The following is a 72089-nucleotide window of genomic DNA, read 5'->3' as shown; positions in this document are numbered from 1 at the left end:
ATCTTAATATATTTTCATGAACTGCATTGCCTCTATCCCTTCATTGTCCCTCTCCATGCCTGTAAACTTGAGCAATAAGGTCCTAAAGCTGTATGCAAATGACCTGTGAAATGTCCAATGAGTCATTAGCATATTCAAGCTGCCCAGCTTATTCATGAGTGGGAGGCACAGCCACACCCCCAGTGCATGACTGACACCCTGTATAATGATGTGAGGTATAATGGTGTGAGGCTTTATAATGATGTACTTCCTGGTGCTGGCGCCCCCTGCAGCCTGTGTGTGTATGAGATACTCCTATACACATGACTGACAGCCTGTATAATGATGTGAGGCTGTATAATGATGTGTTTCCTGGTGCTGACGCCCCCTGCAGCCTGTGTGTGTATAGGAGAGATACAACAGCTCCAGGTAGCCATGTGTATAGCAGAACATGTCAGGTACTTGTGTAGCTGATGTCTGTGTCTCACACATGTGTATTAGGAGGATGCAGCATGACAGCAGATGCAGCACAGACACTAGCAATACTTTACTTTACATTACACACAGACATGAGCAGGGGGAGGAGAGGGGAGGGGTAACAGCAGTGACATCACTGCCTCTGACCATGTGACCAGCCTCATTTACATGATAAAAAATAGATGATTTTACAATGATTAATGTATGAAATAACTAGATAAAGGCTGGGATGGATCCTTGTGAGCTGCTCCAACAGGTTGTAGTGACAGGACTATTGACACAGACCTGATGACAGGTGTCCTTTAAGCTGATTGGGGAGGGAGGTATGTCTGTCAACCCAAATACCCCCTGATGCCTCAGGTATCTTTGTCTTTTTGGCCTTTTTCAATTGTTTCCTCTTGTTGAAGGGTCATAATAAAAATACAGTTACATAAATCTTTGCTTAACAAAATGTAGATAATAAAATTGAGGCGATATGTTCCCTATTTTCTAATGGGGTTTTTCTCTGCATATCTATATATATCACGGTTTAGTTTCGGGTCTCTGGTAACTTGAGAAGAACCAAATCTATCACCGATAGTGTGAACCCAGCCTAATACTGCCATCTGGTGGATGGATTTTGCTATAATCATTTTACCTATTTTATATGCCGTCATTATCCATATTCTATCTGAAAATGAGCCCACTCCATAAAAAAATTTTTGTGCACATCTTTAACAAAATAATTATCACCCACCATCTCTAGAGGGAGCCTGTCTACCTCATATGCGGCCCGTCTGACCTCTCCCATACTTTCTTCATCCTGGTCAGGTCACATTATGAGACCCAGCCACCGCATCCAGGCCCCACGTTCCAGGCCCAACTTGATTATGAAAGTCATCCAGACTTCAGTTTACCTTACACTAACCTCCAACAACGAAAGGGAAATTAATACGGTACATAAATTGTAAATTCAGGAATATTTATATGTGTGTGTTTGTGTGTATATATGCCGTATATGTGTGTATATATGCTGTATATACTGGATGCATTTGTGCTTATGTGCTGTATGTGTGTATTTTGTATATACTGGATGTGTGTGATGATGATGATGTGTGATGATGCCTACATACAGTATGAACATGTGTATTTTATGTATGTATGTGCACTTTGTGTGCATATGGTGTGAATATACTGTATGTCTATAAGTGTATAAATACACTATATGTGTGTACTATACTATATTTATGCAAATTTGATGTGCATATACTTATGTGTGTATACATGCATGAATGTATAGACACGTATATGTGTGTACAAGTGTATAAATGATTGTTATTGTGTTAACTTGTGTGTACAAACGGGTATGTATTTTTTAAGGGGAAAGAGGCCCCGTTCAAAGGTCTACTTCTGGTGGTTACACCCCTTTCCTGCACCTCAGTGACCTAAGGACCACACTTCAAGAAAAGTGGGAAGCCAAAAAATATAAATATATATCAAGCAAAGATTCAGTTATATTATTGTAAAACTGATGTGGATACGTTATCTATAACAGAAGCAGGTAATGGAAGGCGGGTTTTTGTGGAAGGTTCCCTAGTTGTTCATTTCCATTGCTCTGCATAGCAAAGTATTGACGAGTATGATGAGAGCTCAGCCTCACACTGTCACCTAGTGGACTCATTTTGCCTTGATAATTTCAGTTTCTTCAGATTTCATTCATTATGGTTGTGGTCAACATAAAAATAGAGCAGTGAAAAGCATACTATAAAATGATGATATCCAGGGGCGGACTGGGAATTAAAATTGGCCCCATTCTCTGGGCAGGGTCAAAACAAGTAGGCATGGTCATGTTATGTGGGTGGAGCTACTGAACTCCACACAAACTGTTGATAGATGGTCTAAATCAACTTGCAGAGAAAGAGACTCATACTTCCCTTTATACAGGAATAAAGCTTCTTTTTTAAAAGAACACAACTCAATACTGACTTATATATACAAAAAACTACTACAATACCTTCTCCGTTAAACAAGAATATAACTACTATAATACTGCCCTTATGTACAGGAATATAACTACTATAATACTGCCCCCTATGTACAGGAATATAACTACTATAATACTGCCCCCTATGTACAAGAATATAACTACTATAATACTGCCCCCTATGTACAAGAATATACCTACTATAATACTGCCCCCTATGTACAAGAATATAGCTACTATAATACTGCCCCCTATGTACAAGAATATAACTACTATAATACTGTCCCCTATGTACAAGAATATAACTACTATAATACTGCCCCTATGTACAAGAATATAACTACTATAATACTGCCCCTATGTACAAGAATATAACTACTATAATACTGCCCTCTATGTACAAGAATATAACTACTATAATACTGCCCCCTATGTACAAGAATATAACTACTATAATACTGCCCCCTATCTACAGGAATATAACTACTATAATACTGCCCCCTATGTACAAGAATGTAACTACTATAATACTGCCCCTATGTACAGGAATATAACTACTATAATACTGCCCCCTATGTACAAGAATATAACTACTATAATACTGCCCCCTATGTACAAGAATATAACTACTATAATACTGCCTCCTACGTACAGGAATATAACTACTATAATACTGCCCTCTATGTACAGGAATTTAGCTACTATAATACTGCCCCCTATGTACAAGAATATAACTACTATAATACTTCCCCCTATGTACAAGAATGTAACTACTATAATACTGCCCCTTTGTACAAGAATATAACTACTATAATACTGCCCCTATGTACAGGAATATAACTACTAAAATACTGCCCCCTATGTACAAGAATATATCCACTATAATACTGCCCCCTATGTACAAGAATATAACTACTATAATACTGCCCCCTATGTACAAGAATATAACTACTATAATACTGCCCCTATGTACAGGAATATAACTACTAAAATACTGCCCCCTATGTACAAGAATATATCCACTATAATACTGCCCCCTATGTACAAGAATATAACTACTATAATACTGCCCCTTTGTACAAGAATATAACTACTAAAATACTGCCCCCTATGTACAGGAATATAACTACTATAATACTGCTCCCTTTGTACAAGAATATAACTACTATACGTTTCAGACCCCATCCGTGGGTCCTTAGTCATAAGGTATGCCTAAGGACCCACGGATGGGGTCTGAAACGCGTAACCCGTGTTTTTCCCTGTGATCACTTTTAACTTTGATGTTTTTTCAATAAAAATTTTTTCCTGATTTTATCAACCCCTTGCCTGATGCTGATGGACCTTCCGATTTTTGTGTGCCATTATAACTACTATAATACTGCCCCCTATGTACAGGACTATAACAACTATAATACTGCCCCCTATGTACAAGAATAAAACTACTATAATACTGCCCTGTAATGTACAGGAATATAACTACTATGCCATATAACACCACCAGCCAGCCCCCCCAGTATACAGCCAACCAGTCCCCCTGTATAGTGCCAGCCAGCCCCCCCCCCCAGTATACAGCGAGTCACCCAGTATATAGCAAGAAAGCCCCCGCAGTATATGGCCAGCCAGCCCCCCCCCCCAGACTACAGTCAAACAGTCCCCCTGTATATTGCCAGCCACCCCCCCCCTGTATATAGCCATCCAGAGAACCCCTGTGTATAGCTAGCCCCCCCCCCAGTGTATAGCCAGCCAACCAGTTCCCCCAGTATACAACCAGCCCCCCGCCAATATACAGCCATCCCCCCAGTATACAGCCAACTAGTCCCCCTGTATATTGCCAGCACCCCTGTAAATAGCCAAACACTCCCCCCCCAGTATACAGCCTTCCCCCCAAGATATATACCCAGAAAGCCACCCCAGTATACAGCCAGTCCCCCTGTATATAGCCAAACAGCCCCCCTAGGATACAGCCTGCCCCCTGTATATAGCCATAAAAAATTGCGGCTATCCTCACGTCCCATTGATCCACCTACCACCCGATCTAACTTTATAGGTAGATTTGTGGTGGTAGGTTCCCTTTAAATATTCTGTCTTTATTTCATGTCCATTAAAATGAGGACGTTACATTGCAAATCACAGACGACCGGTCATACTCTAGTCTTTTCTTTGGATATAGTAACATATTTCTCCCTGCTCCGTCACAGCTTTCAATTGTACCAGCGTCCTGATGACACCAATATAGTAAGAAAATGGAGAAATCCAGGGCATTATTGTAGCTCCCCTCCATGGTCCTCTGAACAGAAGGAATCGTGGGTCCTGGAGGAAAAGCTGTAATGGTAATCCAGATCTGTCCACACCTTCTCGCCAGTAGCCTCAGGCAGTCCAGGATGTGCGTTTTAAAATAAAACTGAGCACGGCACATCTGGGGCTTCCTAGGACTCCAGGAGGAGGCCTTGAGCCCTGTTTGGTGAACTATGTGCTAGGGTGACAGCCTGGGTGCCCAGAGAGGGCTCTGTGTGCCACCTCTGACACGTGCCATACATTTGCTACCACTGATCTAGAACATTCTGACTTGGCGGTCTGAAGTTGTTTAGAGCAACTATACACTGTGTATATGCTGCACAGTTTGACACAATCCATGATCAAAGACTGTGCAGAGTCCTGTGTTATGGGCTGAACATGGAGCTACTGTTTAGCAGGGATTCCTTGGATCATAGATGAGTAGTATGCAAGGAATCCTATCCCCAGCAGTGCAGTCAGCCCGTGACACAGGACTCTGCGCTGTCAGTGATCAGAGTGTGGGACTATCCCAAGACAGACTTAATAGGGCTCATTTACTAAAGGTAGCGCTGAGCACTTTTATCGGACTGTGCATCGTCTTCAGGTATAAAATGGCTTGCACAGGTATTTAAGAAGTGTGTCCGATGGAATTGTCGCACGCAACCCTTTTTGTGGCGTAGCTGCACCGGCTTCCATGCCACACAAATTAGGGGGGGCGTGCTGTCAGATGGTCCGACTGATTCGGACTGAACCCAGGTTTTAACTTTCAAATTGTCGCAAGCCCAAGCACTTACATGCATCGGGAAGGTGAACTCCGGCGGACCTGAGCGGGGAAGCGACACATGCAGGATATCGGGTGCAGGATCTTAGTGAATCACAGTGAATCGCCGCACAGTGCATTATTATAGGACAATGCTCTTTCTGTGAACTCCAGACACAGGAGCAACCTTTATTAGACACCTCTTCCATGTACTTGACTGTAAAAGTCAAAAATATGGAGTCATGATGACCATTAGATGTTCTACCATTGAGAGCCAGATACTGTCAAGAGTGAACAAGAAACCTGGACTGGGACCAAATTGTTTTTAGTGATAAATCAAGGTTTTGGTTGAGATGCAATGAATATTTGGTATGGAGAGCTTTAAGTAAGCCTTCCCAGGAATGGTCTTCCGATTACCAGATTTATCAACAATTGAACATGGGAACAACAGGGACAGCGGGGGAGCAGTGAGATAATAAAGGGCTTATTTTGTATGTTTGATACCTTCTCGGCTTTATGCTTAGCATTCAAAACCCCTTTAAAGAGAAATTGATCATGGAAAACCCCTAAAAAAACGGCAACACTGCAGACAATTTATTTCAGAATTTTTTAATATGAAAAGCGTAAGTGTACAACTGTAGCTGCATATCAGAATCACATGACTATAATTCCTTTATAAAACTGTAGAAATGACATCTCCAGATCATTCATATACCTTAATGCATAGGTAAGAGTATGAATGATTTACAATATACCCACATACTCGGGTATAGTCTCATATGGTTATAGTGTTCAGGGAAATAATTTGTGTTCAAAAAGTGCAGAAATTAAGGCACCTAGTACATAACAAACTAAATTGCTATTGTTCCAGAGTAAGAACTACATCCTGGACCTTACGAGGTCCATCCCTTTGGACACAGCAGTGAAATCATTAGGCACATTTTGTTAAAGTTCTTAATTCCTGGCTTGGTCCATTCAGTGGATATAAAAAATTTCAGTGCTTATGAAGTCTATTTGGTCTTTGGCACAGCAATCTGCGAAGGTCAGCTTTGCCCGGCTGTCTCCGAAGGCTGCACGGAGGCGTAACCATGAGTAGACTGTCGACTGAAAAAGGAGGCCGCCCTCTTGGGCTTTACACGTTTAATTTCAGTCCCTGAAATTGAAATCAAGATTTGCGTCAATATGTAGCATTTTTACAGCATTCTTCAGCAGTACTGTACCACAGATTTGCAACATGGCCAAATAGATTCCGAAGCCTTGATTAGGAGACCATGAAAACACTGCAACAGGGCTGTGGAGTCAGTAAGCCAAACTTCCGACTCCAACTTGGACTCCTCAATTTCTCTAGCTCCAACTCAAACACCCCGTTTTAAATGCAGGGATTCCATCCCAGAATCTTTTTCATCTGATCTGCAGAGGAGCTTCACTACTGAGCATGTACATTAAGTGCAGCACTAAGTGCACAAAGAGGATGCACAACCCACGGCTGATGTGGCCCGCATGTGGCTACATGTGGCCTGCACTCTGCTCACAGTCAGAGGCCAATAAGCTCTTCTAGAACTGATGAAAACGTTTATTGGTGCAGGCAGCCGGATAGTGGCGAGTGCAGTTGAGACCTGCTCACAGGTCCTTTCCTGACTCCTGAGGCCGGTTGTACACGCCAGCATCAGGACCCAGAGCGGCCCCAGGGGCAGGAGAGGACCTAGGAGCAGTAAATTACTTTTATCTGTAGGGTATTGCTTCCCAGTCTTCTCCTGCTCAGAGTCCTGATCCCAATGTATACAACCAGAGCAAAACGAAGAGCAGAGCAGCAAATAGAGGTAAGTGAAGATGCAGTGTGGTGCAGGAAGCAGAAGAGGAGCCAGGAAAGGGCAGTATTTTTTTTAATGTTATTCAACATTTGCCTGCTTCGGGGTCTTCAGCAATTCATGCACACAGCCGGGTGGAGAAGAGGTAGAGGGAGCGCTTGTCACCCCTCCCCTCTCCAGGCCAGCTCGGTCATGGTGTGATGAGACCAGTGCACCGTGACCGGGTGCCATAGCCCTCTATCGTGGCAATATCATGGCCGCAATTACGCCGAGTGCATGAGGCCTTACTCCACTATTAGTTTTTGTCCGCTCTGGAGGTCTTTAGTATTATAATCTGCTCTGGGGTCTGAGCCAATTGCAGTATTTGGTTTCTGGGGCTAACTATACACCATAGGTGAAGATGTACAGAATATGACAAAACTGAAATTCAGCCATCAATATACATCTATGCCACCACCTCCTAACTTACCGTCATCAACATAATCTATTGTTGTAAGGTTTTTGATGCGATTACACAGGACACTTTCTTGTCTGCGTAGTTTGGTGCGTTTCTCAGAAACTTGTGAATTACCAGGATTAGTGTCTGGAGAAGGCAAGTCCGTACCTTGACTGAGCTCTATGCAATACTCAATCAGGCCACTCATCAACTCAGCCTGTAATAAACCAAAGTTTGGGTAATTTCATTTTTTTTTTTACTACTAGCAGTACCAAAAAAATTACTGTATTAAAGAGTTAATATTTTTATATCCAATAATTCTAAAACATAAGCGAGGGACATGGTCATTGGGAGCATCATGAGAAACAAATGTACATGTAAATGCAGCCTTACTGTACTTTTAGCTACACATATAGTATAGTTTTTCATGGACCACATATAAAAATTTCCTTACCGTTGAGTGATGTATATACATGTCACACGTTGGCTCTGCGTGTATGGAGAGGTCTGAGCCCTCTTTTTACACGGTGTGCATTTGCTGCATATTGCAGTAAACACCCACTAGTAGGTTGCACCGAGCGGGGGTTTTGACCCTTTGATTGCCGCTGGCAGCAGTCAAGAGCCAGTGGCGCTCCCCGTGATGTCATCAGGAAAGGGTCAATCTGTCGCCAGCATCTGCTACAATATACCAGTGGCACATTGTAATAGATAGTATGTAAAATCTCCATATACTGCCATACTGTAGTATGGCAATACAACGTAGGATCAATATGACAACCTAGGGTTAAAGTACCCTAGGGGAAGGTCTAAAAAAAAAATAGTTACAACAAACACACAACCTAAAAATTCACATAACCCCCCTTTCTCTACAACTGATATGAAAATGAACAGTAAAAAAAAAAAACACATGTTAGGTATTGCAAAATGTCCAATCAAAACAAACTAACAGTTATTTCCGGTGTTGAATCTCGTAGCAGAAAACAGCACCGAAAAGTCAGAAGCATGACAATTGGCAATTTTGCAACATACAAAAAAAAAAAAATTATTAAAAAGTGTTCAAAAGGTCGTACAGTTCCCAAAATGGTAGCAAAGAAAATGTCAGCTCGTCCCGCAAAAAATGAAGGTTCCTTACCGAAGGTTCTAATTTTTTTTTTAAAATGTACTAAAACAATAAGATCTGTATACATTTAGTATCCCCTTGAACATATCGACCCAAGGAATAAAGGAGATGTGTCATTTGTGGCAGACAGGGAAAGCTATAACAACCAAGCCTACAAGAAAATGGCGCAAATATGTATTTTTTCACCAATTTTATTCCTCACTGCCCAGTCCACGGCATGGGATATTGGGATATTAAACACCGTCACTACAGAATGCAATTTGTTACACAGAAAACAAGCCCTCACACAGCTCTTTACATGGAAAATAAAAAAAAAATTATAGATTTTTGAAGGTGGGGAGTGGAAAATGAAAATGCATGGCTTATTATGAACATGGTAAGGGTTAATACCTGCTTGGAATAAATTTTCAACAGCTTATTTACTGGCGTTCCTTCATTGTCTCCGTCAAATTCAAGCCACAGAATGTGTTCTTCCTCATCCGGATAGGTGTGATCCCAGGACAACTCGGAGAACTTCAAACTCAGAAGGACATGCTGGAAGACGGGGGGGAAAAAAAAAAAAAAACTCATTTTAAAAATAAGGCAGGAATTGGATTTTTTTTTTTCTACAGCTCAATATGCAGAGATTTACAGACAACCCCTAGTTACAAACGGACCTCTGGATTTTGGTAATTTACTGTACTTAATCCCCAAGCTACAATAAAAGCTATAATCGTTATCACAGGTGTCTGCATACAAGCTTTATAATTAATTTTGGTTCTTATGACAACCCAACATTTTTAAAATCCAATTGTCACAAAATAATTCTTTTTTGGGGTTACATTTATAAAATATACAGTTCTGACTTACATACAAATTCAACTTAAGAACAAACCTACAGAACCTATCCTGTAAGTAACTCAGGGACTGCCTGTATATGTCCTTTCTGCACGGGGCAAGTGCAAATGGACGTATATAGCCATACGGCAGCCGTGAAGGGGTTAAAGGACATTTCATACTCTACTTGAGGGGGATGCTAGTTTAATGAGGTAAAATCTGGTGATGGGTTCCTATAAATTTCTTGTTAAAATAGTAAAAATGTGATTGAAAAAAAAAAAAAAAATATATATATATAACATTCCCATGTGCAATTAACCTTCTAATTCCAGGGTTTATCATCTTTCACGGTGACATCACTGTGAATATTATTCTTTTATTCAGTCATTAGTAATGTGCTCTCCTCCAAGCGCACAGATAGAACAGTGGTAATAATGTAAATCGGGGGGATTGGATGCCATGGCCAACTAGAACAGTTGTGCTCTAAGAGACTTCTGATAAATCTCCCCCATGGGGGGAGATGTATCAGACGTGTCTGAGAGCAGCACAATTCTAGTTGCCCAAGTCAACCAACCAGAGCCGAGCTTTCATTTTATAAACAGCTGTGGGAAAGTGAAAGCTGAGCTCGGATTGGTTGCCATGGACAACTAGAAAAGTTCTGCTCTACTAAAATCTCTCCCGTTGTGATTTATAATCAAGCACATTACTGTCACTTTGCTCAGTTTATTACATCAGAGGTAAAATTCCACGGCTTATGATCTTTGTACAGCGACGTCTCTGTATTTATTATCCCTTTACTATGACCTTATTATCTTTGTATGATGACATTGACAAATTTTTTTTTTTTTTACTTATCCATGAAGAAAGACTAAACACCTTTTCTTTGCGGTCTATGACGGATACTCCATCCATATTAATGGCTACTGAGACAGGTTTACGGCCGCTCCTATTGAGGAAACCTTGAGATGGCTTGTCCACTTCTCCTTGGAAAAAGGCACATCTGAAAAGAAGATCAAGGAAACCTCATTTGCCGGAAGAATTTCATCCTAAAACGCATGTATGAAATGACCGATCCCTGTGGCAATCTATTCCCCCCCCCCCCCCCCCCCTTACCCGTAGTATGGAAGCTCGTGGACCTTCTTCAGATATTCTTTGCAGTTAGTTACATCCCCTTCTGCCGATGAAACATTCTCTGTAGCCGCTTTGTAGGTATTCAGTAGGGTCTCTTCAAAGCTTACTTGCCGATTACCTCTATTCCTAAACGCATTCAGAATCCCGATCTTCCTTTTACACATATATGACGGAATATAGGATTCCAGCTTTGGCCTGCAAAATAGAAGAGGAATGATATGAAGTTATCAAGCAATCCTGTGGGAAGCAACACATTACAGGGATCTCTTAGAAACTACTAAATATTAATCTCTAAATTTTATTTCCATAATCTGTAGGGGGTTAAACTTCTCATCTGTGTCCATGATGAAGGAGACTGAGCGTGCTGGTATGTGTGTGTGTGTGTGTGACTGATTGTGTTTGTGTCAATAGTTATTTGTGTTGTATCAAGATGTCTGGCTACAGTATCCTGCTGTCATTTACTGTGTAATATCCCTCAGTTAATTTTGGAACGCAGCAAGAACCTGACTGTTATCATGGCTGTTGTATAATAATCCTGTAATGGGGGGAAAGAAATATGTGACAGACAATCTTGTTCTTCGATTTTGTTTATTTTAATTGTATAAAATTTCAAAATTGCAAAAATAAATACTTTTAAAAAAAAAAAAACTTCTCATCTGTGTGCAAGAGTAAGGAAGGCAAGTTTATGTAGTCATACTGAAAAAAAGGAGGGAAAAAACAGGAGAAAGAAGCAATTTCTTTCACCCCAATTTCGGTTTGGCTTCTGATCTATCCCAATAATCTAAACAGGATCAAATAGTAACACTTGAGGCATACAGCTGCCTGTCATTGTGCACTGTGTGGGCCCGCAACAATGGCCGCGTGTGGCTCTTCTCAGCCGGTAAGGCTGGTGTCGATTGGAAGTGACCGGCTGCAAATTTGGGCAGAATTAGGACCAGCTCATTAATTTACGGTGCAACCACTAGGCACATTCACAGTGCATGCACCATGCCTCACCCTGACCGCACGCAATAGAAGTTAATGGAGGAGGCGACATGAATTAGCCGCCATTTGTGCGAATAACTAAGAGCCCCAAACACGGTCGTGTGCAAGAGGTCTTACAGACGATGCCTGGGTTTCTGCATCTCTCATAAAGAAACAGGGGTTTCCATAAAACCTCACCACCCAGTCAGTGGGAAGGGGGCTTTGATATAGGTGCAGGTCCTGGGGATGGGATCTGCATCTCTTAGACATTTATGGAATACAGGGGGTCCACTACTAACATACGACCCCTAGTTACAAACAGACCTCTGGATGTTGGTAATTTCCTGTACTTTAGCCTTAGGCTACAATAATCAGCTGTAACAGTTATCATACGAGTCTGTAATGAAGCTTTATAACTAATCCTGGTTCTTATGACAATCCAACATTTTTAAAATCCAATTGTCACAGAGACCAAAAAAGTTTTGGCTGGGGTTACAATGATAAAATATACAGTTCCGACTTACATACAAACTCAACTTAAAGAGGATCTGTCACCCTTAAAACGGCACTAGGAGCTCAGAGTGCTACAAGAGTCCCAGGAGTGGTGTTACACTGCTAGCATTAGCGGAAACTTCTGATTACGCTAACATACACTGCTGCGCTGTACACTACAAACACGGGCGCTGCCTCTTTCCTGGACTGCCCCGCTCACTCCATAGGCCGGCGGTGACTGCCGAGCGTCACGCAGCCATGCCCCTTGTCCTGCCCCCTCATGAATACACCGGACCGCTTTGAGAGCAGTCCAGCGTCTAGTGTACAGCGCAGCAGTGTCTGTTAGTGTTATCAGAGTTTTCCGATAACGCTAGCAGTGCAACACTCCTGGGACTGTTGTAGCACTGGGATCTGCTTACTTTAGTGCCATTTTTAAGGGTGACAGGTCCTCTTTAAGAACAAACCTACAGAACCAATCTTGTACGCAACCCAGGGACTGGCTGTATTCTGTGGATATGCATTTATGTTTAAACCACATAAATCATTTTGATTTATCATCATTTTGATCATCTGACTGCCTTCAGTGTTGGCAGTGGTCATACTCCTCTCAGTCCGGAGTATGTCCTGTGCCAGAGCACCCAGCATCAGAAGAGCTCATCCTGGTAATTTAACCATATTGAGCACAACATCTAAAAGGGATTATATAAGGAATGGTATCCCACTAAAATACATTGCTCAAAAACAACGATTGCAGCATGAAAGTGTCTCTTTGCGGCAGCAGAGGGAAACTAAAAGCACTGTAAAACTGTATGAAGTTAATATTGCTATAATCATTTTGGCCCAGCGAAAAAAGTTATATTATTTAAACTGTAAAAAGACTATTGGGATTTTCTGTTTGCCCCCCAGAAAGGGGTTCTGAAAGTCAAAAATAAACATTAATAAAACAACACAACATTGACAAAAAAAAAAAATGACATAAAAAAAGTTTAAGGCTGAAACACACTGGGCATGCAGTGGTTAAACATATTAAGCCATTCTGGTCAAAAATGTATTCCCCAAGATAGGAGATTTTCACAGCTGCTGCTTCACTGACACCATCTGTTATTTTCTTTTATGTATACGCCTCCACATTCAGCTGTTGGTGCTATAGCAAGAGCCCTATAACAGGAATTAGGAAGCACTTCAGCATTAATGACTAAGCCGTTGTGTCATGACCACTGATATACTAGGACAGTGATGGCGAACCTTTTAGAGACAGAGTGCCCAAACTACAAGCAAACTACAAGGAGGACAATTTCAGACTCGTTATGGATTCTCTCTAGGGTCTCTCTGTAGAGGATGAATGGTGGTTTCAGCAGGAAGACCTCCAAAGATATTGCAGTTTTGTCAACACCTTCTCACTTTTCCCGCAGTTCCGAACAGCCAATGAAGTGTCACTTTAAAATGGTGCCGAGAGCAGCATCTCTTAAGTTGCCTGAGACTGCAGGAAGATTTGGTGGATTTGGTCATACTCTGTGAACTTTGCCCTGGGGCAATGGTCTGAGTGCCCACAGAAATGGCTCAGAGTGCCACTTCTGGCACCCGTGCCATAGGTTCGCCACCACTGTACTAGGATATACAGTCCCCTTGGGACTGAATGTTAAACAGGTTTGCCCATAAAAGAAAGTTCTCAAATTTTAATCCCCTAGTGACGGTTAAACAATAAAGATAATTTTCAACCCCCTTACTTTACAATTTTACTCAGTTTTATTGATGTTTTAGCTCCTATAACTCTCTAAGTAGACACATTGGGGCAGATTTATCAAGCTGTCTAAAAGTCAGAATATTCTTAGTTTCCCATGGCAACCAATTACAGCTCAGCTTTCATTTTACCAATGCTCATGAATATTTTAGAGGGGAGAGGTGATTGGGTGCCATGAGCAACTAAGAATATTCTGACTTTTAGACACCTTGATAAATCTGCCGCATTATGATCCCTGTGTGCTGATATATTATGAGGATTATATAAGGTTTATATAAACTTTCATTTAACTTCTGAACATTCACTAGTATCTGACACATAGGAAAATAGGAGACATGAGAGATGATGAGATCCAGGAGATGGATATTACACACAGTGACTCACCTTATAAATAAAAACACACAGTCAGCTCTGCTATAAAGACCTCATCTGTCTGTAGCTTGTAGAGTAAGGCCCCTTTCACACTTGCTTTGCAGATCATGTCAGAGTCTGATCAGGGTGCGATCAGGGTTTGGTCAGTGAAAATCTGACATTTTTCATCAGAGTTCAATCAGTTTTCAGTTAGAGTTTTTTCATTGTTGTTCATGTTTTTTTTTTTTCCATGCACTTTTTTGGGGGTTCCAATGAATTTTCAATGTGTTTTTCATGCGCTGATAATGCGCGTGAAAAAGACTCAGGACTGAGGTCTATCTTTTCAATGGCAATTGATCAGTGAAAAATGAGACACAGACTTTATCTCCACAGACTTGTATGGTGAGCTTTTCACGCGCGTAACTTGCAAAAGTAGAGCATGCTGAGATTTAAACGCGCATTTAAAAAAAAAAGAAAAAGAAAAAACAGGCGTGTGAAAAAAGATATGCAAGTCTGAAAAATCCTATTGATTACAAAGGGTCAGAGTGCAATGCAAATGCAGAACGCACGTCAAAAGTTATAAAAAAAAAAAAGTTTGATTTTTGAAAGTGAGGAGCAAAAAATTAACAAAATAAGGCAGCATTCATATTATAGGGAATTGCAAGAATTCCGAAAAAGTAGGAAAAAAATATTGCACTAATTCTGCTCTGCTCTCTCTGATGGCTCAGTCCGATCGCGGTACATCACAAGTCCTGTGACCCCAGAGCTTCAAGTAGAGCCATCAGCGTCAAAGACCCGTAGGCTGGCGCAACGCAGGAACTGGGAACAGAAGCACGGACCTTGCCCTGGCACATGGAGTGCTGGAAAACTCCATTAAAAACAGATATATTATTACTGGATATAAGAACAAAAGACGACAAAGCATAAATACCTTAGGGTTGAGGGTGTATGTTTTTCCTGGCTGTATGGCCCCATCTCCAAACAGCAAGACAGACCACCCAGGAGTTCACAGTCCTCTATATCACACGGGTACCTGCCCTCCAGAACATTGTATTTTGCCTCTTCATAAAGCAGACGTAATACACCCTCATCGGAAATCTGCACATATATAAAGACAAAACAAAGTCAGACCCAAATTTCTCGAGTTTCCATCTTTTTTTTTTTTTTTTTTTTTTTTTTTTTTAACGACTACAGAACCCACATCAATAAGAAATTTCATCAATGATTTAAGATAAATCTGTTTATAAAATATATTGACTTTTCGCAAGTGTATAAATGTTGTCATCCAATATGACAGATATCTAAAAATAATAAAAAGGCCAGGGGGAAGGGGGGTTAGATTCCCCCCATCTGATTGCCAGAAAGAAGGGAATGTGATAATGATCCGTCATCCTTTGGACTATTGTAGTCAGACTTGCCTGCTTTACGCTAGTCCACAAGAGGTTGTTGATTTGATGCAGCTTCTTTGTTCTAACAATTGCTAGGGGTCTCTCGTACCCCACTGGCTAATACGGGAAGACAATCTTCAAATGCATCCATTTTCATAAAGTTTGTTCATTTAAGCATAAGAGCAAGACACCCAACATTATAGTCATGGATACAAGTCAGAGCTGTGAGTCACTGCCGCCCCGCAGAACATCTGTCTCTTTATTTATACCTTCAGTACAGTAATCCTGCATTGCGGCAGTGACTCACAGCATCATAGAGAAGAATGACACCAGGGAAATATGGCCCACATATGGTGTGAATTTCCCAGTCTGTCAGTTTAGGCCAGTTTTAGACATGTGTAAGGACCCTTGACACCAACTGGTGCAGGAGAGAGAAGGGGTGACCGCTCCTCCCCCTCCCCTCTCTACAGAAAGCCAAGCGACAGCCATTGTAATACAGCAAGAAATAGGACAAGTCCTAAACTCAGCATGGTGGCCAGGTGTTCGCGGTGTGGCGAGACAACTCTGTAACCGGGTGCCATAGACCTCTAGGGTGGCCGTGATCTGATCACAAATTGTAAGGCCCCATGCTTTAGGGGGGCCTAGGTACAGCCACAAGCATGTGGCTCTGTACGGGGAAAAGATAGGACATGTCCTATCTTTCCACATGTTACGGGACGTGCATTGCTATGGACAGGGACATCATCTCAATCACGGCTGACGTATGCCCGCCCGGCTGAAGCCGTTCGGGCATACGTCGGTGTGCATGTAGCCTAAGGTCTTATCACTGTTCCCATATGGTTGTGTGTATGGGACCCTAATTTTCTGCAAAATACTGGAACGGACCATACTTTATTTGGACCAACGAGAGGGAAAAAAAAAAGAAGAAAAAAACTCATGACTGAGAACTGGCCCATTTAAATGCCCTACTGACCAGCTGAAAAATAGCAAGTACCTCATTGTAAGCCAAATCTATGGATCATTAGAACCAGAACCAAGCTGTATACAAAGAATATTATACATGGATTCTCTGTAAGCAATTTCTGTGTGGAAAATCCACAGCGTAATACAGAAGCAGTGTAGTTTATGGGCTTTATAACAATCATAAAACAAAATTCAGGATTAAATTCTGCATTTATTGGCATATGGTAAATTCAGCACTATGTGCAGTCGGCCTAAGGTGTTATGCACACAAACGTAATTGGGACCGCGATGCAGCCGCACAATTTGCGGCTGGATCACGGTCCCCATAGAAGTCTATGGCACTCAGTAACAGTGAGGTGCGTACATGTTGTCTCATTGCACCGTTCACAGAAATCTAAAGGAAATGTCCTATATTTTGTTGTATTACGATAGATCATTAGTGATCTATGATGCAAGCAGATCCCACTGCTTCACTAAACAGCAGCATGAACCCGTTGCATCATATATCCCTTTGATGTAAGGAGTCCTGTCCCCAGTAGTGATGTCGGCCCATCTGACAGGTCTCTGCACAGTCTGGTTCAAAGGTCGACAGTGTGAAACTGCCCTAATCCTCGACTGGGAAGCATTTCTCACAGCCCATCTTCTCCTCTCTATTAATGAACAGCAATTGCATGAAAAAGAGGGTGAAGGATCGAGACAGAGTTAGAGGAGAAAAGCAGAGTTGAGCTGATGCATCACACAAAGGCTTCCTGCACATAAACAATATTGGGCAAACAATGGACCCGTTGTTTATGGCCTCAGTTTCATTGATGCATGAGCGAACCTCACACGTCAATGACGGTAGGAAAGGACTGCTGCAAGCACAGGCAGGAATAGAACCTGTTCTGAAATGTGAGGTTCGGGCAGTGGAAGTTGTTATGTATGATCCCACCGAAATACAGGGGGATGTGTGCTAGACTTCAAAACAATATCTAGCACACATCCAGAATGTTTGTGTACAGGTAGCCTAAGGGACAGACAGGGAAGTTGCAGCCCCGCTCAGTTACCATGCTTATTACTTCCCTGATTGTAACAGGATACTGCAAAATCGGGTTGTAATAATGTAACACGAAACAACAAGGAAATCCGAAAACGACTATTCAAGACGTAAGGTAAAGACGGACATATGTGTGCCAGAATTACGTAGTGTGCACAGGCCTTATTCAAATCTAGTTAAAAAAAAACAAATTCTTCATAGACGTAAATATTTTCAACCCACCTGCAGTTCTCTTGTTTTGGGAAAGAAAATGTTCCTGCGAAACTGGAGTGTAGGTTCATCTAAAGTTTAAAAAAAAAAAAAGAAACCTGTAAGACGGTTTTCACAATACAGGCAGTCCCCGGGTTACATACAAGATAGGGTCTGTAGGTTTGTTCTTAAGTTGAATTTGTATGCAAGTCGGAACTGTATATTTTATCATTGTAATTCCAGCCAGAACTTTTTTGGTCTCTGTGACAATTGGATTTTAAAAATGTTGGGTTGTCATAAGAATCAATATTAACACTAAAGCTTCATTACAGACACCTGTGATAACTGTTACAGCTGATCATTGAAGCCTAGGACTAAAGTACAATAAATTACCAATATCCAGAGGTCCGTTTGTAACTAGGGGTCGTATGTAAGTTGAGTGTTCTTAAGTAGGGGACCACCTGTATTTAAGATAAATATCTTCTTTCTCTCGAATGCTCTATCCTGGACTAGACTGCTAATAACCAACTTCCAAAGGTTTCAAACTTGCCCTAAAAACCCATCTCTTTAAGCAGACCTATCACATGTTCTGGCCTCATCTCACTACTAGAGCTCAGCACTGCCGTTTTGCAGGTAAGAAGGGACTCATTGCATCACAATCCTCGCGAGTCCCATCCTCGCACTGCGGTCGGCCAATGATATCCGGCCAGCGGATGATTCGTGAATCATGGACAACGGGTGCTGATGGATTACATGGGGGAGCTTTGGCGGATGAGGACTGGGCTCATCCCGTACAGCCCCCCTATGTAATTCATCAGCACCCGTTGTCATTTTTTTTTTTTTTCTTCTAGAGGCTGGGAAACATGCCCGCTTTCTTCCAAAAACAGCACCACCCCTTACCATGATTTGTACCAGTATTGCAGCTATGCTGAACAGAGATTAATGCAGTTTAGTTGCAATACCACGCAGTACCCATGGTCAGAAGAGGAACGGTTTTTGAAAAGCCATTTCTTATTTATGTGCATTGTACAATGACTTTCAGATACCAAATGATGGTACAAAAGCGACAGCTGGGGGGCAGCAGAGAGTCAACAATTTTGCATCCATCACAATAACAATCAGATACTAAAGATCCAAAAGTTTTTTGTTTTTAAATCCATCACCACAAAAAATACTATACGAGGCTATATTCACACGAACGTATGGGGGACGTATATACTTCCCCCATACATCGCAATGGCCTCACGGCGCCATACAGGAGCGTTACGGTGCCGCACCATTGGCACGTAGAAAGATAGGACATGTCCTAGCTTTCTCCGGAATACGGCGGCGTGCTCCATATATTCCTATGGAGAGGGGCGGGGGTGAGCGGCGCTCACGCCCTCCTCTTCTCCCCGGCGCAGCGGGCAACGGCAGTGTGAATATAGCCTTAAATCATAACTTACCTTGGTGAATGTCTTCTACGGCACAATTAGTGAAACGTGCCAGCAGGTCGTGCCACTGTCTGCAGACTTTGTAGGGGTGATGTTTTGGTTTGAGCTGCACCTCTGCAAGATAGATTTTAAAAAAATTTTATACTGATAGATGCAGTAATTAGAAAACTTAATTTTTGTATAAAACAGTTTTTTGGTATTAAAGTATCTCACCTAAAAATGGAGATATGAGCCACAGGGAAAACACTTCCAGAGCGATATCAGGGAGATGAAGAACTTCAAGCACTTTCCTGTGTAATTCATGTGCGGTCGTGGCTGATAGGCCATCCACTATAAGTGGGATTGGAGTGTCATTTATCAGGTACACAATCACATCCACCGCTGCAGAGAGAAGAGATAAGAAGATATCAACATTTTATAAAACTCTGAATGAAACAATCTCTTATACAAAAGAACTGCAATAGCTAGTTGGAATTAACATTAGTGATGGCTTTATTGATGAGCAGGTATCCTATATAAATAAAGTTTATTAAAGATTATTATTTCTGGTTGTATAACTCACAAAACCACAACTTTTAGTTTGATGACATTTATATTTACATTTATCTTTGCAATGACAACAGAACTTTAGTTCTATTGGCTATATGGCTAAGGATATGAGCATCTCCCCACTCTCTAAAAATGACTCATCTCAAGTAAAAAAGTGACCCTTTTCCCCTCATTTGCATGCTACATTGGAGGTTTTTTTTTTTTTAATAAATAAGTTAAACTGGTGAATTTTAACATCAAAAGGAATGCTTGGTTATTTCATACCCTATATGAAGGGGAAGCTAGTTTAGTGGTATAAAAGACCTTTCCTTAAACTTTGTTAATTCATTGTTTTGAGGCAAAGTGACCAAAAAAATATATATTTTAAATGTTTTATCTTCACTTTAGATATTAATATGGGACAATTACAAATTACTAGTATGATGACATTTGCTAATAGGGGATTTCTCTCATCTGACTCTCAAAAGACCTCAAGGAGTCATTAATGCCTATGGCTACAAGACTGCTGTAAAGCATATCACTAAATGCTGTGACTAGTGCTCAAAAGACAGTACATGTCATTTGCGTATGGCCTTTTGATGGAGCGGTTGTTATGGGCAGCTCTTGCAGCAGTAGTGCAGAATACTGTGTTAAAGCTTCCCCACCTACGATATAATACAATACTATATACTAATTGTAATTGGTCGTTTCCTGTTAATGTCAATAGGGTCTGTTGGATTCTGATGGGCTTCATTGGTTGATACACTGAGCATTTTGGGTTAATGTAAACATTTTAGAAATGAAAGACTACACACTGTATAGTTATTAGATACATACATCGTGCCCCTGAAGAAGACACGCTGCTTCGCAACAGATATTCATTTATGGCTGAAGGTGGCGATGTTCCGCTCCTCTCCATCTGAAGAGATAGGAAGAAGACAAAAGAAAGTAACAAATGTACAAGGGGATTATTACTCTTCTGTTACACAAATTGGGTATGAGCTATGTACAGGGATAAGACTAAGGGCTGAAAGAGCATACGTCACCACGCTGGAGAGGAGGAGGGATGGGCGCTGCTCGCCCCTCCCCTCTCCAGAGAGCAGTGCAGGTAAAACTCAGCTAAATATAGGACATGTGCTATATTTATACGTGCATGCCTTGGTGCGGTGAGAAAAATGTGTGCCATAGGCGTCAATGGAGACCGATATCCACCTGCGATATTGGTCCCATTACGTTTGTGTTAATGAGCCCTAAGGTCGCATGCACATGACATTATGTGTTTTCCTGTTCTGGAAAATACAGCAGGTTTCCATAATCTTAGCTTATCCATATAAAAGACAGTGGGCCGGCAAATGATGGCTGGCTGACAGAATGCGTCTCCCACTTGTTCTGGGCTCCCTGGATACTGCACGTAAACGCGGCAGCATTCCGCGCACAACCGTATGCACTACATATTTTATACATTCCCATAGACTTCTATGGGGCATACAGAACGCAAGTACATGAGAAAATAGGGCACACTCTACATTTTTTACGTGTCAATCGATGGTCGTATTGCCCATTGAAATGACTGGGCTGTACGCTACACGTATATACGGCCGTTTTCATATATTCCTGCGCATGCGGTCTTAGGTTTTGTTCACATCTCCTGCTAAATTTTCATTTTGTTAATGGACATATGTCTTTTTCAATCGTGCTAACTATGTCACTATAGAAGAAAAACTGAAATGGGGAAGGATCGCTCATAGATGGACACAAATGAACCCTAATGGACTCCTTTGTCTATAAACTGTCCATTCTGTTTCTGTTGCAGTGTCCAGAATTTTGCCAGATGAAAAAATACTGTGTGCTGTCCATGATTTTAAATGATTTTTGCAGTTGTTATTTTTGCTGTTATACTTGAGGCCCACAGTACTGCAGATTCGCAGGCTGTCACTCAGAGCAGAACATGTCTCACCAAACCCCTTGCTCTCTTCCACCTTCCTCTGCCTGTGTAATCTAGCAACTGGAAGTGCAGGAAACCTGCTCTGATCACTGTAACAGCCTGTAAAGCTACAGAGAGCCCTTCAGACTCATTAGCATAATTTTATTTCACTTATTTCATAAGTTGATTTTACAAGGAAAGAGGCCATGGATAATAAATATAAGATGTCACAGTGCCTGGATCTATGAGTAACTGTCCCTGGTTTATCATGCGTGATAGATTTCCTTTAAAGGAACAGGCTAAAAGAGCATACAACACAGATGTGAATGTAGCCACCAACAGTTATTCTTTCAGCAAATTCTGTAAATTTCCAGAAAGAATATAAAAGGGATGGCACAACTATACAATATAGTTCTAGAGAAAAGATCAAAACAACAAAAATTATCAAAACGACTTTTCAGAAGTGGCAAAAGGTCTTTTTAACCTCCCATTAATATCTCAATATAATAATTGCTGAAGAATTGCAGTACAACCACATATTAGGAATGATGTAAAAAATCCTGTTGATTATCCAGATTTTTTTTTTTTACCAAAAAAGGCCTTCAAAATTATGCAAATGAGTGTCAGGGGCTCCAGGCACCATTGGTGTAAATGGAGCCTGGAGCCACTCTAGCTCAATTGCACAATTTCTAAAGCATTTAGAAAGAAAAGTGGATCCAAGCATAGGGGGCACACACCAGTATGTCAGTGTGCTTGGTTTACAATCTTTCATCCTGGTGGTACGTACACTTACTATGGAAAGGTTAATTATTTTTTATTATGACCTTTGAATGAACAGAGTGAAAATATATATATCAACCCCCGCCCCCACTATAATAAAAACAACTTCAAAAATTTAAACATTGGAGATTAGAAGAACCCATGCAAAAAAAATAAATAATAATAAATTGTGTCTGGTCCTGAAGATGCAAATCCCTGTGAGCCTGATGAGCTTATATCCATTTGGAACCTTCCTGGCAGTTTCCATTGAAAGACATGGATGAGGGAAACACCATGGACCACATTATATTCAGTGATGGAGCAATGATGTAGATAGAGAGAGCACCTAATGCCAGTACAACAATCAGATCCGCCCATGCACAATACATGTATACAATGGGATGACAGCCTAGAGCGCTCATGGACTTGTAAGATCTCAGAAAATCACTACTAGCCCCTTACAAGAATCGGACCGCAATACGCTCTTGTGAATGAAATACTGAACATAGACAATGATAACTACTCTGCAGATCCCTCCAGAGCGGGGCTCACCTTATTGAGGAGTCCGTATCGCCTCTCCCTTACTTGCTCCCCACTTTGCTATAACCAGGAAGCTGACGTCACGAAAACTTCACAGCCAACAGCCAATCACCAGGAGCAGTCTGCGTTCCATGCCTCCCTGCGCTTTCAAAGCCTGCTACAGCGTCAGCCAATAGCCGTCAAGACCCCGCCCCTTTCCGGAAAGACTGTTGTGGAAAGCACCGCCTCTTCTGAATTCCAGCTCCAGGGCACACCGCAGGCGTGACATCAGCGCGCAGAACACAACAGAACAGTGCGCATGCGTCGTGTTTCTTTCCCGCCTAATCCGTCCGGAATGTGTGGAAAGTTTCCAGGATACAGAGACTGGGAGGAAAATAACATGTGCCAGGCAACGAGGTCACCCGTAGTTTATTGCTATTAATTGAAGGGCATTTTCCATGGACAGAGATGTTGTGTTGCTAAAACACTGATAGAAAATAATGGGATTTCTGGTGAACAAAAAGTTTTCTCTCACAAATTGTATTTTTTTGAGTGCTTTGTTCAGTGCTTTGTATCCACATGTTTTAGCTTCTTACCTTGCAAAATATCTGTTGTTTATTCCAGAACACAAGTGTTTAGGGCTAAACGCATCTGTGTTCTTCCTTGTGTGCTTGAATTGAGTTTTCCAAAGTGCAATGTGTGAACACCTTAATTTATAGAAAGGGCTGAGGTTGGTGAAAATGGTGAACAGCGGATCTCAACCTTCCTGATTTCCCACCCAGAGTACCGGTAGATGGAAGTCATTGGGATGCCCCCTAGAGTAGCCAGCAGTCACAGGGGTGCCCCTAGAGTAGCCAGCAGTCACATGGGTGCCCCTAGAGTAGCCAGCAGTCACAGGGGTGGCTCATATAGTAGCTAGCAGTCACAGGGGTGGCTCATATAGTAGCTAGCAGTCACAGGGGTGGCTCATATAGTAGCTAGCAGTCACAGGGATGCCCCCCAGAGTAGCCAGCAGTCACGGGGATGGCCCACATAGCAGCCAGAAGTCACAGGGATGCCTCCCGGAGGAGCCAGCAGTCACAGCATTATGCTGGACAAAAAGACCCTACCCATTTTTTCTAAACCATACCCGTTGTCCCACCCTCAAACATAGTGACCGTAAAGGCCCTCACATAGTATAACGCTCCCTTACTATGGCCAACCCCCCTAGAGACCCATATAATACCCCCTAATGCAATAAATTGGCTTTCCACTTTTATTTATCTCCCCAAACTTACCGTATTTTCCGGGCCATTAGGCGCACCGGAATATAAGGCGCAACAGTCCGATGCGCCTTATATATGTAATAATTCCATATATAAGGCGCATCGGACTATAAGGCGCAGGGTCGGGGGCGTGGCGGAGGGGAGACCCGACGGGACGCGACGCCGAGAAGAGACGCGGAACACGGGGAAGGTGAGGGGGAGGTGGATAATAGCATACTTACATAGGTCCCCGCTACCGGAGACAGCAGATCTCCAGTGGGAACTGCAGACCACGCGGCAGAAGTTGTTCGTGCCGCGTGGTCTGCAGTTCCCGCTGGAGATCTGCTGTCTCCGGTAGCGGGGACCTATGTAAGTAGGGTCCGCTGCCCTCATATAGGGCGCACCGGACTATAAGGCGCACTTTGGATTTCCAAGGAAATCCAAGGCTTTTAAGTGCGCCTTATAGTCCGGAAAATACGGTATATATAATACTATCTGTACTTATTCCCCCACCCCTCATCACATGGTGTGGCACCTGTCCTCATACTGTAACCTCCTGTCCTCTTTTCTCCTCCTCCTGTGGCCTCTAGTCCTTCAGCCTCCTCCTGTCCTCCAGCTTTCTCCTTTCCCCCAGCCTCCTCCCGTCCTCCAGCCTCCTCCTGTAGCCTCCTATCCTCCAGCCTCCTCCTACTATGGACTTGTGTCCTCAAGCCTCCTCCTTTTCTACAGGTGTCTGCTGTGCTCCATCCTCCTCCTACAGCACCCTGTCCTCCAGCCTCCTCCTTCTGTGGCCTCCTGTCCTCCAGCCTTCTCATCCTGTCCTCCAGCCTTCTCCTGTAGCCTTCTCCTGTGGCCCCCCTATATTCCAGCCTCCTCCTACACCACCCTCTCCACCAGCGTCCTTCCTTCCTCCAACCTTCTGTGGCACCCTGACCTCCATCCTTCTCCTGTCCTCCATCCTCCTTCATGGCGCCCTGTACTCTAGCCTCTTCCTGTGGCCCACTATGGGTATTTAGCTAAAAAAAACTTTGTTTCTTACCTTCCCTTGTTTTCCTGCAGCAGTCATCTTCTCTCCTGTCTCTCATGGCCTCAGACTGTAAATCCGGGAGCTACCTCCTCACATGACTCGTACAGCCATCCTGTCAGGAGGTAGTAGGGGCTGATCCCTCCTCCTGGCCTTATGCTTCAGCTGCTCTGCAACTCTAATGTGCGGGATCAGGAGGAGGCGGAACAATGCGAAAGGGAGAGGAGCAGCAAGGGACAATCTCCCAGCCACCCATGACGGCGGGATAGCGGCCAAAAACTGGGACTGGCCCGTCGAGTCCAGGACAGTTGGGAGGTATGGTCAAAGAGATGTCCCACATGGTAGCCGGCAGTCACAGGGATGCCACTTATTGTAGCCAGCAGTCATACACATGCCTCCAGAGCCGCAAGCAGTCACAGAGATGCCCCCAGAGTAACAAGCAGTCACAGGGATGTCACCCAGAGTAGCCAGCAGTCACAAGGATGCCCCACATAGTAGCCAGCAGTCACAAGGATGCCCCACTATAGCCAGCAGTCACAAGGATGCCCCACTATAGCCAGCAGTCCCGGGTTACCCCCCAGAGTAGCCAGTAGTCAAAGTAATGCCCCACACAGTAGCCATCAGTCACAGGGATGCCCCCCAGAGTAGCCAGTAGTCACAGGGACACTCAAACACACAAAAACATTCTCTTACCCACTTACACCGGGAGACCTGCTTGTGATGCAAGAAGCATGTTATCAGTCTCTTCATTCTTACAGAACTGAACGTCCTAGAGAAGCATCAACTGCAAGAAGCAGGAGAGCAGTGTGGAGGCTCTGCTCTCTAGGGGATCCGGTGAAACGCTTCATCTGCGCTTCATTTGCTCTCCATTCCAGTGGTCTCTGAAGTTAGCAGTGTCTGGGTCCCAAAGACCATTGGAAAAGATATTTCTTATGGTCTTAGGTGACCCCTGTGAGACAATCGTTCGACCCCCAAAGGAGTTACCACCTACAGGTTGAAAAACACCGCTATAGTGCTATAAACCACAGAATATAGGAAAAAATATGTTAGTAGTACATTGTCAGAGACAATAAAGGCATAAAAGTTTATGTGCTCATAGCCTGCTCTGCTACACTGCGTCTATAATGCTCATTTACCACTGTGGAAGTTACACAAACATCTGGGAACCAGTGACGCATTTGCCATGAGGCGAGATGAAAATTTCACCTCAGGCGGCAGAATGCAGAGCCCTTTGGGGAGCGGCAGCATTTCCAATCCTATGGCAGTTGGAAATGCAGACAGGTGCTATAGATATGCCAAGCTACGCAGTGCCTTTCCGGCTGTCTGCGTTGCACCGTACTATGCAGTCTCTGCGTGGAGCCGAGGCTGAGAAGAGCCGGGATAAGAAGAGAGCCTGGCGGTGTGGGAACCCACTGCATGCAGGTAAGTATCAGTTTTATTATTTTTATTGGCAAAGTATGGATTAAACTGAGGAAGGTGGGGTCTGGGGGATCTGGCTGGATACTCTTTATACTGGGAGGCTCTGTATATAGTTAGACTTGATGGGGGATTTCTATACGATTGTACATAATATAAATAAACTGGTGGGTGGCTATATGTTAGGCTGTATATATATATATATATAACTGTGGGGGGCTTCTGAATCTAATAAAAACTTGGGTGGGGGAATTTATATATAAGCAAAGTTAATTAAACTAGAGGGGACTATATAGCAAGCTGTATATAGTAAAACTGAAGGGGGGGGTCTAAATATGGGGGCAACATATTAAACTGCGGGAGTACTATATAGGAGATTATATAATTAAACTAGATGGGATGGCTTTATATTAGGGTCAGATACTAATTCAACTGGGGTGGTGGACCATATGGGAGACTGTTTATAATAAAACTAGTGAGTTCTGTATACAGGGCTGGATTTTAATTAATTCTGTTAATAGGGCACAGACTATAACTAAGCTGGGAGGGCTGTATATGTGGGGCATGATTTTATTTAAGAAGGAAAGGGTCTGTATATAATTTAATTGGGGCGGGGGGTATATTAAAGGCCTTTGAATATATTAGAGGGGGTGCTATACATGTTATAATTCCAGTAGAATATTTGTATATAATGGGATGTTTTATGTGTGGGGGAGCGTGTGGTCAGTTCAGTTGAGGGGTATATATCATTCCCATTGTGGCTTTTTTTCTTCAATGAGAAAATACTTCTTGAATACATCTTTAACCACTTTCCTACTGTTGTATGACCTTATACTGTTCAGTGAGAAGCTGTTCACTCTGATGCTAAGTATATAGTCAGTGGCTCTTTAAGACCAGCGCACAGGCTACAAGGAGCAGGACTGCAGTGCAATGGAGCTGTTTCTAGACAGCGAGGATCACATTGCACACTACAGAGACTATCAAAGCAGTCTCTGGGCATATAAACTATCTAGCCAATAGGATAAATGCCTCCAAAATCCATCATCTGATCCAGTCATTTCATGTCTTGTTCTAAGCCAAACTAGTAGATAAAATATACAAATAGCATTGATTTACAGAGTGCAAGTATAAGAGTATGGTTTGCAAACAGTTTTCTCTTAGAATTTTTTTTTACCATTTAAATTTTCCCCAACTTTTTTCTTTCAATATTAAAAAAATATTTATGTTGAATAAGAAATGTACAGGCAGTCCCCTACTTAAGGACACCCAACTTCCAGACGACCCCTAGTTAAAGACGGACCCCTCTCCCCACAGTGACCTCTGGTGAAGCTCTCTGGATGTTACTATAGTCCCAGATTGCAATGGTCAGCTCTAAGGTGTCTGTAATGAAGCTTTATTCATAATCCTTGGTCCCATTACACCAAAAAAAATTTGAAACTCCAGTTGTCTCTGGGGCAAAAAAATGTTTTGTCTGGATCTACAATTATAAACTATACAGTTTTGACTTACATACAAATTAAGAACAAACCTATGGAACCCATCTTGTTTGTAACTGACTGTAATCTCTATTTGCAGTTGAATAGTGCCATTTCTAAAACTAAAAAATTGGCCTGGTAACGATGGGGGTAAACACCCCTCTAACAAACAATCTTGTAACCCATTGTCATTGTTTCCTTTATCATTTTTGCTCCTCTCAAAAGCAATAACCATTTTATTTCTCCACTTAGGCTAGGTGCACAGCGGATACTCTTTCGAATTCCACCAGGCTGAAATGGGCTGCAAACTTTTCCCTGTTTGCGGCCCGTTTGTTCCTACGGATATGTGCACTTAGTGTTTTAGAACCATATGAGGGCTTATTTTTAGTGGGACAAAGTATACTTGCTAGTGGTGCTATTTAATATTTTGTGCATTGTACTATAAAAATATTTCATATGAAAATTGATGAAGAAACGCAGATTTGCCATTTTCCTGTAAGCCCGGTTTTTGCAACTGTTACTGTGTGCTCTAAATGACACTTCCACTTTATTGTTTGGGTCAAAACAATCATGGAGATACCAAGTTTATAGGTTTTATTAATTAATAAATGTTTTAGTACATTTGGAAGATCTTTCATCTTTTGTGCGACTTAAAAAAAATAAGCTTGTCATATTTCAGCACCCCATTACTTTTTTTGTCATTTAGTTTGCTGAACTACATTTTCTGATGGACAAGCTGACGTTTTCATTGATAAAATTTTGGGAACTGTATGACCTTATTGTCCCATTTTGTTTGGTGGAGTAATGACAAAAAAAGAGATTTGTGGGCAGGCATTTGGACGTTTATGAGGCTCACTGCATGGGATAGTGATTTTATATTTTGAAAGATAATAATAATAATAATCTTTATTTATATAGCACGTCATATTCTGTAGCGCTTTACAAATAATAGGAGACATATACAAATAAAATAAAACATGACAGAGCACAAACATACATATGGAACAAAAGGAGTGAGGCCCTACTCGTAAGAGCTTACAGACTATGACAGTGGTGGCGAACCTATGGCACGGGTGCCAGAGGCGGCACTCAGAGCCCTTTCTCTGGGCACCCGGGCCATCGCCTCAGCACACCAGACAGGACTCAAAGAATCCTCCTGCAGTTCCAAGCAACTAAAAAGATTGGAGATCTTGGGACTGTTGGAAGAGGGAGAATGAGTAGACAGGGCCAAATTATCTTAGGAGGACCTCCTGCTGGCCCCACGATTTTCTCTGTGTACAGAGGGACACTGGAAAGAAGCTAGAATGAAGACAAATTTCTATCTTTCTACTGTGTTGCTGTCCTCAGGAGGCCAATATGATTGAAAGTTGTTGAACAAGGAGCAATAACTTACTGCTTTAATTTTTGGCTGGCACCCCGCGATAAATAAGGGTGGTTTTGGGTTGCAGTTTGGGCACTCGGACGCTAAAAGGTTCGCCATCACTGGTCTATGAGGAAGAAAGATCTGCATTTTGGGACACAGGGATACCTAACATGTTCATGGTTACCGTATATATTTGCTTATACTCAAGTTTATAAAAAAAACACTGTACTTACCTTTATGATGCTCCCTGCATGTACTCTTCTTGCTTCGGGTCCTCCGGCTCCTGTTCGGGTTCCTCCGGCTCCTCTTCGGCTCCCTACGCGAACCCGGCGGTGCACACACAATGGCGTTGGCAAGCAGCGGACGTCATTGTGTGTGCCGGCCGCGACCTGAAGGAGCTGGAGGAACCCGAAGACGGATCCGGAGGACCCAAAGCTGGAAGAGGACCTGCAGGGGGCGATGGAAAGGTGAGTACAGTGTTAACTTTTTTTTATAGGCATGGCATGCTCGGGGCAGGGGCTGGCCGGCTATATACTTGGGGATGGGCAGGCTATAAACTGGGGGGGGCAGGGGCTGCTGGCTACATACTAAAGGCAGAGGCTAGCTGTTAGGGTACATACTGGGGGGGGGCAGGGTCTGGCTGTATACTGGGGCAGGGGCTGGCAGGCTATATACCGGGGCATATGGGCTGGCGGGCTATATACTGTGGGCAGGTGCTGGCTATATATTAGGGGGCTGGCTATATGCTTGGGGGCAGGGGCCAGCGGGCTATATACTGTGGGCAGGTGCTGGCTATATACATGGGGGCAGGGGCCGGATATATACTAGGGGGCAGGGGCTGGCTGTATACTGGGAGGCAGGGGGCTGCCAATGCATTTTCCACCCTTGGCTTATGCTCGAGTCCATAGGTTTTCCCAAGTTTTTTTGATAAAAATAGGTGTCTCGGCTTATACTCGAATATATTTATGGTATGTATGTTTGTTTGTTTGTTTAGTTATTTGTTATTTCTGTTCTAGGAAACCGAAAATTTTAACTTTTATTTTTTTTACTTTATTGTAATCTTTTAAAATATTTTTTACTACTATAAGTTACCTTCATCCTTAATGATGCAGCACTGTACTATGACGCTCATCTTTACGCTCATTACTTCTTTCATTGTTTTATGTCCCTATATTTATTCAGTAAAAAGTACCAATTTTCATTCTGGCCAAATAGGTTTCTTTCTAATGTTATAGGGGTTCTCTTTGAAGCAGTCACTTAATTGCCATCACAGATAAGGTGGGATTTCAATAGAAAGCAATTCCTCTATAAAAACCACCATCATTTCATTGCAATTGGCATTAGATGATGTTACAACTAGAGATGAGCGAGTATACTCGTCCGAGCTTGATGCTCGTTCGAGTATTAAGGTACTCGAAACGGCTCGTTGCTCGGACGAGTATTTCCCCTGCTCGAGATCGAGCATTTAATTAAAAAAACACAGTGAAGAACAATGAAGAATAGAATAAAAACAGTGAACACAGTGAACACAGGATCATTTAAGTGAAAAAGACAGTGAAGAACACAGTGAAGAATAGATTACAGATGTTCGGCACATCAGCTTACTTGTCGGAAGATACGCGCGGAACGGCAGCAGGGAGACATCAAGCAGCATGGAGACATCAAGCAGCACGGGGAGACATCGGGCAGCACGGGGGAGACATCGGGCAGCACGGGGGAGACATCGGGCAGCACGGGGGAGACATCGGGCAGCACGGGGGAGACATCGGGCAGCGGGGAGACATTGGGCAGCACGGGGGAGACATCGGGCAGCACGGGGAGACATCGGGCAGCACGGGGAGACTTCAGTGGAAGAAGAGGAGCGGATCCCGGGACAGCGTATCACCCCGACAAGTAAGCAGATGTGCCGAACATCTGTAATCTATTCTTCACTGTGTTTTTCACTGCGTTTTTCACTTAAATGATCCTGTGTTCACTGTTTTTATTCTATTCTTCACTGTTCTTCACATCTGATAACTTGTCGGGAGATAATATATGCGCGCGGAACAGTGAAGAATAGATTGCAGATGTTTGCATACATCTGATCACTTATCAGAAGACATTCTTTTTCAATTAAATAACACATTTTATTCCTGAACCATGGTCCCTTTGAAAAATGCTCGGGTCTCCTATTGACTTCAATGGGGCTCGTTATTCGAGACGAGCACTCGAGCATCTGGAAAAGTTCGTCTCGAATAACGAGCACCCGAGCATTTTAGTGCTCGCTCATCTCTAGTTACAACTTATCTCCTCCCCCTCCCTGTATAATGACCTCTATATAGATAACACTGACCCATCATTACATCACTACTGACAATAGATGATGTCACAGCTTATCTCCTCCTCATCCCTATACAATGACCTCTATATAGATAACACTGACCCATCATTACATCACTACTGACAATAGATGATGTCACAGCTTATCTCCTCCTCATCCCTGTACAATGACCTCTATATAGATAACACTGACCCATTATTACATCACTACTGACAATAGATGATGTCACAGCTTATCTACTCCCCCTCCCTGTACAATGACCTCTATATAGATAACACTGACCCATCATTACATCACTACTGACAATAGATGATGTCACAGCTTATCTCCTCCTCCTCCCTGTACAATGACCTCTATATAGATAACACTGACCCATCATTACATCACTACTGACAATAGATGATGTCACAGCTTATCTCCCCCTCCCTGTACAATGACTTCTATATAGATAACACTGACCCATCATTACATCACTACTGACAATAGATGATGTCACAGCTTATCTCCTCCTCCTCCCTGTACAATGACCTCTATATAGATAACACTGACCAATCATTACATCACTACTGACAATAGATGATGTCACAGCTTATCTCCTCCCTGTACAATCTCCTCTATATAGATAACACTGACCCATCATTACATCACTACTGACAATAGATGATGTCACAGCTTATCTCCTCCTCCTCCCTGTACAATCACCTCTATATAGATAACACTGACCCATCATTACATCACTACTGACAATAGATGATGTCACAGCTTATCTCCTCCCCCTCCCTGTACAATGACCTCTATATAGATAACACTGACCCATCATTACATCAGTACTGACAATAGATGATGTCACAGCTAATCTCCTCCCCTCCCTGTACAATGACCTCTATATAGATAACACTGACCCATCATTACATCACTACTGACAATAGACGATGTGACAGCTTATCTCCTCCCCCTCCCTGTACAATGACCTCTATATAGATAACACTGACCCATCATTACATCACTACTGACAATGATGATGTCACAGCTTATCTCCTCCTCCTCCCTGTACAATGACCTCTATATAGATAACACTGACCCATCATTACATCACTACTGACAATAGATGATGTCACAGCTTATCTCCTCCTCCTCCCTGTACAATGACCTCTATATAGATAACACTGACCCATCATTACATCACTACTGACAATAGATGATGTCACAGCTTATCTCCTTCCCCTCCCTGTATAATGACCTCTATATATAGATAACACTGACCCATCATTACATCACTACTGACAATAGATGATGTCACAGCTTATCTCCTCCCCCTCCCTGTACAATGACCTCTATATAGATAACACTGACCCATCATTACATCACTACTGACAATAGATGATGTCACAGCTTATCTCCTCCCCCTTCCTGTACAATGACCTCTATATAGATAACACTGACCCATCATTACATCACTACTGACAATAGATGATGCCACAGCTTATCTCCTCCCCCTCCCTGTACAATGACCTCTATATAGATAACACTGACCCATCATTACATCACTACTGACAATATATGATGTCACAGCTTATCTCCTCCCCCTCCCTGTACAATGCCCTCTATATAGATAACACTTACCCATCATTACATCACTACTGACAATAGATGATGTCACAGCTTATCTCCTCCCCCTCCCTGTACAATGACCTCTATATAGATAACACTGACCCATCATTACATCGCTACTGACAATAGATGATGTCACAGCTTATCTCCTCCCCCTCCCTGTACAATGGCCTCTATATAGATAACACTGACCCATCATTACATCACTACTGACAATAGATGATGTCACAGCTTATCTCCTCCCCCTCCATGTACAATGACCTCTATATAGATAACACTGACCCCACTGCACAGGGATTAGAGAGTATCACCACAGCATATATATCACATAATATCTGTAGTCAGGGTTAATGCTCTGAGCACATACAGACCAGTCCATTTGAACAGACTTTTACAGAAATGTTGTCTTGTAAACATTGGAAGTATTTTTTGTGCTCATTTTACAGGCGTAAAGTTGCTAATTTTGCTGTAAAGATACATGTACACGAGAGGTCTGAGAGTCTGGTAACTTACCATGCTATAAAGGAACATTTTACATCATCAAGCTTAATGTGAAACAAGCTTAAATTGTGTTGTACCAGGCTTTGTCTATACACAGTGTAGACATTTAGCATGGAGAGGCCATGGCAACCAATATTTACATGTCGCTGAATGTGTAGCTACAAATGGTTGTGTGAACAGCTGGTGGAGCAACACACTAAAAATGACTCGCTCCAGACGTCAGCGCTACTATTTATGCTTTTGTTAACTAAACAAGCCGGTGTGGTTGGAAAATAACTTGCAGATGCTATTATAATAACATTTACCTATTTGTAACCACTCAAGGCCATTGCGCTACAGCAAAAAATTAAGCATTTCTAATGTATCTGAAACTTTGATGTTAGGGTACATTCACATCACCATTTTTGCATTTGTTCAATGTGTATGCCAGTAAAGTGCCCGCTTATATGCTGAGCGTGTCCATGCACATATGCTGACAGGCGAGGCATCCTTTATGCCTTTCTGCCTCCATAGCATCCAGCTTTTTTATCTGGCTGAAGGGAGCAATATACGTTCAGCAGTGGCCTTGGAGACCATGGGGGATGGATGCAACTATATGGCATCCAAACCAGGGCTTCACTCTACATACTCTGTGGGTGTTTTCTCTGGTTATTTAACTGTCCAAATATGGAAATTTCCATAACTTGAGATACATCCAGAATATTAACAGCAGCCAATCACTGGCTGCTTCTGATGTTTGCTCCTCATTACACTTTCAGGGGAAGGAGCAGAACTGGAGCACACTGTATAATCCGCTTCACTGCTGCCCTCCATTCTGGAATCCTTACGACATCTCCTTACAATGGAAGGCTTAAAACACAATGGGGCACATTTACTAAGGGTCCGAATCATGTTTTTCCGCCGGATTTCCCGAATTTAACGCAGAATTTTAAAAAAATTGTGTCGTTAGAATATCACTCACATACACCGGAACAAAGCAGGTGAACTCCAGCGGACTTTAGCGCAGCAGCGACACCTAGTGGACATTGGGTGCACGACCTTAGTGAATCCCGGCAGAACCCGAATCAGCGTCGGAGAATGCGCCACTGGATCGCAACTGGACCGGGTAAGTAAATCAGCCCCAATGGGGCACATTTACTAAGGGTCCGCACACCGCATTTCTGTCAGGTTTCCCGACAGGGGAATTTGGCGCACGCGATTGGATTTTGGCGCCGAATTTCATGCAACACAAATCAAGGGGCGTGGCCGTCGGACAACCTGACTGATTCGGACTAAGCATGGGATTTAAAATTCAAATTGTGTCCCAAGACATGTGCTCACATACACCTGGAAGAAGAAGGTGAACTCTGGTGGACCTCAGCAGGGAAGCGACACTTGCAGGATATCAGTCCAAGAGAACAAGGGTACCGCACTCCTGTGTAATGCGGATGGTGCTTGCGTCGGGTACTCAGCCCCAATATACAGTAGAGAAGAACGTAGCACACATCCTTTGGGGATTTTAACGATTATTCTTTTAATTCATATATTATATACAACTCCACCATAGAGATCATAAGAAATTATATAATGTAATAACAGATCAAAAAAATTCTTTCAGCGACGTTTCGGTCTGAATCGACCTTTGTCAAGCATGATCTGTAATTGGAGAGGTAGTGTTTCGGGCGCTCAGGTTTTTGGATCTGTTATTACATTATATGATTTCTTATGATCTCTATGGTGGAGCTGTATATAATATGATATGAATTAAAAGAATAATCGTTAAAATCCACAAAGGATGTGTGCTACGTTCTTCTCTACTTGCAGGATATCAGGCGCACGATCTTAGTGAATTGCGACTTCATCCTTGTCGGACAACGCACCTCGGGGATCGTGACAGGACAGGGTAAGTAAATGTGCCCCAATGAGAATGTAGCCTCATATGTATAATAGTAGAGTAGTAGTAGAAAGGAATACATTCTTGAGATTTCCTTTTTGTTGCTGAAATTCTTTTTAAATGTGACTCTGGGTTTTTTTTTATCGTTGGTTTTCCTGGACTTTTTTGGCATTAAAAAGTCTCAAAGCAGTTGTATTGAGGGTGTTTGAGACTCTTCACTGCTAAAAAGTCACACAGGGCTATTTCCGCCTCTTCATTAATCTGGTGTAAACATAGAACTACTGCTGGTGCAAAGACAGATTCATGACTTGAGACTTTTGCAAAAAGTGTCATAGTTACTCCAGAACATTTATTAAAGGGCCAAAGGCAGATAAATGAATCTTATGAGCAGTGGAACTCCAGAAATAGACATAGAACTGTCCCAAGGAGTTGGTCTTATGATTGATAACCCCCTGTGTCTCTGAATGTTTAGGACTTAGGGTAACAATGCTTGAACGTGCTTGGTCCATGAATAATAGACAGTGCGGCCATCACTTGGCCAAATAGTGAGAATAAAAACCCATTCTATTCACTAGGGCTATTCACAAAATCACTATACACTACTTTTATATGTTTTGCAAGTCCCAGAAATAATTGTTTTCCATTTGTTGCTAAGCGACACTAAAGAGGAACCCGAAAGTCTTCACAGAAGCGTGGAAGAGCCATTAGGAGCCTAAGCAATGCAGCATACATACCTATCAACAAAAATGTCGATATGTTAATAATAGGGAATAATGTGAATTGTTTTGGTATATTCTAATGGTACTGTGATACTTTTGTGCCTGGTCAATATAATACATCATTGTTTTTCTTGGAAATTAAAAGTAATATTATAGCAATCCTAAATTGTATGTCGCCTTTCTACAATCAACAAAGTTTGGGTTAAAATATTGGTCTAGTGTGTGTACATGGGAAATAACAGTATTATCTTTGTTTTGTAGGAGCTTTTCTTCTGTGGATCCTGTGTCTGTTACTTGCAGTAGTTTTCACTTATTTCTTGAGGGGTTAAGGGGTTAATCAGCGGAAATTCCTCAGGCTTCTCCATAGGTAGACAGCTGAGCTTCAGCGAGAACTTCAGGAAAAAGGCACGGCTCATTGTTATCACGTCAATAGAGAAACCTCAGATACAGCAAATAAGTTATAAATATAGATACCACCGCGGACGCAGGAAGGTAATAATCACACATGCAATCATGCATACCGCAATGCTGTCTGTCTATAGCTTCTCAGTTTAGTGTATTGAAAACTTCTCTGACTGTAGTACATTCCTATGTATGTAGAAATTCTTCAGTGATCTTAAATACTTTGTGTACAAAATATGTGCATTAATACACAAACGTATTTAACGTAACACAATGATTTTCTATTTTTCTGGGCAAACTTGGTACTTCTACACTATTCTCAACATACTGGCCCCCATTTATCAAAACTAGGGCAGTCTGTACTATGTGCAGCTTGCCTGTGGAGTGTGCAGAGAGCCCCAGGGGTGCACGTTCTTCATGAATCTGGCGCCCCACTGCGCTGCTCTCGAAGTGTGCACCATTTTTTTGGTGCACTTTGTTTATGCAGAAGAATTGTGGCTCAGACCGTATTGTGGCACACATCAGTAATGAATGTGGCGCACGGTCTGACTAAGCATCTTTTTAGTGCAAAGTCAGACAGAAAACTAACGCAAATGCTGGGCCATGGTTTTTTAAACTATTAATATTATTCTGAGCTTACGAAAACTGGCTTATTCCTTACAGGATGAGTTGTATTTTGTAACAGCATTTTCCTATATTTTGTTTCTAGGGGCAATTTTTCAATGGATCCTTGGGGGGGGGGGGGGGGTGAAAATAACTCCTCCTGATATTTATCATACCATTTATTTGAAGTCACAAGCCACACTGAAAGTATCGAAAAATGGTTTATTTGTTTTGAAATGAATAACAATGGAGTGCTCATATAATTTCAAATAATTTAGAAAAATATATTGTTACACGTACAAAATGACCAAGTAATTAGACACAAGTTTGATTAAAATATTGATAATAGTTCTGTTGTTTGATTTCACATACATTACAGTTATTTAAGACAAATGTTTGATTACATTGAGATGGTGATTCAAGATGAAAACATGAGAAAAATATTGATTAGTTCAGTGCAAATGTGTATTTTTTATTATTTTAGTGATAATGGCAACGGTTGAGCGAAGAGCAGAGTGAAATATGTAGTCAGTAGTGACACCTGATTACTGGAAGGTATCTTAAAGCTTTTGAGGAAATATCTGAATGAAACATTAGTTAGCCACAGGGGCGTAACTACAGTGGTAGCAGCCATAGCAGCTGCTATGGGGCCCACAGTGTCAGGGGGCCCTTGAATCAGACCTCACTCACTAAAGAATAGAGGACGTGCACCATTATATACATATTATGAGAGGGGAGAGGGAGGGGACAGCAGAATGAAGATATCTAGGGATCGCTCATCTCTAATCCCTGCTGTGTACTTTCCCCCATTTCAGTGCATGATTGTGTGTACGAGTGTATGAATGTGTATATGTGTATAAGAATGTATAAATGTGTGAGTGTACAAATATGTATATTTTCTAGGGGGGCCCTGTAGAGAAGTCTTCTATGTGGCCCTGCCGCTCCTAGTTACGCCCCTGGTTAGCCACACCGATTACTGATGCAGATTAATAATATGACATAAGATATAGGAGAGGTGGTCCAGTAAGTCATAATAGTAGAATAATTGATATTATAGTAAACAGTATAGCAATATGGACAGAGGGGTGTCGTAATTTATAAGAAATGAGTGGGGACACGTGGTAATCTTAGAAGTGGGGAGACAAAGGGCTTATAGTCTATAGGGTACACACAGTAATAGGTACAGGTAATAGGAGTAAGGGATCTCAATTGATAACTCAGGGCTTATTCCCACAGCCAGGTGACCAGGTGAGCACAGGGCCGGGAGGAGGAGTTTTATCTGGCTGGAGGGAGCAATATACGTTCAGCAGATGCCTGGGAGGCCATGGGAGATGAATGCAACTATATGGCATCCAACCCAGGGATTCGCTCTGCATACTCTGTGGGTGTTTTCTCTGGTTATTTAACTGTCCAAATATGAAAATTTCCATAACTTGAGATACATCCAGAACATCAACAGCAACCAATCACTGGCTGCTTCTGATGTTTGCTCCTCATTACACTTTCAGGGGAAGGAGCAGAACTGGAGCACACTGTATAATCCGCTTCACTGCTGCCCTCCATTCTGGAATCCTTACGACATCTCCTTATAATGGAAGGCTTAAAACACAATGGGGCACATTTACTAAGGGTCCGAATCATGTTTTTCCGCCGGATTTCCCGAATTTAACGCGGAATTTAAAAAAAATTGTGTCGTTAGAATATCACTCACATACACCGGAACAAAGCAGGTGAACTCCAGCGGACTTTAGCGCAGCAGCGACACCTAGTGGACATTGGGTGCACGACCTTAGTGAATCCCGGCAGAACCCGAATCAGCGTCGGAGAATGCGCCACTGGATCGCAACTGGACCGGGTAAGTAAATCTGCCCCAATGGGGCACATTTACTAAGGGTCCGCACACCGCATTTCTGTCAGGTTTCCCGACAGGGGAATTTGGCGCACGCGATCGGATTTTGGCGCCGAATTTCATGCAACACAAATCGAGGGGCGTGGCCGTCGGACAACCTGACTGATTCGGACTAAGCATGGGATTTAAAATTCAAATTGTGTCCCAAGACATGTGCTCACATACACCTGGAAGAAGAAGGTGAACTTCGGTGGTCCTCAGCAGGGAAGCGACACTTGCAGGATATCGGGTGCACGATCTTAGTGAATTGCGACTTCATCCTTGTCGGACAACGCACCACGGGGATCGCGACAGAGTAAGTAAATGTTCCCCAATGAGAATGTAGCCTCACATGTATAATAGTAGAGTAGTAGTAGAAAGGAAAACATTTTTGAGATTTCCTTTTTGTTGCTGAAATTCTTTTTAAATGTGACTCAGGGGTGTTTTTTATCGTTGGTTTTCCTGGAGTTTTTTGGCATTAAAAAGTCTCAAAGCAGTTGTATTGAGGGTGTTTGAGACTCTTCACTGCTAAAAAGTCACACAGGGCTATTTCCACCTCTTCATTAATCTGGTGTAAACATAGAACTACTGCTGGTGCAAAGACAGATTCATGACTTGAGACTTTTGCAAAAAGTGTCATAGTTACTCCAGAACATTTATTAAAGGGCCAAAGGCAGATAAATGAATCTTATAAGCAGTGGAACTCCAGAAATAGACATAGAACTGTCCCAAGGAGTTGGTCTTATGATTGATAACCCCCTGTGTCTCTGAATGTTTAGGACTTAGGCCAACAATGCATGAACGTGCTTGGTCCATGAATAGTACACAGTGCGGCCATCACTTGGCCAAATAGTGAGAATAAAAACCCACTGGGGGTCATTTACTAAGGGCCAGATTCGCGTTTTCCTGACGTGTTACCCGAATATTTCCGATTTGCGACAATTTTCCCTCTATTGCCCCAGGATTTCGGCGCACGCGATCGGATTGTGGCGCATCGGCGCTGGCATGCACGCAACGGAAATCAGGGGGCGTGGCTGAATGAAAACCCGACGGATTTGGAAAAACCACCGCATTTTAAAAAAAAAATCTGACGCGGAGCTTGCACTTACCTTCATTTAGCCCGGCTCGGTGAACTCCAGTGCGTTCCGATGCTTTTCAGCGCAGCAGTGCCACCTGGTGGACGGCGGAGGAACTACCTTAATGAATCCCGGCCGGACCCGAATCCAGCGCAGAGAACGCGCCGCTGGATCGCGAATGGGCCGGGTAAGTAAATCTGCCCCATTATATTCACTAGGGCTATTCACAAAATCACTATACACTACTTTTATATGTTTTGCAATGCTGTCTGTCTATAGCTTCTCCGTTTAGTGTATTGAAAACTTCTCTGACTGTAGTACATTCCTATGTGTGTAGAAATTCTTCAGTGATCTTAAATACTTTTGTGTTCAAAATATGTGCATTAATACACAAACGTATTTAACGTAACACAATGATTTTCTATTTTTCTGGGCAAACTTGGTACTTCTACACTATTCTCAACATACATACAGTACATGTACAGTCTGTACTATGTGCAGCTTGCCTGTGGAGTGTGCAGAGAGCCCCAGGGGTGCACGTTCTTCATGAATCTGGCGCCCCCCTGCGCTGCTCTGGAAGTGTGCACCATTTTTTGGTGCACTTTGTTCATGCAGAAGAATTGTGGCTCAGACCGTATTGTGACTAAGCATCTTTTCAGTGCAAAGTCAGACAGAAAACTAACGCAAATGCTGGGCCATGGTTTTTTAAACTATTAATATTATTCTGAGCTTACGAAAACTGGCTTATTCCTTACAGGATGAGTTGTATTTTGTAACAGCATTTTCCTATATTTTGTTTCTAGGGGCAATTTTTCAATGGATCCTTGGGGGGGGGGGGGGGGGGGGGTGAAAATAACTCCTCCTGATATTTATCATACCATTTATTTGAAGTCACAAGCCACACTGAAAGTATCGAAAAATGGTTTATTTGTTTTGAAATGAATAACAATGGAGTGCTCATATAATTTCAAATAATTTAGAAAAATATATTATACACGTACAAAATGACCAAATAATTAGACACAAGTTTGATTAAAATATTGATAATAGTTCTGTTGTTTGATTTCACATACATTACAGTTATTTAAGACAAATGTTTGATTACATTGAGATGGTGATTCAAGATGAAAACATGAGAAAAATATTGATTAGTTCAGTGCAAATGTGTATTTTTAATTATTTTAGTGATAATGGCAACGGTTGAGCGAAGAGCAGAGTGAAATATGTAGTCAGTAGTGACACCTGATTACTGGAAGGTATCTTAAAGCTTTTGAGGAAATATCTGAATGAAACATTAGTTAGCCACAGGGGCGTAACTACAGTGGTAGCAGCCATAGCAGCTGCTATGGGGCCCACAGTGTCAGGGGGCCCTTGAATCAGACCTCACTCACTAAAGAATAGAGGACGTGCACCATTATATACATATTATGAGAGGGGAGAGGGAGGGGACAGCAGAATGAAGATATCTAGGGATAGCTCATCTCTAATCCCTGCTGTGTACTTTCCCCCATTTCAGTGCATGATTGTGTGTACGAGTGTTTGAATGTGTATAAGAATGTATAAATGTGTGAGTGTACAAATATGTATATTTTCTAGGGGGGCCCTGTAGAGAAGTCTTCTATGTGGCCCTGCCGCTCCTAGTTACGCCCCTGGTTAGCCACACCGATTACTGATGCAGATTAATAATATGACATAAGATATAGGAGAGGTGGTCCAGTAAGTCATAATAGTAGAATAATTGATATTATAGTAAACAGTATAGCAATATGGACAGAGGGGTGTCGTAATTTATAAGAAATGAGTGGGGACACGTGGTAATCTTAGAAGTGGGGAGACAAAGGGCTTATAGTCTATAGGGTACACACAGTAATAGGTACAGGTAATAGGAGTAAGGGATCTCAATTGATAATTTAGGGCTTATTCCCACAGCCAGGTGACCAGGTGAGCACAGGGCCGGGAGGAGGAGTTAGGAGGGGTTATACTATTTTTATTATGACATGTTAAGTTATACATTTCATACTGAGTTTAACTAAAACAAAGGTGCTTTAAATGATTCTTTAAATCACAGTCCTGAAGTGAAGATCTGTGCCCGACATCTTCCTCTTGTAGTCTCCATCAAACTCTTCATTCTGGGTAACAGTAAAATGGTTCTTCCAGTCCCCGGCAATACCTAATTGAGAGCAAAATATATGACACAATCTTTTTTTTGTTTTATTATGCAACAGATTCATAGTATTTTATGGAGAGACCTGTCAGTCAAGCTTGGCTCGGTGGGATGAGCAAAACGATGTGGATAGCAGATGACAATCTAATTTGGGACAACCCCTTGGAAAGGGTTACATCAAGTTTGTAATAGGGAATAACAATCTGATGAGTGTGGGTGCAGCTGTTGGGACTCCACCAATCATGAGAATGAACCTCCAGCAATCTGGAGTGTGGGGATCTTATCCTTACTAGCTGATGGAGCAGCATGTCAAACATTTGTCCTAACTCTCCATGTAGTAGTATGGGAGTGTCATGGATCTTCAACACTCATGAATTGGAGTGCTGGAGATCGCTGAGTGCTGTACACAACATTTTCTATCACTCCCATATGGCTAAATGGAGTGGCAGGATGTAGGCTCAACCTGCTGCTCCTGACATTATCGAGAACATGTACACTGTTCTTTTAAGGTCAAAAACAAGACCATATACAGCCTGATGGAATATTGCTAGTAAATGTGCAGAACCATCAATGTCCATCAGAATGTGTTTTTATTCTGTGTATCCGTTACATGTAGTCTGCCCTTATGCATACTTTCTTCTGTAAAATCTTAAAATCTATAATTTCTCTCTTGATTTCTGCATTTAATATACGGATATAAGTTACAGGCGATAGTAATGTGAATCATACCTTTTCTCATGAAGGGAATCGTTGATTGGTCTATTACCTCTTTGGGTAAGCTTTTGTAATTCACCTTGTCATTGGTTTTCATGAAATCAAAAGACGTGTGATAAACAATCTTGTTAAGAGCATCGTCGCTCATATTTTTTCCCAAGAAATCCAGCATCTTCCTTATCTCTCTCTTTGGCTCCTGATAAAATATTGATAGATCAGTAATAGAGTTATTGGGTTTCCTGAAATATAGTTCACAGACATTAGAACAACTACCTCTACCCCGATGAATATTATAAAGGGAATTTGTTTGGTGGACCTGAACTGTCCATACATCCATGTCTTTTCAGTTGAATGGCTTTCATGTAATTTTGGCAAAATTCAGATTCCAATTAAAAAAGAAAACTTTTTTAATAGTGCTCATACAAAAACAGTACAGCTCAATTCACACTGATTGGTAAGGATCTAAGCCAGTGATGGCAGACCTTTAACACACTGAGTGCCCAAAGTACAATGAAAACTTGCTTATTTATTGTAAAGTGCCAACATGGTCCTTGCTCCCTGCTCTGTCAATTGTATCGGCTCTCTCCGGACACCAATACAGTAGAAAGGAGGAGAAATTTGGTTTAACAATTGTGTGACCTGAAACAGAAGTTACAATGATAATTCAGCTCTGTCCACACCTTCTCCCTCCTCTTTTAGTCTCAGACGGCCCGGGATGTGATGCTTTAAAATAGCACTTAGCTCGGCATGGCCTGGACTTCCTTGGGCTGCAGGAGGTTACCTTGAATCCTGTCTGGTGAACTGTTCAGGTTGATGGCCTGGGTGCCCACAGAGAGGACTATGAGTGCCACCTCTGGCACCAGTGCCATAGGTTCACCACCACTGGTCTAAGCAGTTGGATCCGCAGAGACAGCACTTTTACCACTTCGGCGGATAGGGTAAAAATTCTGTTGTATAACCCAAAATCTTGTTATGGTTAAAGAGAATCTAACACAGAGCATAACTGTCACTATAATATACAATTTTACTTAATACAGGAGCATGTGTATGTATACTCCAATGCTGACCTTACCTCTTTCATATCTTCATAGAATAAATACAGGATCTTGTAGTCATGTCTCTTTTCCCACCAGCCTTTTACATGGTCATACCACGAGCCGTAGCCCACTAAAGCAAAATAACAATTGTCAGGTTTGCTGTACTTCTATATATTTTATGATGTCTGGTTGGTGTAAAATCGGCATCTTTTATCTTACCATTTCCTTTCATGTAGTTATCTAAGAATTTATCCCAGGGACCTGGATCAGGAAGTGCACTGACATTTTGGTGGAAGAAAAAATATGACACTGCCACATCTTTAGCATTTCTTGCAACATAAATAACCTGTTTGAAATCAAGTTATAGTTATTTTCCACATTATGTAATTTAGAATTATTTTATTCTACAAATGGGGGGCATTTATTAAGGGCCATGTGCCAGTTTTCTGTTGGACTTTGCACGTTCCTTTATGTGCAAACTGCTTGTACAGGTATTTTAGAAGTGTCCGAACCACATATGTATGACATGCAACCCTTTTGTTTTGCGGCTGCAATATTCTTCATGTGACACAAGTTTCTAGAACTCTGAAGGGGGCAGTTGCACAGTTGGACCATGCCCCACATTTAATATGCAAAGTCCAACAAAAGTGTGTTGCACGCCCCACTGTTTTTAGTAAATGTGGCCCAATGTATTTTATGTATTATCTTTTTCTTGTTTCTTGCAGCTAACTTGTCAGATTTGCTGTGTAAATTGTGATGAAGGGTTCACCTTAGGACATGAGATTTAATTGCTGTATTTGTTGTAATTCTGGAAGCCTTGATAAGGTAAGATTGCAACTCTTATCACACAGATAAGGCAACGTGTGTAACTCCCTGCTCTCTGCGGAGGCAATGTTATCCATGGCGACTAATCTAGAAATAGAATTGTGAGCTGAATGGTAACATGTCTAATGCTTTCTGTTGCCCTCTGTAAGAGCAAAATATGAAAGGGAGTGAAGCTGAGCTTTGTAATTTAAAGCTTTATGCATTTGGTAGTCAGATTTTTAAGTTTATCAGAACAAATCCAGAGGAGACACCATGGGGAAGACATTGATAATCCTTATAATCCCTCTCACACAGGATGATTGACACTGTATTAAAGCTCATGAGCATGAATGTATATTTTGGATATACGCTCTCCATTGTTCCAATGGCTAGCACACATCCCCATTTATTTCTATGGGCCCATACACACAGTCATAGGGGGTCATTTACTAAGTCTAATACCTGACGATTTCCGATGTGTGCCGTATTTAGAAGGGGTTTTTGGCACACGTGATCCGATTTTGGCGCATGCTTTCATGCGACATATATCAGGGGGGGGGGGGTATTGTAAACTAGAAATATTTACAATACCACTGATAATCTTGGAATATAAAGCTACCTTTGCCTTTTTCTCCCAAAATGAATTTGGCATCAAGTGGATGGGAAGATGCGTTTTCACTAGTCTCGGGGACGGTGTGCCATTAAGTTGATCTATACCTGTTGGAGTAAAAAAAGATTATGTCACTCTTGAATTTCTTACTCTGGTATACAAACCTTGACAAAGTCCTCATTCCGGGTGCACAGCAAGGTACTGAAAATATTTCCCCCTTTACCCGAACTCCATACCAAGTGGCCGTGGAGAAGGCCTTGCTGGACCGTGAAAAGGGCCTTCCCACCATCGTAGCCACACTCAGTTCCCTGACAGATGTTATAGCACAATTTTATGCCAGACAGGGCCTTGCGCCTACCATATAAATATACCCAACGCAACCTGTAGGGTGGGGTTTATATCAATTACTGATACATCATATAATTCCTTCTATGTTGAGATGTTCTTTATTACCTGTAGGCATTCCTGGAACTCGAAATTCTAGATATGGAACACGATTAAATATATAATCCCGGCGACATTTTTCATGGTCTCCATCGGCATAAATCATGTCGATAATTTCACTTGCCCATGTTGTTCCTAAAAGATATAAAAAAAAGACTGCATTATGATTTTTTTCAAAGTAGTAAAAATTTTGTGTAAACTCCTGATTTAAGAGCACTTGTCATCAGGTTTGCACATTTAAACCTAATGATAGCTTCCTCTAGTAGTATTCAAACTTATGGCAGAGATTGTTTTATTATAAAAATCTATTGCTTAGATCACCTAAAAAATAAAGGTTGAAAAACTACTGTCCCCCAAGACATGTGGGCATCTCTTATCTTCAGCCGAGTCCTCAAGTTACTTGACAAATGAGCTTCCTCATAGCTTCCTCTTCCCCTTCACTTCTGGCCATGACGTTGATATTCATACCCTGCTAGGCAATGAAGAGATACGCAACTGAGGCCTTTTCACTGTAAAGGTCAGAGCCGTGGAAACTTCATGAAAGCGTAGGATTAGCTTGTAAGGTTCACAATGACTACACAGAATGGGGACAAGTGCAAGTACTTTTGAGCGATTATAGCAGTGACCCGATGATTCAGAGGCTCATGAAAGGCGCCCACATGATTCGGCTGTCTGTCTTGGCAAGAGGCCCGGAAATATTGATTTTTGTTACAAAAGATGAGTTGGCATATATGTAAATATGAATATTGCTACAGCAACTTGTCTTTAGGCATAAATATCACATCTAATATAATTTAATGTCTAATTAAATTAAAATCATGTGTTCATGCTGAAAAGTTTAACCAAATGTCTTTATACATAGTTATTACAAGTAACAAGCTTCACGTATTATTGTTACAAAATAATATGAGTTATGGCTTATGGGCATTCTCTACCCAGTCAAATAAACCTTGGGCTTACACATCACCTCTTACAAAACTGGGGGTTCTAAATTTAAAATCTCTTCACTTCTCCTTCTTGTTTTTCCAACAAGTGATCCTGAACACTAAGAGATTAGGTGATGCTCTAGAACAGTGATGGCGAAGCTTTAAGCGGCCAAATGCCCAAAGTGAACCCAAAACCCTCCTTATTTATCGTGAGGTGCCAAAAAAAAATTAAAGCAGTAACTTTTTGCTCCCTGTTCAACAGCTTCATATTCGCCTCCTGAGGACATGGAAACAGTAGAAACATGGAAAATTTTCATAATTTTAGCTTCTTTAGCTTCTGTGTCCCTCTGTACACAGAGAATCGTGGGGCCGGCAGGAGGTCCTCCAAAGATAATTCGGCCCCGTCTACTCATTCTCCCTCTTCCTAAAGTCCCAAGTAGCAAAGTAAGTATCAAAATATGACTGAAATCTGCATCTTTTAAGTTGCTTGTAATTGCAGGAAGATTCTTTGAGTCCTGTCTGGTGTGCTGGGGCGATGGCCCGGGTGCCAACAGAGAGGGCTCTGAGTGCCACCTCTGGCACCCGTGCCATAGGTTCGCCACCACTGCTCTAGAAGATGGAGCATTCCCATCATTATCCCAGGTGTAAAATTGGTTTCTACACGCCTCTACCAAAATGCTAAATTATGCCCAACTTCTACACAACTTTAAACCTCCCCCGCAGTACGACACTTGTCTCAATAATCTCACCTGCTTAAAAAATGATTGCTTCTAAAGCTCCAACAAGAAAATTGATATCTACCATGTATAAGTTTCTACTGTCTGAGGAATCCTAGATCTTGAGTAACTTTGTTCATTCATAGGAATAAGACTACACCTATGGTGGAAGTATGATGACATCCGCCCCATCCTGGAAAGCTGTCAAATCTTCAATACAAATTATGTACCCAAACGCACCCTATTAAATGGAAAAATCACCCCCAGACACAATGATATAGACAATTTAACAAACTTGGACTTAGAGAAGCTTATTGCCCCCTTTGGAACAGAAATCATGCCAATTATCAAAAGATATGGAGCCCCTGGCTAGATGTGCTAAAATCATCTCCAACTATCCTTTCACCTTACATTTACCCACTTTTCTCAGTCTCTCTGGGTATGTTCTTTGATAGTATTAGCCTTTAAGATATAGGAACCCACTTCACACCCACTTTATGTAATAGTCTTAGACAGTCCTTTAATGTAATTTATTTGAAAAGTATCTTTAGACTTCCTTACAATGCATAAGAATTGTAAATTCTGTTTGCTCTTATTGATTGTTAGACACTGACAGATTCCAAATAGATCCTATTATCTTTTGTATCAGATGCTTTATTATTCATTTTCTTTACCATGCAGCATGTAATTGTTCAATTATTTGTTACTTGTTAAATAATATGAAAAAAAAAAGATCTCAAAATAAAGAACTTGTGGCTTAGTGAGTTGTATTACCAGCTTTCGGATATGTTGCAATAACTACATCATCAGATCGAGCCTGAAAAGATTCTATAGTTTCCCAGTTGTCCACAACATCTTTAGATAGTAGAACTCCGTGTAAAGGAACAAGTGCCTGAAGGGATTCCATGTCAAGTGTTTTCATCCTGAAATAAGTAAAATAACTTTTAACAATTTTTTTCTCACATTTGCATTGTTTAAAAGCCACATAAGTTTTAGTCAACCTCTTCTGCGAGGAATAACATGTTCTTGCATTACTGTGACTTTTAGTTTTTTAAAAAATGCTTTCCATTTTTTTGCAGTCATTTCAAAGCTGCTAGATATATTCTTCATAGATCATTCATGTTGGCAGGAGTGTACCCAGCCTCACTGCTGCCTGAGGTGAATTATAGAAAGACCCCCTCCCACGGACAAACAGTTATACACTGTGCAATTGGGACATCCATGGACCATAAAATTAATAGTTTAGCCGGTCACACATGCTCCCTGCGATATATTGTGCCATTTCCAACAGCCCAGGGTCCAAAATCCCCCTTTTCCTGCAGTCGCCTTTTCTGTAGCCCCTCCTAAAAAAATGAGTATAAAATTAAAAGCAAAGAAACATAAATAAGCTAAATAAATAAATGGGAAAATAAATGGGAGTGGGGGTAGGGGCAGGCAAGATGCCGCCCACTTCTTCAGCATGCAGGCGGCGCTGCCTGAGGCGACTTTCTTAAGTTGGGTTTAGATTTGAGGTCTTTATCTATTTGTCTTGTGCTTGTGTCAGCCTTTCAAATACTGTGCTCATGTTGTAGCTATATGTAGGGTTGCTCAATCATCCTCTCTAACTACAAGCCTACTACCACTGATTTTATAGATTGTAGGAGTTATGCTGGTTATGAGACTAGATAATCTTCATAGTATCAATAACATATTTGTTTTCATATATTTTTCTACAGGTTTTTGCTTATCTGGACAGAGGTCTGGTTGTGATTTTCCATCTGTCAATAAAAACTATACATTTTATTAGATTTTTTTTTTGTGTGCAGTAAATTATGACATCATACACATCGTATCAATCCATCCCTGACATCTTTTTTTCAGGGTCTTAGGATCAACTAAAACCAATAGAAAAAAAGGAGCCTCATAGAGTATCACTATAGCTCTCAACAGAAAACACAATCAATGACCCAAAAAGGAGAGCCACAAAATATCATCAAGAATAAAATTAATAATATATTTTATTATGAAATTAATACACAATATACAAGAAGAAGTTCTATCACATAATAGGGAAAGAAAATGAGGGGAAACAAGTGGCCCCTGATGGAAAATGGGGCAACCACGAAAAACATAAGCCCCTGCAGACACCCCAAAACCTATAGGTAAATAGTAATATAAAGACAAAGATGTCTAATAAGTAATAGTAAATAATGCAAACGGGAATATGGATAAAGCAATATCTCCTTGATTGGGTCCTATGTACGATAGGGGCCGGAGGTGCCTTCCGGCTCCCACTTTGCACAGAATCAAATAGAGTCCTTACCCGTAAGCATGATGACAGGTATAATGGGGGTCCCCAGGAGGCCGATGAACTGCGGTGTAGTTCATTGGCCTCCTGGGGACCCCCATTATACCTGTCATCATGCTTACGGGTAAGGACTCTATTTGATTCTGTGCAAAGTGGGAGCCGGAAGGCACCTCCGGCCCCTATCGCACATAGGACCCAATCAAGGAGATATTGCTTTATCCATATTCCCGTTTGCATTATTTACTATTACTTATTAGACATCTTTGTCTTTATATTACTATTTACCTATAGGTTTTGGGGTGTCTGCAGGGGCTTATGTTTTTCGTGGTTGCCCCATTTTCCATCAGGGGCCACTTGTTTCCCCTCATTTTCTTTCCCTATTATGTGATAGAACTTCTTCTTGTATATTGTGTATTAATTTCATAATAAAATATATTATTAATTTTATTCTTGATGATATTTTGTGGCTCTCCTTTTTGGGTCATTTTCTTAGGATCAACTACCTACTGAGTATGGGGACAGTTTCACTAACCCTTGTCTATAGTAAGGCCGGTTCCACACTTGCGAGTGTGATGCGATGAACTCGCATCACACTTGCAACGCATGCTGCCGGAATAGCACGGCCTGAACGCTGCAAACCGGGAGTGAACTCAGCATGTCAGTTCACTCCCGGTGTGCAGCGTTCGGGCCATGCGTTCCCGGCAGAATGCGTTGCGAGTGTGATACAAGTTCATCGCATCACACTCGCAAGTGTGGAACCGGCCTAACCAAGCTTACCATGTTGAAAGTTGAAATTTCTGTATGGAGGTGTAAACAGCAAAAATCATGATGAAGTATTCTTTGGACTGTTCCTGATTATGCCAATATCACCTTGAGCTGTTTAAAACTTGTAGAATAACCTTTTGTTCATTTTCTTTCAGAGGATAAACAAAGAACAGCAATTTAACCAACAGGTTCCAACTTTTTTTTGTACCCTTCTTCTCTGAGTAGTTTAATATTTTCCTTTTATCATTTCACTATGCTACAACGTTACTTACCGTATTTTCCGGACTATAAGGCGCACATAAAAGCCTAGGATTTCCTTAGAAATCCAAACTGCGCCTTATAGTCCGGTGCGCCCTATGTATGGCTCAAGGCAGCGGACCCTACTTACATAGGTCCCCGATACCGGAGACAGGAGATAGCAGATCTCCAGCGGGAACTGCAGACCACGCGGCACGAACAACTTCTGCCGCGTCGGTCTGCAGTTCCCGCTGTAGATCTGCTGTCTCCGGTAGCGGGGACCTATGTAAGTAGGGTCCGCTGCCATCCTCCACCTGAAGGGACCCCCTTCACCCCTCACCTCTCCGGTCTCCGCTCCGCTCACCTCTCCGGTCTCCGCTCACCTCTCCAGTTTCCGCTCCACTCACCTCTCCGGTCTCCGCATCTCAGCTCTGCCACGCCCCCGGACCTCTGCCACGCCCCCGGCCACCCTGCGCCTTATAGTCCGATGCGCCTTATATATGGAATAATTCCATATATAAGGCACATCGGACTGATGCGCCTTATATTCTGGTGCGCCTAATGGCCCGGAAAATACGGTATATATTTTATAAAGGAAAGTTTTTTCCAGGTTTTTGCAATAAACTTATTTGAAATTTTCTTTTAAGATGCACTAAAACTGTATTTTTCCTGCCAGTTTTACAGGCAGCTTTTTACGCAGTGTCCTAGGTTTATGGAGATGAAATAACTGACAAACAATTGATGACAGCTATCTTTCCCAATGCCACGCTCTATTGCTTAGAGTCATCTATCTGTAACATAGGTCAGGGAAAAGGTGAGTACCGTATTTTCCGGGCCATTAGGCGCACCGGAATATAAGGCGCAACAGTCCGATGCGCCTTATATATGTAATAATTCCATATATAACGCGCATCGGACTATAAGGTGCAGGGTCGGGGGCGTGGCGGAGGTCCGGGGGCGGAGCGGAGACCCGACGGGACGCGACGGGACGCGACGCCGAGAAGAGACGCGGAACACGGGGAAGGTGAGCGGGGAAGGTGAGGGGGAGGTGGAGAATAGCATACTTACATAGGTCCCCGCTACCGGAGACAGCAGATCTCCAGCGGGAACTGCAGACCACGCGGCAGAAGTTGTTCGTGCCGCGTGGTCTGCAGTTCCCGCTGGAGATCTGCTGTCTCCGGTAGCGGGGACCTATGTAAGTATGGTCCGCTGCCCTCATATAGGGCGCACCGGACTATAAGGCGCACTTTGGATTTCCAAGGAAATCCAAGGCTTTTAAGTGCGCCTTATAGTCCGGAAAATACGGTATATGTTTTTATTATTTTACTGTAGCGCTACAATAAGAGGGAGAGCTGCTGACGGAGGCACCGCGGTGGGGGTGGGGGGAGAGCTGCTAGGTAGGCAAGACAAGAGGGGAGTTGATGGGGGAGGCCCAATATCAGGGGGAGCTGCTGGGGGGGGGGGGGCAAAATTAGGGGGGTAGCTGCAGGAGAGCAAAATAAAAGGGGGAGCTGCTGGAGGAGGCAAAATATGAGATGGAGCTGCTAGGTGGGCAAAATAAGAGGGGGAGTTGATGGGGGGAGGCACAATATCAGGGGGATCTACTGGGGGCACAATATGAGGGGTGCTGCTGGGGGGCACAATTTAAGGGAGCTGCTGGGGGCACAATATGAGGGGAGCTGCTGTGGGGTACAATATGTGGAGGAGCTGCTGTGGGGTACAATATGAGGAGGAGCTGCTGTGGCTTACAATATGAGGAGGAGCTGCTTTGGGGTACAATATGAGGAGAGCTGCTGGGGGCACAATATGAGGAGGAGCTGCTGTGGGGTACAATATGTGGAGGAGCTGCTGTGGGGTACAATATGAGGAGGAGCTGCTGTGGCTTACAATATGAGGAGGAGCTGCTGTGGCTTACAATATGAGGAGGAGCTGCTGTGGCTTACAATATGAGGAGGAGCTGCTGTGGGGTACAATATGAGGAGAGCTGCTGGGGGCACAATATGAGGAGGAGCTGCTGTGGGGTACAATATGAAGAGGAGCTGCAGTGGAGTACAATATGAGGAGGAGCTGCTGTGAAGTACATAGGAGGAGCTGCTGTGGGGTACAATATGTGGAGGCGCTGCTGTGGGGTAGAATATGAAGGAGAACTTCAAGGAGGAGCTTTAATATGAGTGTGATCTGGCACAATATCTGGGAGCATGTGGAACACAACACAACAAGGGGAAATGGAGGGCGCTAATGATGTATTTATACTGTGTAGGTGTGGAGTAAGGGGCAGAGCAAAGGTCCCTCTTTTTTTAGTACTAAAGTTGGGAGGTATGTATAAGTTGCTATGCATTAACTTGTCTAAGAAAGTATAGATGACTGTGACCAAAAGCTGCCAACACAAAAGTGGAATTATAGCAGCATATTTTGCAGTTTCATGTGACTTGCACTTTTTTAAAAAATTTCCATTGTCCTTATTGAGTCTTCCATTTTATCTGCAAATCCATAGATTAGCTCACCTCTGAGTACTCACTAGAAACCAAAGTCCAATGGTTTTTCTTTCATTAGAGTCTGTAAGCAAACAGACTGCTTAGCTGATGGTGTCCAGAGTTCATTTTTATGTGTCAATATAGAAGGATAAAAAAAAACTGCGCACTAGCACCCACTAAAAAAAATAAACTTTTAATAAAAGTTGTAGTTAAACATGTATGTTATGACCACTAATTGTGCATGTAGTGTGTCATAATACAAATGTGCAATAAAAATACATAACAACATTCATTAAATTGGCGGTGTGAATAGTGGCAGGCGAATAGTATAAAAATTGTAAAGATCACAAGCTGGGCAAGCGGGTGGTTGGCACTAAAAGGGTCCAAGTGCCCAGCACACCGAAAAAAGGACTATATAGTCAGAAAAAAAATAGTTGTTTTTGTTTAAAAAAAATAAATAAAAAAAATAAAAAAATATATATATATATATGTTTCAGTTATGAATAGTCCTGAGGTGTTGCGGACGAGCAAAACAATAATATTTGTGAATAACCAATGTGAATGGTAAATTATTTCCAAACAGAGTTGAAAGTTCCTCCAACATCAAATGATGTAATACTATGGGGCACATTTACTTACCCGGTCCTGTCGCGATCCAGCGATTCACTAAGGTCGTGCGCCCGATGTCCACCAGGTGTCGCTGCTGTGCTGAGGTTCGCCGGAGTTCACCAACCTATCCTGGGTGCTGGTAAGTGCGTATCAAGCGACACATTTTTTTTTTTAATACCGCGGTTTTTCCGAGTCCGTTAGGTTTTCCGGCGGCCATGCCCCCCGATTTCCGTCGCGTGCATGCCGGTGCCGATGCGCCACAATCTGATCCCCGTGCGCCAAAAACCTGGGGCAATTCAGGGGAAAATGGCGCAAATCTGTAATATTCGGGAAACCCGACGAAAAATAGCGATTCGGGCCCTTAGTAAATGACCCCCAATGTTTCAAAATATTTGATTAGATGCCTAGTGTGTACTAGGAACGTGATGTAATGACTGATATCGATGTCATTCAACCAGCATGTAATAAACAACTCACTGTTTACATGATATTAACTCCTCTTGGACCACCGGTCTTTAGATGTCCTAAGCCCTGCCTTTTGCTCCGCCCTTTACTCCACACCTATTTTTACTCCACACCTACACAGTATAAATACATCATTAATGCCCTCCATTTAACCCTTGTTGTCTTGTGTTCCACATGCTCACAGATATTGGGGGTCATTTACTAAGGCCCGATACCGTATATACTCGAGTTTAAGCCGACCCAAGTATAAGCCGAGACCCCTAATTTTACCACAAAAACCTGGTAAAACCTATATTTTTTACTCGAGTGTAAGCCGAGTTTGGGGTTTCAGCACATTTTTTTCGTGCTGAAAAACTAGGCTTATACTCGAGTATATATGGTATATATAAACTAAAGTAATTATTTTAAAAAAAACAGAAACATATTTTTAAAATTTTAAAGTTAAACAGTGAATAATAAAATTGTAACACAGCGAAAATGTGTAGTCAAAAGTGTAAAACAACTTACAAATATGTGTGGTAATGCGTTTTATACTTTGAATTACCATGAAGAACCTATCAAATCATCAGGCAGCATGTGGGCTGATTTTAGTAGGCAGCTATCTTTGTATGCTCTTTTCATGTATGGACTCAATTACTCATAGGACACAAACCATGATACATTTACAAAAACAAAACCATGCCATTTCCCAGGAACATGTCCAAAATCAATTAATGTTTTTAAAAATACAACTGTTATTTTGTTTTTATGAACATAAGATTTTTCAGTGATTTTTTTTTTGTTATTGACCTTTGTTATTCCATTTTGGAGTATGAACAGTCTCCAATTCAATAGAATATACATGTCTTTTCCTCTAGAATACATTTGCCAAAACTTTATTTAAATGTCACAAATGAAAAGATTCTTCAATGGAAACAAAAATAAGCATATATTTTCTGGCCAATACAATAAAAAAATTTGGAGGAATATTTTTGTTATCAAAACTACAAGAGTCCTCTATTGATTTAATTATTTCTCTAAATCACTAAAGAACGTTGTATACATAGAAGGGAGGCATGTTATAGCGCCTCCTCTGTAATACTACCCTCCTCAATCTGCATGGCACACACTATTCAGACCTATAGATGTTCCTTAGAGACTTGTTATAGGGAGATCCTACAGATGACTAAATATTTATTTTAAAGATGCCCCAAATCCTTCCCCAAAACCATTTTGATATTTTAAATAGCACTTCCACTTCAAATACACTTTCTTACCTTACAATATGTCTAAATCTCTAAATCAAAACTACATTAGGTAAAGTATAAATTTGAATATATAAAAGAAAAGCATGTCAAAACAACAAACATATAAGCAATATATCAAACTTTATTTACACATACCAAATATTTTGACAAACACTGACCAATTTAAAAACACTTAAAAAGTGTGACAAGTACACAGACACCAAAAGACTCAATGGGATGAGTATTGTAAGATCATTCCAAAGGAACCACCCTGACTGCAAATAATAATGTTGGCGTTAATAAATAAACACAGTAGAAGCCCCAAAAGGAATCAGCTATTGAAAGTGCATACTATCACAATGGCACGGTAATCTCTCCTATGTAACAATATCCACTGGGTATAGAACACTGCATGTAGCCTATATACAAGTGAAATCATTGCAGTTTTCCGTACCAGAACACCAAAGGCAGCCAGGGGGTCGTAATGCCCCACGCGTTCTGTCACCTAAGGTGACTTCATCAGGGGAGAGGTATATATTCACCACTCTACTAGATAGCCTTATTTTTCTTTTCACAACATACAGTATGTAACACTAAGTACTTACATATCCTCTTCAAACATCATGCTGCTATGTTTCCTTACGATCTCAATACAAAAACTTTGCAAACACAACAATTCCTCGGATGTTACTTCCTGTGAACGAAAATATACTAGGTCTCTCTTTAAAACAAGCCAGGTAAATATTAACTATACAGTGTAGGAGTGTCTATAAAGTTCCTAGTAAGGTACAAAATCATTGGTAGTGTCAGCCAAATACAGGTCAAAGCTTATTTGAAGAACAAACACAAATGGTATTGTGGTGTTGAAAACACGACTCCCATGGACATTTGTGAATGTGTGATGAATACTTGTTTCTGCGTTTCTCGGTCAGACTCATTGTAAACGGTGGTGCTGCCCCTGTGTGTAAAATGACTTGTCATAATGAGGTGAACTCTATTAAAATAATAAACCTTTGTATTATTTGTCCGGTGTCCCTATATTATTTTTATAATCTGGGCAGACTGTGCAATAACGCCTGTACTGGGATCATAGACTCCTGTGCAGGAAATTTTACATTGTGAAAAAGGTCTCATGCATTTTAAAATGCATAAGACTTTTCTCCTTTGAAGTAGCACTTGAGAATGGCACAGCAAAACTGAGGTTACAATCTGCAGTCCTTGTTTTATGTGTTTCCCCCATATTTTGCCATTTTTGGAATGACTAATACTTTGGGCTTAAACTAACTTAGTATAGAACATTTTTCATTGTTCTGTGTAAACACCATCCCCCAGGAAAATGGGCCATTCTTACCTTACCTCTAGTTTCTTAGAAACGTGCATGCCTAATGCAGGATATAATAGTTGCAATACACTATAATACATCAGTATACAGAGCCAGTGTGCCCTATCTGGGTATCACATCAAGGAGAGCATGCAGGCTTGATTGTAGTACATTATACGAGGAATACGCCATGTGAAAAAGCACAAAACACAACTGTACCATACAAAAGTTACCCCCCTTGGGGCATGATGTCATCTGGTGAGGAGCTGCCGGGTGAGGGGGGATGATAAAACCGAAAAGTGCCCTATGGATAAAGCTGAAATGAGTATCCCTCCATTTTTCTGAAACCACAGCTTTTCTGATCTTACTCCAACCATCTAATATCTTGGGGGAAAGGTCTTCCACTTCAAGGATTGACTCCCATTTTGAGAATAGGGCCTTGTCCTGTTGTCCTATAGGGCAATTACATAATTTGGGATATAGGGAGGAGATGGAATATACCGCCCTGGGAGATTTAGCTAAGTCGTCTAGGTAATTTTGTCTGTGTTCCTTCATCCAATCCCTGAGTCTGTTGAGTAAGAAACTTTTTACCTGTTCATACGCTGAGGTTAGATCAGATTTAGCTGTCCGTTCTTGAAACATTAACAGTCTCGGAATCTCAGGATGTAGCAATTCTCCTGCTTTGCTAATCCTTTTGTAATGTATTTTATTAAACAAGCGATCAGAATATCAAATCAAAAATCTAATGAAAAATAAAAATGTAAAAAGTGAAAAAAGTCATTTAACCACATAATGATTTGGTCCTTTTTTGTCTCTGTGTTTCCATTTTTCACTCCCCACCTTCTATTATTTTTTAAATTTTTTCCTCTGTGAGTGCTTATTTTCTGAGTTACAAATTGCACTTCATAGTAATGGTATTTAATTTCCCATACCATGTACTGGGAAGTGAGGAAAAAATTTTGCGGTGAATGCGCCATTTTTTGTGGCCTTCTTATTTTTTTTTTACGTCTTTCAGTGAGCGCTCCAAAAGGCATGTCTCTTTTATTCTTCGGGTGGGTATGATCATGGGGATACCAAATTTAGGTTTTATTGTGTTTTAATACATTTAAAATAAATTAAAAACTTCTGTAAAAAAAAAACATTTTTTTGTTTTACCATCTTCTGACGCAAATAACTTTTTCATACTTTGGTGTACGCTGTGTAAAAGCGACATACTGACATTTTCTTTGATACCATTTTGGGGACTGTACGACCTTTTGATAATTTTTTATGACATCTTTTATAGTTTGCAAAATGGTGAAAAAGTGGTGCTGTGTACATTTGGGCGCTATTTTTCAACTCCGGGTTTTTATATTTTTATAAATCAGACATTTTGGGATGCGGCAATACCGAACATGTTTATGGTTTAATTTGTTTATAGATTTTCATATCAGTTCAGGGGAAAGGGGGATAATTTGAACTTCTATTTATTTATTTTTTTACTATTTTTCAGACCCCCTAGGGTACTTTTACCATAGGTTGTCTGATTGATCGTACCATATACTGCCATACTACAGAGAAAAAAGTTGAGTATGGTGCTTTTTTCTACAATTTCATAGAATTTGCAATTTTTTCCAGCTTGTGATTAACACAAATGAACTTGTGATTGCTCAGTTTAGAAAATTGTAAACTTTTACAGTGTTTTAAAAAACTGGCATCACATCCTGACGTACAATATCAAGACTAGCATCCCTTTACTTAATAAAGATTGAGGCACAGCAAGCGTCAACTCCACCATTGCACGCAGCACAAGCGGACCAAGACCAAAGCCATCGGGCAACCAAGCAGCCAGCAGGTATTAGGGGCATCCAGTACCAAACTAGCAAGGCTTCAGCGGGGTGGCGTTCATGTGCATGGGAGGGCAGTCAGACAGGAGAGCACAAATTTTCATCTCATGCAGGCCAGTCATAGATAGTTAGATGGCTGGCTGTGGCCCATGGGCTGTACAATGCCCAAATCTGTTTTATAGAGACATGTGTGGTCTCAGTGTACCCGTTTTGGTACCCGTTATTGTTCACATACTTAACTTTTTTCTCTTCCAGCATCTCAATGGATACATGTCCACATCTCACATTTGACCACATAGAACGGCATTCCTGTTTCAACGTTGCGATCCAGGCTTTTCTGTACAGTATCTGGGTATGATCTTCATAGGGGGTTAAATGGTAGCCAGGCCTCTTGCTGCTCCACAATTGCTATAAATTGGAAGCACTTTCATCGGTCTTGATTTGACCCGTTGCCACAAAGCAACAAATTATTAAGTTGCAATGTAGCAAGGGAAGTATGGAGAGGGCTCTATGTAACAAAGAACAACCATTAACGCCCCTGGTTGGAAAATCAAACTACTGTAAAATTAATTACTATTAATATATTGAAAATGTCCCCAAAAAAATTGATAAAAAGCCTCCCATGCTGGCTGCTATTCATATTAAACCGGTAATGTAACCAAATATTTGCTGCTATAATATTATATTATTTTATGCACAAAATTATTAATTGCAGGTATATCTATGCTCCAAAATAGATAATGTATCTTTGTTGTGAATACTGATTACTATACGTACCCTCATTTTGGAGCTACATGGTTACACTAGCTGATATATATATGTACCGAATATAGCCTGAGAGTGGATTTTGTATCATTGTGTCCAGCTTGTCTGGCTTTTTAAATGTTTTTAATGTATTATTAAATGTAGTACAATGTATGAATAAAACTTTTGTTGTCCCATATACACATCAATCTCTTTCTTTCTTGAATGCCAAAAAATTTATAAAACATTACGTAAAATGTCATTAACAAGTAAATTTTAATAGATGCATTAGCTGACATTTCATTAACAGCCGACCTACTAGTTAAACGTTACATATATTGCTTACAAATCAAAGTTCGAAATGTTTGTCAAGCTCTAAAACGTTCTGTCTCTTAGAGCGAAATCCACGCTTTCTTGTCAGCCTGCAATGCCTTCCATTGAATTTGTTGCCGGTTGGATTTCAGGTATAGTAAAAACTCGCTACAGCAGCCATATATTGTACCTGGACATGGTATATGTGCTGTTATCTGCATTGAAACAGCATATGAATTATTAGTGTATTACAAAGAAGAAAAAAAACCTTTGCACTTGTCTTAGAGGTCGTTCTGTGTTCAGATAAGAGATTTCCTGACATGACAGCTACCGTATGTATGCAAATTACGAAAAATAGAGCATATTGATAAAGTATCATGAGGTTTAGCATGAAAAATGATAGGTAGGGCTGTATAAGCAAAACATGGATCCCAGTGATTCATAATGTAAGTTCAGAATACAGGATCATTTACTTTGCACAACAGTTCAAAGGAAGACTATCGCCTCCGCCAAACATGTTGGCAGCATGTTGTAGAGAAATGCAATGGGATTTCCAACATACCTTTATTTTTTTTCTGTCTGTTTTGTAATTTTGAAGTTATTCCCGGTTTAATCCTTATGCTAATGAGGTATTTGTGCACCAACGTCATGTCCTCAGCACCCAGAGAGCTGAAATTCCTGCCTAGATCACTTCCCTCTTCTTCCAGTGCCACACCATTTTCAAAAGACAAATCTCCGACCGAGAGGGTATTGGTCCAGGCGAGCAGTGCTATGGACACAACCTTGGTGCACTGTCTTATTAGCATACGGATCAAGATGGGAATTTCTTAGTAATGACAGGATGGAAAGATAATAAAAGTAATTCTGAAATTATAGTGAATTTGTCTTCTGCTGACAACAGATTATAACGCTTGGACTAGGTGGTAGCGTCCCTTTAATTCTTATATAGAGCCAGGTGACGGCTTCTGACCTGAGAGCGTTGGTAACTGTAACCCCCTTCATTATTATCAATGTTCTATTTTTCAGGAGCTCTCGGGATTGTTATTGGCCATCCCGTAGACACAGTTAAGGTGAATAATGTCTTAATGATTAAATCAGCACTTTTTATTTAAAGACTTATGACAATGATGGATGCTGGGATCTTCTGCTTTGTTGCAGGTCCGGCTGCAGACACAGGCTGGGTACCGGGGAATTGTAGATTGCATAGTAAAGACCTACAAGAAAGAAACAGTGAGTAGATATTGTTTTATATTTTCCTGATCAGATACGTGATTAACCACAATGACAATATTAAAATGAATGGATGTTACAAGTCTAGTACATGCCTCTATCTGCTCTGGCAGCAGCTTTATTCAGCAATGTTCCTGCTTAAAGGAAATCTACCATTTGTTTTTATGCATTGTGAACCAAACATATCTTGTTAATGCTGTAGCGACACTGTTGCAGAAACATTTCTTGTTTAATCCCAGAACCGAGTGGCTCTGTTTAAAAACCAATTATAAAATTTAGGACCTTAGGAAAGCTGGGTGTAGACTGATAAACACATTACACAGAACATTCTGAACTGTGCAGACAGGACTAATCAACCTGAACTGGATGATTCATACACAGCAGCTGGGGGATAATGCAGTGATTGATTACTTCTGCCTGTCAGTGACAACACAGGGATGACGTATTCTCAGCTTATGCTGGGGAGGAAGCAGAGCATAATTAGGGTGAGGAGAAGCACCGGATCAGCCACAGGAGTGACAGAGCCTCATTATCATAATTCTATAATTGTTTTTTTCTGCAAAACCACTTGGATTAAGGTGATATTCAGCATTCTCAAGGTATGTTTGGTTCATGTATATTTTGGTAATGTATAGAATCAAATGGTAGATTTCCTTTAAAGAGGTTGTCCGCTTTCAGCTAATTATTGATATTGTTTGTGTAAGGAAAAGTTGTACAATTTTTTCAATATACTTACTGTATCTATTCCTCGGAGAGATCTAGAAAACTGTGAGGAATTGATACAGAAAGTATATTGGAAAATTGTACAACTTTTCCTTACACAAACCATATTATTAATTTGCTGAAAGTGGACAAACCCTTTAAATCTTGCATCCTGTTCCTTTACTGGGCTCGGGAACATGTGCGCCCATTGCCATGTATGGGGGGTATATACGCCGGCCATATATATATGTGAATGTAGCCTGAGGGTGGTTTCACATTGGCGATTTTTAGCTGAAGCCATTTTGGATTATGGACACATACAGATTGGTTTTGTCTTCCTGGCTTCAGGGATTTGTCACTGATGCCTTACTGAACCATTTTTTTCAATGCGCTTGTTCACACTTCAGTTTTTTTCAATGCTCAGTGATCAGTTTAGAACCTGTTCTTTTTTGTGTTCACTGGCAACAACTGATCAGTGAAAAATAAATGAAGTGTGAAAAAGTTCAGTAAGACATCAATGAAATATCTCTGACGCCAGGAAGAGAAACCCAATCTGTATGTGTCCTATTGCCAAAATGGGTTTAGTAAAAACTCAATGTGAAACCACCCTAAGATGGTTCTTGGTAGCTGAGGACTTCATTAATAGGCTCTTCGCTTCCCTTCATTCTTGGGGAATGCTTCTCTGATCATTAGGTCTGTGGTGTTGGACATCTGATATCCCTTCATTTCTGCTGTCCGTCTGTGCTCTGCTTACTGCTGTCCTATACCAGTGGCCCTGGACAGTGCTTTTGTCTTTTCCTGTAGGGTGCACTGGTTGTAGAAGAGTCTATAGACCTTGCAGTGAGCTCTGTAAGGCAACTTCTTCCATAGAAGGCTGAACAAGCAAAGGCCCTTATCCTGATATTTCTTCTGTGGTCCTGTGTTTTGACCCTGAACTTGTCATCGGGCCTTCTGTATCTTCTCTGTCCATCGTGACCTGGGCTTCGATTATGTACAAACTGTCAGGCTTCTGGGGTAGTGGACCCTCTGGACCACGGCGGATGATGACGTAAGCCGACACCTGGGACAAGAATCTAAGTGGCACCCGGTTTTCACCAGATCCCGCCGCAAAGCGGATTGGACTTGCTGCGGCGTGTTACAAGGTCAAGGTACAAAGTCAGCAGGCAATCTCTTGGTTGGGGACAGGCAGGAGGTCAAGACTGGCGGCAGCGGTTCGGAGTCCGAGATGGAGCAGGAGGTCAGGGCTGGCAGCGGAGGAGCGAAATCGGGAACAGGTCCAGGGTCACAACGGGAGGTCAATACACAGAAACAGGTCACAGGTAACAGCTTTCTCTGAGGCATATAGCGCAAAAATGTGGCAGGGAAGACAGGAAGAGGGTGAGACTTTATCAGAATTGGCAGCCAGCCAGCACCAAATTATCGGCGCGCTGGCCCTTTAAATCTCCACAAGCCGGCGTGAACGATGGATCAAGGAGAGGTGAGAGCCATGACAAGGGCCAGGGGGCACACGGAGGAGCACCCGTGACACAAACACTGTCTGCCTGACCTTAGATTGTCCCCTAACCCCTTCCTTACATTATGTTTGGTGCCAGCTGTGATCAATGCAGGAGCTACTCGCCAGTTGTATATTGCTACAAAGTCCAGTTCTCTGCACAAGGGTGAAAAATAGAAGGAAATACTTAAAGTCAAACCAGTTTGGTGACACAGTGGATCTGCACTCACTGTGTATTACACCATTCATCTTTGCCTTGTGCCTCTGGTGGCCTCTTACTCAGCATTTCATAAGAATCCCATCACTGTCCTTAACCATTGCGTTACAGTGTGTCAGTCCTGTGAAACCTTCTTCTTTTGCTCCAAACTTAATTCTTCTTTCCTAACTTTTGCTCAGAATGGCCTAAGTATGATTTGAATATATGTGCAACACACATTTAATGTCTGTATATGTAAGTTTCTTTGTCTACCCTAGGCCTCCCCAATGACATTTCTCTGTTTAAATAAAATAAAATTACAAATAAATCACTGAAAACGACAGCTTTGTTATTTGTTATTTCCTTTGTTTTGGTTCTCTTAGATATTGGGCTTTTTTAAAGGAATGAGTTTTCCTGTTATTAGTGTGGCTGCCAGTAATTCCTTAATGTTTGGAATATACAGTAATGCGTTACTCTATATATACGGCACAGAGAGTAAAGACTGGAAAAACCCATCACATCACCTTCACGTCTTTCTTGCTGGGAGCATTTCTGGATTTGTTCAAGTAAGTATTTTAAAACCTTATGGTGCTACTCCCCAAGATGTGTCATAAATATTTGATAGATGCAGATACGCACACATACAGTTCTACAGACTGAGCATCAGGACGCCCCCTTCAGTGCAAAAGTGTCGAGGACACTTATTAAATACCTGTTTAAGAAGTTGAAAAGAACGAGCAAAGTCTGCCAGAATCAAAGTTTTGTGATGCATATATAAATATAAAAATGATTTCTGTTCCTCACTATTGATTCAAATGAAATGAAATTTTACAAGATTAATTGACATGCCCTGATGTACCCACTATTAAGGTTATGTAGTAGATGTAATTAGCACATAACAACTACATCTAATGATTTTATTTAACATTTATATGTGTTTTTTATTGATAACTAATAAAATTACATTTTTATAAGTACCTGTGGATGCTCTCTTTTTGGGTTTTGCATGTCTACATGGACAATGGTCATACATTTAAGGCTCTCTTTCCATTCAGCTCGGCTGCGGGAAGGAGGTCAGTGGGCCCCTCCTTATGGAGATAGGTGCAGGTCCCAGAGGTAGGACCCACATCTATCACCTATTTATGACATATCCTGAGGGTTTGTTATAAATAATTAAGAATATCCCTTAAACTTTTTCTTAGACCTAAGAACGTTCTAAGTTTTTTCAGATCTTGACCATGCTGCCAAAAATATCTCTAGTGTCATTTAAAGTGAACCTGTCACAAGGAATGTCATTTTTAGCTGGTGACAGGTTCCAATAGCCTATGCTTTGCTGATTTTAAAAAATGCCTTTGTCAGCATTCTGAATCATTTCTGTAGTTTATAATAGTTTATTTTACATTACCTGGCTCCCTTCCAGCAGCATGTGGTGAGTCCCGGGGAGGGGCAGCTTAGTTGCAGTTCCTAGATGTTGCCACTATAAAGTGGATGGACCTTTTGCTGTTTAGGCTCCACCACCCATAGGCAGCTAGAGCATCCGATCAGTAGATGTTGTGCCCTCTACATATCTCATCCGGAAGATAGGTCTGTATCAAGAAAAATCTATAATGCACAAACCATTTACCCTCTTATGTCTGCAGGTATATTTTACAGCTCCAGTTGACCTGATAAAAGTGAGGTTGCAGAACCAAACAGAGTCGTTCAAGAGACAAGCAAAGCTAGGAAATCTGCAAGCTCGGTATCGCGGTCCTGTTCACTGTGCTGTGAGCATTTTCAAAGCAGAAGGCATTGCAGGTCTCTATAGGGGCTCATCTGCATTGGTTCTACGGGATATGCCCACCCTTGGATTATATTTCCTAACTTATGAGGTGCTTTGCAAGTGGATGACCAATGATGGTGAAACACCAGGTAAGACGATCAGGGAGTTAGTGAATGTTCTATAAGTACGACCAGGACATAATATACAATATTTTGGGCTCTATGCGCATTTCATTCAGCTGCCCCATAAAGCTCACCATCCATAGATGCCCTGTGCATATTGCTTCATCAGAATAAGTGCCACTTTAAAGGGTATTTTCATCTGGGCATTCACACGTAATTTAATAAGTCTGCCAAACACACTATATACATTTCTTCAGTGGGAACCTGTGTACCATATGTACCTGTGTGAAGATAATTTCCTATAAATGTAGCCATGTTGTTCCCCCTTAAAACAAGATAGATGTCTCTGGATACGACCAACATTGCAATTCTCCCCAGTAAGTAAGTAAGTTTCTGTTTATGGTTTATCTCATTGCCTTTTATATTAATGAAAAACACCCAGGGGGCCTGGGTGAAAAAAAAAAAGGAACATATATTAACCCTGGCACCCGGTTCTCACATCACTCCTGTACTTCCTGTTTCTGGTCCTGCTTCAACAGCAATTTTCGTTTCCTGACACCTTTTTGGCACGATTTTTGGTGCATAATTAGACTAACAAAAAACAACTCTACTCTATTTTACCTTCATGAATGTAGAGTAATTTCAGAGACTTTATGGTCATACACCAATTTATTAAGCCCTTGAGACACAATCTAATTGCACCCCAAAAAACACTATTACTGAATACCCTCCATTACATCCAATGACTGATCTCCTTAGACATGGGATGTAATTTCAGTGTTGTCCCCTGCCACAAGGAGGCCAGTCATTGGCTAAAGAGGATCTTGTGACCCCCATAGCACAAGTGGGGCATAGGACTTAAAACCGGTAGTGCTGGAGCCTGAATGGGGTAAGTATGTATTCACTTTTTTCTTACTCCACCCCCCTGTAGGTTTTCCATATTCCAGACGTTGCTTTTAGGGTTCAATGTTTGTTGCTGCTTTTTTTGCGAAGGGTGGGTTGGAATTAAAGGGGTATTCTGGTATTTATAATGTATCTGTAGATCAGGTGATCGATATCAGATTGGTGGAAGTCCAATATCAGGAATTAATCATGAATGTATGGGGCAGTGTTTGCTAAATGGTCAATAAATCCCGGGGATCGTACAGCTAGGACATCTTATTTCAGCACAATGTAGTCTGTAAAGTTTACATGATGATGTTTTTTGCCTTTCACTTTATGAACTGAAAGGATGAACCTGATCCCCTGCCAAAAAACTGAGGATATTATAAATGGAGAGCAGTGTTATAAGCAGAGGAACCCTCTCTACATTATGTATTTTTATTTTCTTTAGACTCCTGGACAATGCTCTTTGCTGGCGGCTGTGCCGGCACAGTCGGATGGGCAACCGCAAACCCTATGGATGTCATTAAGAGCCGCCTGCAGATGGACGGGATGCAAGGTGTTCAGTATCGCGGAATATTCCACTGTATTTCTGAGAGTATTAGACAAGAAGGTTTCCGAGTGCTCTGCAAAGGACTCACAGCAAACAGTGTCCGAGCCTTCCCTGTTAATGCAGTGACTTTTCTAAGCTATGAAAAGCTTTTAGAGACCTGTCGATAAACCTGTTACCAAAATCTGCCTCATTCCCAGTGGCGTAACTAGTAGTGGCTGGGCCCCATAGCAGATTTCTGCATGGGGCCCCCCTTCCCCTTTAAAAGATATATGCAAATTTATACAGACATATACACACATATAAAGTTCTACACTCATACATTCACTATCCTATACTCGCATCCACATACATACATGTATACACTCATATGCATACATTTATGTAAACAAATACATTTATACACATATATACAAACTCATACAGTATATACACTTCAAATTTGCACACTAACTGTATACTACATACACATTATATACATATAGTATGCATATGTATACTTATACATACAGTATAAACACAACATATACATACAGTGTTTACATACAGTACATACAGCATTTACACACATACATTTAGTATATATAGCATATACACACACGTATAGCATGTACACACATACAGCACATGCATACATTCACACCATATACAAAAACACACATACAGCATTTATATATTATATATACACACACACAAGCATATATTTACACATAGACACACACACACATAAGCACTAGCATATATACATATATATATATATATATATATATATGCACACACAAATACACAAGCATATATAGATGCACACACACACATACATACATAAGCATAAATATATGCACACACACACACATACATACATAAGCATATATATATGCACACACACACACATACATACATAAGCATATATATATGCACACACACACATACATACGCATATATATACACGCACACACACACATACATACGCATATATATACACGCACACACATACATAAGCATATATATGCACACACACATACATAAGCATATATATACACACACACATACATACATTAGCATATATATACACACACATAAGCATATATATATATACAAACACACACACATAAGCATATATATATATACAAACACACACACATAAGCATATATATATGCACACACACATAAGCATATGGATAAGCAGACACGCACATAAGCATATATATACACGCACAAACATAAGCATATATATATATATATATATATATATATATATATATATATATACAAAACACACACATTAGCATATATATACAAACACATGTAAATAATAGTACTTACATTTTTGATGTCCAGCGTGGTGGCTGTGTAGGCCATCAGCTGGGTGGTTCGGCGTTCGGGCGGGCAGGTGGGTTCGCGGGCGGTTGGCAAGTGCGGGGGGCGGGTGGTTGGCAAGTGCGGGGGGACGGCGGATGGCAAGCGCGGGGGGCCGGCGGATGGCAAGCGGGGGGGGGGGGGGGGGGGGGGCGGCGGACAGCAAGCGCGGGGGGCGGGTGGTTGGCAAGCGCGGGGGGCGGGCGGATGGCAAGCGCGGGGGGCGAGCGGTTGCAAAGGCGCGGGGGGCGGGCGGTTGGCAAGTGCGGGGGGCGGGCGGATGTCAAGTGCGGGCGGGGGGCGGACGGATGTCAAGTGCGGGGGGCGGACGGATGTCAAGTGCGGGGGGCGGACGGATGTCAAGTGCGGGGGGCGGACGGATGTCAAGTGCGGGGGGGGCGGGCGGATGGCAAGTGCGAGGGGCGGGCGGATGGTAAGTGCGGGGGGATAGTGCGGTGGGGGCGGGCAGTGTGGTCGGAGGTTCCTTGTGCCCGCGGCTGGGAGGGAAGTTCAGTATTCGGGCGGGCAATGCACTATGTCAGTCACGGGGTGGGTGGTCAGTTCCCTTTGTCGGCCGGCGTATGGGAGACTGTTTGGAATGGAGTAGGCGGGTTAGGCACATGCGGCCGTGCGTCCCCGGGCCCCTTAAGTTCACGGGCCCCGTAGCAACCGCTACGGCTGCTACGGTGGTAGTTACGCCACTGCTCATTCCTTAGTGCTTATTGCATTAGCCAAAGCAGCTGATGAGAGCAGGTCAAAACTTTCCGAACCCTGATGATCTGTCCCAAGGATAAAAATCCATAAACATACAACAATGATCACACTAACTAATAGCCCCTGCAGGTAACATATAAAATATACTTTCTATATTTCCCTCTTTCATGTGAAATCTCGCCTATCCATCTAAATAATCCATCTAAAGTCATATGAAATAGAGGTGAGAAAAATCATCTATAGACTGAGATGAATCACTTTTAAAGACTGGAGGGGACTGTCACTACACAAAACCACTGATGCCTTTTAAAAGATGAGACTTTTATCTATAATATGACCAAAAGCATGTTTCTAGGTGTTATAGAACTTAATATGTGGTTTGAAGTGACATACCCCCGTAACCTCTAAAGTAGACTAATCTCTGAGAAAATATGACTCTTCTCTGCTCATTTTCACCTTTGGAGCTACTTTTTTTTATAGGTTAACAGGTGATATTTCACATAAAAGAGGGAAATCTAGAAGGGATATTATATATCCTACCTGAGGGGGCTTTGTCCCTTTGTTTTAAAAATAAAAACTTTAGGCTGGATATGCGACAAAAGCAGAACGTAGCTTTCACAATGACCACAGTCCTGAAAATATATAATACAGAAGAAGACATTGAGGAAGGCGACTACTAGAATTGTTGCTTGATAATTCAGGCAATATATGGAATGCAGCAAACTGGTTACAATCTCAGTGGAATGACGGCTGCGGGCAAAAACCACAGAGTAGGAAAATGCGCGTTAAATTACAGCTGTCAGATGATGGCGCTCTGCTATTTGTGACTGTAGTCCACCAGGAGATAAGCTTCATTTCTTATTTACACGTCCTCATTGTCTTCTTGCTTCTAGCGTATCATTGATAACAGCTGAGAATGTCTTCTGTTAGGAAAGAGTTTCCAAGTTTTATATGAAATTGCGGTTTAATACAGATGGAAAAAAAGTTACAGTAGAAAACTATCCACTCACCACAAAATAATGGGGGATCTTCACTGTATATTCACATAGTCTCAAGATGTCCACCTACACTTATATAAAATCTATACTAAACACATATATACACTGTATACTTCCCATCTTTCACACACACACACACACATACATATATATATATATATATATATATATATATATATATATATATATATATATACTGTATACTACCCCCCCTTTCCCACTTTATATATCAGTGATGGCGAACCTATGGCACGGGTGCCAGAGGTGGCACTCAGAGCCCTTTCTGTGGGCACTCAGGCCATTACCACAGGACAGAGTTCACCAAATAGGACAAATCCACCAAATCTTCCTGCAGGCGCAAGCAACGTATGAGATGCTGCTCTCAGCGCTATTTTAAAGCGACACGTCATTGGCTGATTGGAACTGCAGGAAAAGTGAGGTGTGGACAGGGCTGCATTATCTTTGGAGGTCATCCTGCTGGACCCACCATTCTTCCTCTACAGAGAGACCCTCTTTCTTCCAACTGTATTGGTGGCCTTAGGTGGCAGATACAATTGAAAGATGTGGAAGAACACGTAGCAATAAATTACAGCTTAAAATGCCATGTTGGCACTTCACAGTAAATTACTGAATTTTGGTTGTAGTTTGGGCACTCGGTCTCTAAAAGGTTCGCCATCACTGTTATATATGATCACCAAATACAGCCAGGCGGTCCCCTGTATCTTGAAGCTCTCTGGAGGCTTTACTATAGTCCCAGTCTGCAATAATCATCTGTAAGATGTCTGTACAATAAAATATACATTTTCGACTTACATACAAATTCAACTTAAGAACAAACCTATGGAACCTATCTTGTACGTAACCCGGGGACTGCCTGGATCAATATCACAATCTGGCTAATGTGAAGGATATACAAGTTATTAGGCAAAGTGTATAAGTCTAGGTGGGCACCTTGAGACTATGGGGCTCATTTACTAAGGGTCCGCAGACCACACTATCGTCGGAATATTCAATGATTTTTGATGTGCGCTGCATTTAGAAGGGGTTTTTGTCACACGCAATCTGATTTTGGCGCATCGTCACTGACTTTCACGCGACACACCGCGCGGGATTTAACATCTGAAATTGTGTCGCAAGACATGCACTCTCATACACCGGGAAGAAGAAGGTGAACTCCGGCGGACCTCAGCGGGAAAGCGACACATGCAGAATATCGGGTGCACGATCTTGGTGAATCGCGCCGGACTTCATCTTCATCGGACAGTCTGGATCGGGGATCGCGACAGCACCAGGTAAGTAAATGTGCCCCTATACATGTGAATGTACAGTGAAGAAACTACTAATCTGATACAACTGGTCACCCCCAATGTGATTTATATGTTGATTTTATGATATAATGTTAGTTTTTTATTTTACAATGATGTAATAAATATAGTTGTCCATCATAAAATGACTACTGGTGCCTGATTATACAATATTTCCTAGCGGACAAAAATCTGCAGATGAAAAATGACTACATTTCTGTCTGGATCCCCTAAAAACTGCTAGGACACACAGTAAGGAATTGCTGTGGACTTTCTGCCCTATTTTAGGTGCAAGGGGAAGGAGCTCATTGACATCCTATGTATGTGATCTGTGGGAACCTGTGACTTATCCACCATTGTGTGTGAGTACATCGGTAACTAGTATGTGCTGTGCAATGGAAGCAGCTGATACCTATCTATACAATGACGTTCTGTCGCCAGTATTATTCAAAATATTCTGTGTTGACCCCTGACCCTCATTTCAGGTCACGTTCCATACCCCGGTCACAGTGTATAGATATGTATATACACATGCTCC

At 41.7% G+C, this 72089-nt stretch overlaps 3 protein-coding genes and 2 long non-coding RNA genes across 7 annotated transcripts; 2 read left to right on the top strand and 3 right to left on the bottom strand.

Moving 5' to 3' along the window:
• Positions 1-6046: 6046 nt before the first annotated feature.
• On the bottom strand, positions 6047-23234 carry FRMD8 (FERM domain containing 8). The gene is made up of 11 exons (XM_072118256.1): positions 23084-23234; positions 20686-20767; positions 19534-19701; positions 19333-19434; positions 17921-17979; positions 15243-15409; positions 10747-10959; positions 10510-10633; positions 9208-9351; positions 7731-7914; positions 6047-6606 (listed from the first exon to the last, which is right to left on the bottom strand). The coding sequence occupies exons 2-11, from the start codon at positions 20765-20767 to the stop codon at positions 6497-6499; spliced, it is 1353 nt and encodes a 450-aa protein (XP_071974357.1). The 5' UTR covers positions 23084-23234; the 3' UTR covers positions 6047-6496.
• Positions 23235-37017: 13783 nt separating this feature from the next.
• On the top strand, positions 37018-51284 carry LOC140071032 (uncharacterized). The gene is made up of 4 exons (XR_011849030.1): positions 37018-37088; positions 45206-45305; positions 47527-47708; positions 51188-51284. It is a non-coding gene; the product is annotated as an uncharacterized lncRNA (long non-coding RNA).
• Positions 41476-56805, bottom strand: LOC140071028 (sulfotransferase 1 family member D1-like). Of its 2 annotated transcripts, none has more exons than XM_072118251.1 (8): positions 56649-56805; positions 48755-48903; positions 46348-46473; positions 45904-46001; positions 44700-44826; positions 44516-44610; positions 43459-43639; positions 41476-42735 (listed from the first exon to the last, which is right to left on the bottom strand). In XM_072118251.1, the coding sequence occupies exons 1-8, from the start codon at positions 56666-56668 to the stop codon at positions 42623-42625; spliced, it is 909 nt and encodes a 302-aa protein (XP_071974352.1). In that variant the 5' UTR covers positions 56669-56805; the 3' UTR covers positions 41476-42622. The 2 variants fall into 2 exon arrangements, with proteins under 2 accessions (XP_071974352.1, XP_071974353.1); XM_072118252.1 differs by lacking the exon at positions 56649-56805 and adding an exon at positions 53774-53902.
• Positions 51935-67910, top strand: SLC25A45 (solute carrier family 25 member 45). Of its 2 annotated transcripts, XM_072118254.1 has the most exons (9): positions 51935-52083; positions 59043-59198; positions 59446-59542; positions 60331-60398; positions 61273-61316; positions 61405-61476; positions 64250-64432; positions 65507-65774; positions 67081-67910. In XM_072118254.1, the coding sequence occupies exons 4-9, from the start codon at positions 60362-60364 to the stop codon at positions 67347-67349; spliced, it is 873 nt and encodes a 290-aa protein (XP_071974355.1). In that variant the 5' UTR covers positions 51935-52083; positions 59043-59198; positions 59446-59542; positions 60331-60361; the 3' UTR covers positions 67350-67910. The 2 variants fall into 2 exon arrangements, with proteins under 2 accessions (XP_071974355.1, XP_071974354.1); XM_072118253.1 differs by lacking the exon at positions 51935-52083 and having other exon boundaries at positions 58982-59198.
• LOC140071031 (uncharacterized) lies at positions 60192-68618 on the bottom strand. The gene is made up of 3 exons (XR_011849029.1): positions 68503-68618; positions 65272-65452; positions 60192-61460 (listed from the first exon to the last, which is right to left on the bottom strand). It is a non-coding gene; the product is annotated as an uncharacterized lncRNA (long non-coding RNA).
• Positions 68619-72089: the final 3471 nt, after the last annotated feature.

The sequence above is a fragment of the Engystomops pustulosus genome, chromosome 7, assembly GCF_040894005.1.
Source record: "Engystomops pustulosus chromosome 7, aEngPut4.maternal, whole genome shotgun sequence".
Taxonomy (NCBI): Eukaryota; Metazoa; Chordata; class Amphibia; order Anura; family Leptodactylidae; genus Engystomops; species Engystomops pustulosus.
This window is presented reverse-complemented; position numbering and strand designations above follow the sequence as displayed.

Bases quoted from the DNA above. Each gene is read 5' to 3' on its own strand.
- FRMD8 (XM_072118256.1), bottom strand. From the start codon at position 20,767: ATGGAGAGGAGCGGAACATCGCCACCTTCAGCCATAAATGAATATCTG. The intron at 10,960-15,242 runs GTATTTATGCTT...TCTATTTTGCAG, and splicing joins CATACACCCTCAACCCTAAG to GCCAAAGCTGGAATCCTATA. The intron at 6,607-7,730 runs GTAAGTTAGGAG...TTTCAATTTCAG, and splicing joins AATAGATTATGTTGATGACG to GGACTGAAATTAAACGTGTA.
- LOC140071028 (XM_072118251.1), bottom strand. From the start codon at position 56,668: ATGATGTTTGAAGAGGATAT. The intron at 48,904-56,648 runs GTAAGTACTTAG...TACTTATTTCAG, and splicing joins ATGATGTTTGAAGAGGATAT to GATGAAAACACTTGACATGG. The intron at 46,474-48,754 runs GTAATACAACTC...TATATCTTTTAG, and splicing joins TGCAACATATCCGAAAGCTG to GAACAACATGGGCAAGTGAA.
- SLC25A45 (XM_072118254.1), top strand. From the start codon at position 60,362: ATGCCTTCCATTGAATTTGTTGCCGGTTGGATTTCAG. The intron at 60,399-61,272 runs GTATAGTAAAAA...TCTATTTTTCAG, and splicing joins TGTTGCCGGTTGGATTTCAG to GAGCTCTCGGGATTGTTATT. The intron at 64,433-65,506 runs GTAAGTATTTTA...TTATGTCTGCAG, and splicing joins GCATTTCTGGATTTGTTCAA to GTATATTTTACAGCTCCAGT.